General features: G+C 46.4%; 1 protein-coding gene across 2 annotated transcripts; it reads right to left on the reverse strand.

The window, feature by feature from the left end:
• Positions 20075-54732, reverse strand: MTURN (maturin, neural progenitor differentiation regulator homolog). 2 transcript variants are annotated; one of them, XM_021078481.1, is made up of 4 exons: positions 54344-54732; positions 43821-43943; positions 25479-25574; positions 20075-24210 (listed from the first exon to the last, which is right to left on the reverse strand). In XM_021078481.1, the coding sequence occupies exons 1-4, from the start codon at positions 54503-54505 to the stop codon at positions 24184-24186; spliced, it is 408 nt and encodes a 135-aa protein (XP_020934140.1). In that variant the 5' UTR covers positions 54506-54732; the 3' UTR covers positions 20075-24183.

Here is a 72089-nt window from a genome sequence, read left to right on the forward strand (position 1 = left end):
CAGATTGTTTGACTTCTAATGTTTAGAAATGGTTCATAATTGGCTTGTTTTTACACCAAAGGGGTGTAATAAGAATTAAAAATGTGGGTCTTTCTGATGTTTTCAACCCTATGCCTCCTTATGTTTTCATTTAAGTGTTCCCTGACAGTGTTGACCCTTCTCACATAGATTTGGCCATTTTAATCTCATAAAGCTTTGCTGCCCCACATGAGCCACAGATCACAGGGCTATTTAAATGTAAATGTAATAAATTCAAGCCCTGTGGCCAAACATTAAGTTCTTTCAATAGCTTATGTGGCTATGGCTGTCCTGGATTAGGCAGGATGGATGCAGGACTTTTCTATTCTTGCAGCGTATTCTACGGGACTGCAGTGGAAAATGGATTTAGAAACTAGCTGGACAAACTGCATAATCTGGTACTAACTCATCTGAGAACTGCACTTCTCTTAAGCCACTCATGCTAATACTAAAATTAAGACCAAGATCACCAGTGATTACAAATACCATTTGCTGATTACATGTCCTGTGCCAGGCACTGCCTGTGCCCTGAGTGTATACTGCCTTATCAAATCTTTATAAGCCCATGTTATAAAGACGATGTGGAACACACACACATATACACACACACACATATATATACATACATATATATACACACACATACATATATGTATATACACATACAATGGAATATTAACCTTTAAAAAGAATGAAATCTTGCCATTTGCAACAACATGGATGGACTTGGAGGGTATGATGCTAAGTGAAATAAGTCAGAAAGAGAAAGACATAGACTGTATGACATCACTTATATGCTGCATCTAAAAATAGTGCAAATGAACTTATTTATAAAACAGAAAGAGAGTCACAGACACAGAAAACAAACTTCTGGTTACCAAAGGGGAAAGAGGGAGGGATAAATTGGGAATATGGGACTAATAGATGCACACTACCATAGATAAAATAGTAAATAATAAGGATTTACCATACAGCACAGGGAACTGCCAATATCTTTTAATAAACCACAATGAAAAAGAATATATATATATATATATATATATATAATATATATATAACTGAGTCACTTTGCTGTGCACTGGAAACTAACACACCATTGCAAATCAAATACACTTCAAATTATTTCCAGTGAAAAAATTCACTGAAAATAAGAAAGAAAAAACCCATGTTACTATCAAGACTCAATTGGAATCTTGAGGCCCAGGGTCACACAGTAGGAGGCAGACCTGAGATGTGAACCAGGTCTTTCTACCTCCAGAGCCTGAGCTCTTAAACACTCAGTTCTACCCACCTCTCCTCCTCCTTCTCCCACCCACACCCTGATGTGGGCTTGGCCAGTCAACCTAGGGACAGAGCCAACACTGAAAGTTATGCCGGAGGGGTATCCTGCCAAACGCTAGGGCAGGGCTGGGCACGAGGAGGCAGCATGAATTATCCAAGTGGGGGTAATTCAGTCCAGGCTAATTTTGTGCCCGAATGAAAGCGGTCTCCTTCCTAACACAGCTACTGAGGCTTTTCACAAACTGGATGCTTTTCTACTGGAACTACTCCAATCAGAGTAGTCACAGGAGGATCTGTGGGTAAAATTCGATATTAACCAAAAGAGCTGAATATATGAGCGGCAGCTCTTCCTCCCCCTTCCTCCCTTCCTCCTCCTCCCCTTTCTTCTTTTCTCATTTTCTCTTTTTGAAAAAAAACTTATTTCATTCCACAGACGGTCCCAGGCACCAGCAAGCATTACAGTCTTGTGTTTCAAAATGTTGCTCGGGGCCAGCTCTAGGAGAAGACTGGCTGTTGCCACTCATTCAAAGCAAACGGTCCATATGTCTGTCCTGAATGTCGAGTTTTTGCTTTGAACGCAAATAAATCTGTAGATTAGATAGTAGAAAATGATGTCTCTAGGAGCTGCCTAGAGGTTTTCTGCAGCTCATTATGGAACCTCGAGTTTCACATCAGTCGTGGATTTCTTACTAGTCCTTCTTTCCTCGGTTCCCTTCCTTCCTTTTGTTCTTCTTTCTTTCACATGATTTCTTGTAATTTGGCTTTTCACGTATCGAGACTTACTACTTACTACTCTTTTTTATAGGTCATAACACGGCAAGAGTGAGTGAATCCAAACTGGAACAAGACGGAATTTTCCCCCAAATGAGTTTTCACAGAAAGTATGCGAAGCCCAGGATGCAGGGAAAACTTCCTTGGCATCAAACGATGCCATATGATCTTCAGGATCTAATTTGGCCTCCTCAACCCTACTCTAAAAGGACAGGTGCTGGGTGGCAGAATGGAGAACTGCACACACTCCCTGCCAGGACTGTGGTTCTCTTGAACCTGAATGTGGTGTTTCAGATTTCATCATTAGACCATTCATTAAGCATCCATCTGGCATATCAGACACACTGGGTAATTAGCAATAATGAGTATGAACACAAGAGCAGACCAATTAAAAAACCTCCACCTATTAGTCATATTTGCAAGTTACCCATTACCAAACACCAGCCAAATCCTGTCCATAATCAAGAATGATAAAAAAATCTATTGAGAAGACAGACTTTTGAGATCATGATGTCAGAAGGGGGTTGAACTGCATGAGTCAGAATGGAAATTCACTGGGTTAGCACACAGAGTGAAGCGTATAAGATAATAAGACTTGGAAGGCTCAGAACCAATGGGCATGGATATAAATAATCATGGTAGAGCTGAATTTCCAGATTTCAAGACTTCCACAGAATTGTTACTAGGCTTCTGCTGAATGCTCCACAGGCTCTAAGAGTCATGGACCACGTCCAGTTTTCTTTCCCATTGTATCTCCAGCACCAAACAGCACTCAGGATAGAGTAGGCATTCAGTTAAGTATTTTGGAAATTAACAAAGTCATAAATAAGTAAATAAAGAGAAATTCATTTTCTATCCTTTGTCACATGTCTACCTCCCTTGGCCAAACATCTCCAAGGGGCCCTAAGAAGTTGTATAGCTTCCCAGATGCCCCAAAGGGGTAGACCATGATGAGCAATGGTCTGTTCCTTGGGAATTCCTGTTTTGTCTTGTTTTTCTGCTCTCCATCAGACCTTACCTAGGCTGAACTCTTTCCCTCAGAGCCAGTTCATTCCATTAACTTGTCTGTACCACTGGCAGGTGAATGCAGACAAGTGTATGGGAATAAGTAAATTCATCCCTTATAATGCATTTTCATTTTAAAGCCATGGTTAAGAGCAAGGACTTTGGAGTCAGACCCCGATTGGAATCTGCCACTTGTAAGACCCTGAGCAAGTCACTTAGACTCTCCAAGGCTTAGTTTCCTTGTCTGTAAAGAAAAGATATAAATAGCACACCACCTACCTCAAAGCATCCTTGTGAGCACTAAATAAAAACTGTCTTGGTAAAGTGCCGGGCGTGGTGCCTATCACACAGAAAGCACACAGTTAAGTAGCCGTTCTCCACGTGCGTTCCCAGACGCCAGCATCAGCATCACTAGGAATTTGTCACAACGGCACATTCTTGGTCCCTCCCCAGACCTACTGAGTCAGAAACTCTGGGTGTGGGCCCAACAATCTTTGTCTTAATTAGATTTCTAGGTGATTCTGATGCAAGCTAAGGGTGAGAACCGCTGCAGTAAATGCCAGGGGTGATAATAACAATAAAAACATAGCAATATTAACACAATAGCTAGTATGTATATATCATAATGCTCTATTGAGATTATGATTGTTTGGACAGGAACTACGTGATGCTTGAGTTCAGTTGTTTTCCAATCAAATTCTGAGACGCTTTGGGGCTCATGGAGATACGGGGGAGGCCTTTGCAAAAATGTCGAGGGGCAGATCACAGACAAGGAGCAAGGCTGTTCCCGGCTCTGCTCTGACAAGTGACCTCTGTTTTATCCGTTTCACACACTTCAGCTGCATTCCGTGTTAAGTTTGCTGGACATAAGAGCCACACTCCGAGATAAATCTTGAAAATCACTCCCTTGCCCAAAATGCCAGTGGATATTGGATCAGACGACGGGCAAGAAAATGGGGTCGGAAGAGTTTCCTGCGCTGGCCCTGCATTCAGATCCAAACCGCCCAAGCATTTCTTTGGGAACCGTGCTAGGAACCGTTTGTCGGAGTTCAGATCATTAAGTCTTTACAAGGCGTTCTTTCCCCTCCTTTTCGGAGGAGAAAATAAAACTGCAGAGAGGTTAAGGAAACACGTCCAAGGTCACACGGCTCGTGCAGCTGGCACGAGAAGACAGATCACTGGAGCCTGAAATTTGTTCTCGTTTTTCTAAGAACGCCTGCTGTCACGCTTGAGCAGATACATCGCCCGGCAGGAACCCCGCCCATCGGGGGCCCGCGTGAACGCGGCAGGGATGTTCAGATGATGCGCTGGGAGGAACAAGCACAAGGCAGCTGGCCTTGGTGCCACCATTTGCTCAGCAACGAAGGCCCAGGACAACGGATTTGTTTCTTTAAAAATGAGTCATGGTCATGAGGCATTAGAAAGTTCTAACTCAGAGGGGCTTTTCCCAATTTGCTAATTCAGTCAGGCTGGCAAGACCATCTCGGCATACTGGATATGTAGGCGTTGTGAGCTGAGCCTTCAAGACTCTGAATTCCAACGCTCTGACTGTGCCAGTGCAATTGTACGGTCTTAGGCCAGGCAGGTCCACCCCTTTAGACCTTGGTCAAATGCCTAAACAAATGGCAAAATCCTTCACAATGAAAATGTACATTTGAAACTCAATTAGATGATACGGAGAGATCTTTAAGCATCTGGGAAAGACACGCTAGACAGATACTTTGTCATGAAACGCAGTATCACGTATTCATTGATTCAGGCATTCCCCAAAGGTTGTGTCAGCACCCATCATTTGCCAGGCACCAGGAACACAACTGAGAACAAGACAGAGGTAGGCCCAGGCTTCATGAGGCCTACAGTTTGGTGGGGTTGGGGAATCTCGGCTAAAGGTCTAGCCTGTGCTGATCAGATACAAGTATTGTGAAGTATTTGTCACGTGTTGGGCAGAGACTAAATGCTACGCACAATGATTCCACTAAATTTCACCACAGTCCTACAAAGAAGGAATAATGATCTTCAAACTACAGAAGAGGAAACCAGGGTTCAGAAAGTTCGAGTACCTTGCCAATGTAGAGTCTCCCGTTGCTAAATGGCAGGATCTATCTGACTTCCAAGCCGTGCTCTTGGCCTCTATCTCATAGGTATCTGTGTCCATATATATCCACATACACAAGGAGTATCTGTTTTATAGTGCCTGCAGGAATATCTGGCCTAGAGTGAGTTCCTAATAAATAGTTCTTAAGTAAATATGCCCATCGGGGTCACGCTAGAGGCAGAGGTCCCAGCTGATGAGATGAATGAGGGTCACGCACTGAGGGAGTATTCTGAGAAGTCGGGGCGGTGGGGAGAGAGCCCCACCCAGCAACCATGGAAACAGAAACAGGTGGAAGCAGACAGATGCCCAAGACTTCGCTGGACTGCTGATAGACCACAGCACTGGAACGGTCCCTGTTGGAAGTTTTCAGGGAGTGATAGTGGTGGAGGGGGGGGGGGTGAGAAAGAGAGGAGGGACACGAACATCTCTCCCGGCTGCCATCACAGTCAGGCCCTGGGTCACACCCACTGGAGGCCCTGTCCTCCCCAGTGGCAGGGAAGTAGGTGGCTCCCAGAGAAAGCTGCTGCGACAGTGTACTGCCCGCTTTTCTCCTGTTCCTCTGCCCCACCTGTTTCTCCAGAGTGGCCGCCTTCAATAAATGGCCGATTTGCTGGGCACAGAGGTTATTTACCAGCCGTCTCTGAGTGCAGGCCTGGGTTAAAAGGTGATGACAGCTGTTATCCGCTGCCCTTCTAACAGGGCCGAGTTAGCTCCACCTTCATCATCAAAGGGCCTCAGCTTTAACTAACAGTTTCTGAAAAGCATGTTAATTTCAAGTCCCCTTTCTGGCGTGTTAAAATCAGGTTACTCAATATCCCTGGCTAAAAGAGTTTTTAGAGGATGGAGGAAAGTGATAGCATTGCTACCTTTTTGTTCAGCCTGTGTGGGGAACAAGCACGGAGGAGCCAGCCATGCATAGCAAGAAGAACCCAAACACTGGAGGTTGACAGACCCGAGTTAAAACCCCTGGTGGTCCTTCCTGTGGCTCTTCTCCTAGGCTTCACCTCCATGTGCAGTGCCTCCCCTCGAGCGTGGGCTGGTCTTGCAACTTCCTTCCAGCCAACAACATACAGCGAAGGGGATGGGAGGCCACTTCTGAGATGAGGTCCTAAGAGACGGCAAGCTCCATGGTCTTAGCAGACTCTCTGTTGCCTCCTCCGCCCACACACGGTGCAGTAAGCAGCCGCATCGCACAGGCCCCCAAGGCCGAGAACTGACAGTGGCCTCTACCCAACAGCCAGCAAGGAAGGGAGGCCCTCAGGGCAACAGCTCAAAAGGAACTGGATTCTATCAAGAACTGGGTGCCTTGGAAGTAGATTCCTGCCCAACTGAGCTTCAGATGAAATCCTGACTCGGTCTGACTGTCCAATTTCAACCCCCGGGAGACTCAAGCAGAGCACCCAGCCCAGATGTGCTCAGGTTTCTGAAGCACAGAAACGGTGCAATAATAGAATTGTTCTTATTATTATTAAAGTTTAGTTGTTACGATGTTATGCCAATGTCTCCTGGACAACAAAATGACCCGGTCATACAGACGTACACATTTTTTTTTTGTTTTTTTTTTGTCTTTTTTGCCTTTTCTAGGGCCGCACCCATGGCATGTGGAGGTTCCCAGGCTAGGGGTCTAATCCAAGCTATAGCCGCAGGCCTACACCAGGGCCGCAGCAACACGGGATCCAAGCCGCGTCTGCGACCTACACCACAGCTCACGGCAACACTGGATCCTTAATCCACTGAGCAAGGCCAGGGATCGAACCTGCAACCTCATGGTTCCTAGTTGGATTCGTTAACCACTGAGCCACGATGGGAACTCCTACGTTCTTTTTCTTATATTATCTTCCATCACGGTGTCTGTCCCAAGAGATTGGATATAGTTCCCTGCTATACAAGACAACATGACTGGTTTTCACTCTAAATGTAATAGTGAGTTGTCTTAATTGCTGTGTTTGTGGCCATCTGTCACACAGCCATGGAAGACTAAGACACTTCCCATATGGGAGAATTGGGGCAGGTTATTCCAGCTCTTTAAACTTCCATTTTCTCATGTGTCAAAAAGGCAAGGACAATGATAAAAATGATCCTAATAATATATCTGCCTTTGGGAAATTAAATGAGAAACGCTGCCCGAAGTTGTGCAGGTGTTGAAAACTCCTGAGTGAGGCGTTCCTGTCATGGCTCAGCAGAAACAAATCTGACTGGTATCCACGAGGACGTGGGTTCCATCCCTGGTCTTGCTCAGTGAGTTAAGGATCTGGTATTGCCGTGAGCTGTGGTGTAGGTTGCAGACGCGGCTCGGATCCTGCATTGTTGTGCCTGTGGTGTAGCCTGGCAGCTGCAGCTCCAATTTGACCCCTAGCCTGGGAACCTCCATATGCCCTGGGTATGGCCCTAAAAAGACACACACACGCACACACACAAAAGAAAACTGAGTGAGTGGGAGATCCGGGCTTCTTCCAGGCCAGAGTTTGAGGAAAGGGATGAACAGAGTGGTTAGTTACTCAGGAGCAGGCAGGGCTTCCTTGCAGCCAGGAGGCTTGGAGCATAAGGATCTAAAGACAGGATGCCAGGCAAGACAAAGGTGGGGGCGCAGACACTGCCAAAGGAGTACAGTCAGTCAGGGCTGCATATTCAGAGGAAAAGTGGAAAAAGTGCTAAAACGGAGGAAGCCGTTTATACGGTGCCAATGATGCTGATGGGTGGGAAAAATCAATTAGGACACTACGATTGTTTAAATACCACCAAAAATTGATTTGTGTCAAGAGCCCTGGAATTCAGGGCTTGGGTGCCCACTGCACTTGGCTCTGGGCCCCTACCCCATCTTATTAATGGAACTCCTCTCCACCCCGCCCAGGAACCCTGGGAGACTCCTCTTTGTGAGTCCCAAACCCTGCATCAACTGGGTTTCTGGTGTCTCTGCCCAACTGCCTGCTCCACATCTCCACTCTGCATTTAATGGGCATCTGAAACGTAACCTGTCAATGTGAGCGCCTGACTTTGACTCCTCCCTAGACCCTACTCCAGCGGCAGCCTTCCCACGGGTCTCGCTGACGCCTCGCTAGGAAACTGCAATGAGAGAAGATAACCTTCCAATGCAGGTTGGAAAAGATAACAAAAACAGAGATTTAAGTAAAAAGAGTTAAAAGGCATCTTTCTCGCATCCTGCTGTGCTCGCTCCTCTCCCACCGCATAGGTTAGAAGTGTTTCCATTATTAGAACCTATGGAGCTACCTGCCCTCACCTGCCCATGACATTATCTTTCTTCTTTTTTGGCCACGCCCATGGCATATGGACGTTCCTGGGCCAGGGGTCAAACCTGCACCACAGCAGCAACCTGAGCCACTGCAATGACAATGCCAGATCCTTAACCTGCTGCACCACAAGGGAACTCTACCTTTCTGCTATTGATGAACAGATTTTTTCCTCCCCCTCCCCCCCTTTTTTAAAATTACAAGCAACATTAAGAGCTTCCAGGTGCAGTGGGTTAAGAACCTAACTAGTATCTATAAGGATGTGAGTTCAATCCCTGGCCTCCCTCAGTGGGTTAAGGATCCGGCGTTGCTGTGAGCTGCGGCGTAGGTCGCAGATGCAGCTTGGATCTGGTGCTGTTGTGGCTGTGGTGTAGGCAGGCAGCTCCAGCATCAATTTGACCCACAGCCTGGGAACTTCCATATGCCACACGTGTGGCTCTGAAAAGAAAAGAGAAAAAAAAAAATACAAGCAGCACTACAATGGATAGTCATATCCATATGCACAATTATTTCTTCAGGACAGATTCTTAGAAGTAGGATTCTAAAGTCAGAGGGTTTACACAAGAAATGTTAAAATGAGCCAATTTTACACTCTCACAAGCAGTGTGTAAAAGTGCCCCAGCGCGAGTGCTGGACTATTTCGACCTTTTAAAACTTTGCCAAGAACAAGATCTTGTCTCAATTTGCCATTTCCCGGTGACTAGAGAGCTTGCCCACATTTTCACGTATTTATTGGTCATTTGTATTTGTTCTTCAGTGTGTTGCCTCTCCGTAGCTTTGGTTCATTTCTCTGTTGGGTTTTTATCCCAAATTACTAATGGAAAAATCTGAGCCCTGGAGAAATTAATTTCTAACTGGCTCAAACTAGTGAGTGGCTGAGTCGGGACGTGAGCTTGGCCATTTCTCAAAAGTGCTGGTTGGTTATTGGGCTTTCTCACATGTGCTCAGGGTTAACTAACGAATGAAAACCTGAAGGCAGCCTAAGGAGGCCAGTACCATTCTCTTGCAGGAGCCTGGCCCTTCCTGTTTGCACCTGAAACACCCCAGCTATACGCTACAGCTCCTCCAGGGGCTGGGCCTCCCAGAAGTCCCCAGGGAAGGCCATCAGGCTCCCTGACAGACCACCCTGCGCTGGCCCTGGCTGCCCACTCCGCAGCATTTAGCTGTAGGGCAATTACATTGCTCCTCAAGACACAGGCAGCCAGAACCAGATGGCAACCTCTGGGTTACAGCCTTTTCCTTACTCAAGCCAGTTGGAGATAGACCATCTTTGGCTTTTGGTACAATTCATTCTCCAAAATCCAAACCCGACACAGCTCCTGGAGCTGGCAGAGCTCAGCTGCAAACAGCTGCTGCCAACTCATCTGACATCGTGCCAGGGCCACCCTACCATTGTGTGTGGCAGCACCAGGCCTTTCTTTGGCAGAAGCTTGCAGCCCCGCCCTTCAGAGTCTGTCGGGAATCTGGCTACTTCCCAGCAAGCCCGAGAGCGCCTGAGCGCCCCAGGAATGCCTCCTCTATAAATAGAAGTCCTTTGCGGGGTTTCCACCACCTGGCAGCCTGACCAGCATCTGTACCATGTTATACACTCTGCACAGACCCGGCTGAGGGTGTGGCGGGAAAGATAACCTTGGGAGAGGAGCATCAATAGGCAGCTGTTCAAATCCCCTAGTCTGGGGCCGTCACCGAGCAGCACCAGGCGGAGCCTTGCTGCAGGCAGCTGTGCTGAGTTTCAGTGAGTCCAGGCAGCTTAGAGCTTTGATTGGCCTGGCAAGTCATGAGCCTGATTCTTTTATCACTGCAGGCTCACTGATGCTCTGGAACAGTGATACCAGTTGGGTCTTTGTGAATTCGTCCCTATGACGTGGGGGCTCCCTGCCCTCTGTCCTCTTCAGTAGGCCAGCCTGATGGCACATTATGGGTCCTGGGAAGTGTGGTGAATTTCAGGGGTCCTCTGATTCAACCTTAGGCTCCCTGGCCCCTTTGCAATACTGGCATTTCTTTCCTGTTGGGGCTGACAAATGTACTGAGGGTGGCGAAATGTCTTGAGCTGTAACTTGGCCTCTGCCCATTATTGTCCCCAAAATGCCACGGGAGAAATATGACGTCCTGCAACAGAGACCAGGCCTTGCAATTGGGCACAACTGGCTTCTATTCCCAGTTCTGTCCTCATGTGAGCCCAGAGGAGTGAACTTTTCTCCAAGTCATGAGATCTTTTTTTTTTTTTTGCATTTTAGGGCTGAACCCATGACATATGGAAATTCCCAGGCTGGCTTGGGGTCGCATCGGAGCTACAGTTGCCAGCCTACACCACAGCTACAGCAACATGGGATCCAAGCCACCTCTGTGACCCACACCCCAGCTTGTGGCAACGCCAGATCCTTGAACCACTGATCGAGGCCAGGCCTCAAACCTGCATCCTCATGGAGACTAGTCAGATTTGATTCCACTGCACCACAATGGGAACGCCAAGTCATGAGATTTTAATGAAGTTAAAATTCTGGCGTCTGTGCAAGGCTTTCTCCTTGTGGACTGCGATGTACTAGGACCAGGAAGGCCTTCTGCCCAGCGCCTGGCACACAGGAACTGCGTGATGGGTCTTGGCCTCCTCTCGGCCCTGTGAATGATTCCTAGCCTGGGGGCCAGTACAATCCCAGGGTTTCTGAAAGGGTGGTCCTCAGGCCACCTGCAACGAGACCACCTGGAGTGTTTGTAAACACACAGCTGTCTGTGTCCATCTGGCCCTGGGGTGGGGAGTCCGAGAACCTACCTCTTCAGGTCGATTCTTAAGCGCCTGAAGCTTGAGACTTGCTCATCTACAGCCTCCGGTTACTCAGAGAGTCAAGACATCACTTTCTTCTCTTTCTTTTTCTTTTCCTTCCTTCCTTCCTTCGTCTCTCCCCCCTCCCTCTTTCTCGCTCCCCCTCCCTCTCTCTCTTTTCCTTCCTTTTTTTTTTAAATTTATGGCCACACCAGCAGCGTATGGAAGTTCTGGGGCCAGGAATTGAATCCAAGTCGCAGCTGTGGGATCCTTTCACCCACTGCGCTGGGCCAGGGATTGAACCCCGCACCCAAGCCGCTGCAATCAGATTCTTAACCCACTGTGCTGTGGCAGGAACTAGAAATCACTTTCTTTCTGTCTGTCTGTCTGTCTTTCTCTCTTCTTATGGCTGCACTTGCGGCATATGGAAGTTCCTGGACTAGGGGTCAAATCCGAGCTGCAGCTGCCTGCCTACACCACAGCCATGGCAACACCAGATCGGAGCAGTATCTGTGACTTATGCTGCAGCTTGCAGCAACACTGGAGCCTTTACCCACTGAGTGAGGCCAGGGATCGAACCCACATGCTCATGGAGATAACATCAGGACCTTAACCCGCTGAGCCACAATAGGAACTCCCTAGAAATCACTTTCCAATGCTCTAAGCATAGCAGCTTTTATAGGTATGGAGTCACCTGACACACATGTCCTCACTAAAACCCTTCCTGGATGGGAAGGGAGGCTTTAAATCACCGGAAACCTCTAGCCTTCCTCAGCCCTGGCTAAACGCCCCCACTCAGCTCCTCAGAGGTCAGCCGAGGGAGCTTCCTACCCTCTTTTGGGCGGATGGCAAGTCCCAGCTTCTGCCCTTTCTGGACAGATTAGGAGGCCAGCAGGGGGGGCCTACCAGCCTGTTCAGGGAGGGGCTGAGGAGCCTCCTTGGGCAGAACTCACAGGAAACGTATCAGGCTCCCATACTGGGCGCCACGATGACATTGAGAAAGGCTGGCTGCAAAGGGGATTCTGAACCTGTCATTCAGAGCAATGTCTAACTCTTTGGACTCAAGCCCCTCTGATGAGTAGCTGAAAGAAAGGACAAATACAAACTGAAGAGCTGTCACCTGGGCAGCACCCTTCCTGGAGCCAGCACCCTGGACCACCCAGCCAGGGCCTCACTGCCATGCACCGGCAGCCTCAGGGCCAGCGCTGGCAGAGGGCGGCAGCAAAGTGGGCACCTTTGGTGGACAGCCACCAGGCCTGTCCGTGGACACTGGCAACCCAGCTCCCACGTGGGCGTTCTCTGTGTTAGCAGAGATGGCTGAGTTCAACCCAGAAGGAGAACACAAGTGCCACCAAAGATGAGCTTGTAACACACGCACGAGACATCCCAGGGGAGGGGGGATCACCAGAATATTTGGGAGGAATCTGCGGAGAGCTGAGAGTCCCCACAGCCAGTGTCGGAGCCAGAGAAACGGGAAATTGTAGGCGCAGTTCTGAGTCTCCCCTCCCCCCGAGGCTGGGGCGGTTTGGGGAAGGTGGATGAAATCAGCAAATGTCCCAAGGCTGGGACACAGCATTAGTCATTCTGCTCAAGAGGATGAATTCCCTAGTTTCTGCCTCCTTGTGACATCACTGCTCCCAAGCGTGGCACACTGCGCTGCCGGATGAAAAGTCCTATTTCTAGAGGAGTCACAAAAGGGCCATTGTCGTGATGACTAACGAACACTCCAAGGTCATTGTTCTTCCCAGGAGCTGCTGCGCCCAACCCCACCTCTGTGAGCCTCTGCAGCAGCAGCAGCAGCAGGCAGGGCTGTCCCCAGTGAGAGGATCTCGAAGCAGCAAGCATCACACCCCACTCAGGGTTTGTTGTCGCTTATCAACGTTCTGTCCAGAATCGCCAACCAACACGAGCTTCCAAATGGAATCTTCGAGAGCCTGTGGCCAATTCTGCTCATGTCTTTCCAGAGCTGAAGAGTGCAGGGCCAGAGCAAGGTTTGGAGTGCACCGCGGGGAGTCAGCGTTCCTGAATTTAGCACAGGTTTGGCCAGAGTTCTGAAAAGACTGGACCATGTGTTCGGGTTGGATGCGTTCATTGGCATTGAGCTGGAGGACCTTTTTGTGGCTTGCTTCCAGACAGCAGATTGTTTCCAAAAGCTTGCGCGGTATAGGGGGAGATGATGCCTTCTGCCCTCCACAAGAGGGACACTGGATTCTATTTCCTGCACAGGAGCTTTACACCAAATCACTCCTATTAGGTCGCTTAGCCCTTCTTGTAACCAGTTACAGGACTCAGTTGGGAGCTGGCCAGAGTCAGGAATCGTCTTTGAAGGGACTGGATCAAAAGCGATCTGGAGAGGAGTTCCCGTTGCGGCTCAGCGGGTTAAGAACCCAACATAGGGTCTGTGAGGACATGGGTTTGATCCCTGGCCTCACTCAGTGGGTTCAGGATCCAGAGTTGCCACACGCTGCAGTGTAGGCCACAATGTGGCTCAGATCTGGTGTTGCCATGGCTGTTGTGACATCTAGCCTGGGACCCCTTCCATATGCTGCAAGTGTAGCCATAAAAGAAAAAAAAGAAGACATATATATATATATATACAGAGAGAGAGAGAGAGAGAGAGAGAGAGAGAGAGAGAGAGAGAGAGAGAGAGGGATCTGGATAGTTTAGCTTTATCGCCAAGTACTACCCACTCCTCAGCCAAATCACCAGTTTTAACCACACTAGACAAGCCAGGACATGCTTCTGAAGTAGTGGGGCTGTCTGGTAAAGGATTTCATCATTTCATCATGAGTTAAATTTACGTGACCTTTGAATTATAAAAGGGCTCGATGTCAGGTGAGGTGGGAGGTGGGGGTGGTGGGAAAGCCAGATTTGGGGACAGCCTGCAACAGGCGGCACCTGCCCAAGTGTATGTCCAACTTGAAACCCTACCGCAGGGCGACATCAGGGGAAGCCTGTGTGCCTGTGTCCCTTCGGTTATTAGATTTCTATTTCTGGTAACAGGGACTATTGGAGTCAGAACTTATTACATCAGACATTTTCCAGACCCATTTTAAGCTGATTCTCCACAAGAGTTTGTCTCCCCTGCCCCCACCCCCCACCCCCTGCACCTGCGCTACCCATGCATGGGGAAGTTCCCAGGCCAGGGACTGAACCCATGCCACAGCAGCTGAGATGGGAGAGGAGTGGGTAGAGAGAGGGTGGGGGTAGTTGGAGAGCCAGACCCACGCTGGTGCAGTGACAACACTGGATCCTTGACCCACTGCGCCACAAGAAAACTCTGAGTGAGTCTTTTTATAGCCCCGCCCCGCCCCCCACTGCCCAAGGCTCAAAGTGGCCCCTGAACACTTCTAAGTAGAAGAAATTCAAGATTTGAAAGACCAAGGCCATCTGGGAGCAAGACTCACACTCAAAAAACCCACTTGTCTTCATCGCTATGACAGTGTCCCCTTCTCTTTCCGAACCTGTGCAGCTTCGCGCTCCACGGAGAATGTATAGGTGCAAAGGTTTGCTGCTGACTCACCTTTTCTACTCTCCTTCCTCCCATCCGAGCATCCCCTGGAAAACGGAAAAGCACTGCTCCCGAATTTAGCACTCTCTCCCCGAAGCCCAAGCTCGCGTGCAGGACCCGCAGGGTCCCAGCCGTGAGGAATCTATGTGATGACACTTGGGGTCTCAGAAGCAGGGCAAGGAGCTTTGGGGCACCAACGTTTCCTCGGGATGGGACATGGCCGGCTTGTCTCTTCCCACGTGGGTGGAGGAAACAAGGGCAGAGATCAAACAAGCAGATGAGACAAAGTGAATTGAATTTGCCTTTGAAGCGTGTTCTCCAAGTTCATGGACTCCCTCTGCATGACCCTGTATTCTGTATTCAGTTGACACTGAGCCTCACGCGGGGGTGGAGGCAGTGGGGGGATGGGCACAGAGGGCCACGCCGCTGCCTCAGCAGGAAATGGGAAAGGAAAGGGCTGGAAGGCAGGCTGGAAGGGTGTTCGCATGGTCCAGGGAGATACACGAGGCTGAGGTCATCGGGGCGTGCTGGTGGCTCTACTGCTCGGTACCAGGTCTGCGTGGATGACAGCTTCCTCTGGCTCTCAGGCTGGCCTGACTACAGAGAAAATGTTTGCTCTGGTTATTTCAGAGTAAGCTTGGGTAAGAGCCCCTTTCCCAGCAGGGGCCTAATAGCCTCTTCTGTTCTTAGAAGAGTCTGTGATGGCTTTGTAAGGAGCAGTTCCAGAGGCAAGACCCAGGAAGAAGGGTCCAGAAAGGAGGGCACGCTGGTTGCCTCCACAATCTTGTCCAGCTCAGGATCCTCTTATTCTATCCATCACTTGATGATTTCAACAAACTTGTTGTCTCAGTTCTCTGAGTCACTTTAAATCTTTGCAACAACAAGGATACTTGGGGGGTAGAGGGGAAGGTGCAGCAGGGAATTTATCAATTATCATCCGAAACCACTCAGCACAGCCGGCCAGATCACGGGCAAGGCGAAGAGCTGATGAAATGAAATGAGATTTCTTCTTTCCATCCTGTGTATGGGCAACCAGGCAGACTAGCAGCGTTCACGGCAGGACGTTTAAGGGGAGGGCCCCTGTGATATTGAGCAAAAAGGACCAGGGGTCTCACTAAAAGGACGACCAACCCCATGACACTGTTCACAGCAGAGCGGCTAAGGGGCTCTGAAGTCACACTGCCTTGGCTTGAATCCCAGCTCCACATTTACCAGCTGTGAGATCTTAAGAAAGTCACTTAATGTCTCTGGACCTCAGTTTCCTCATCTGTAAAAGGGGGATAAGAGTCATAACACCTACCTTATGTTGGGAGGATTGCAGGAGTCGTAGGGGCTTGGAACAGTGCCTGGTGCTTAGGGCTTTATAAACGTGTGTTAAGACAAACCAGTGCATGGAACAGCACATGCAGCTGGGACACAGTCACTCAGCACTGTGTGCTTCACGGCAAAAGGACTGAAACCTCATCGGGCTGTTTCACTGCGGAGCAGAGTAAACTTGGACCTTGCCCACACTCAACAGAATCAAAAACCGTCATTCTGAAACCTAGTGGTAGTAGTGAGACTGCTGTCAAGCCACTGTTAAAATGTTTATGGGGGAGTCAGGGCTTCTGTTACGCTTGTGACATGCTTGTTGTCCTTTTCACCACATCCTGTCTCCGCTGAGTGGGTTTCAGGCTCAGCCAAATCACCCAGCAGAGGACAAATGTCCATCCCACGACTATGGTGAGGGTTGGGCCTAACTCAGTAGACAGAAGCAATAAAAAACCTGAACAGTAGGGGCAGTGGGGAGAGAGGAGGAGGAAAGACCCTCCTGATCCTTCGTGGGCTAAAAAGGAAACCCTGGTGAAATTCTGGGAGCCAATGGGAACTCCCAAGTCTGCCTCTGGTTTGGGCTCTGGCCTCCAGTGGCCTGGGACGCCAATGGCTATCACTACATGTTCCTACTGCACCTTGTGTCCTGGAGCCCCCAGGAGTGCCTACCAATTTTCAGGGGCTCCCAAATACCTCCCTTCTGGCCAGATGTCCTACAGATGCTCAAACCCCCCCTCCACCCCCAATCTGTGCAGGCCACAGGGAGCCTGATTTGAGTTGTAAGCAGACACCTGTGGTCCCTGCCCTGTCCCCCAGCACCCCCAAGTTGGTTGGAAGTTGCAGGGCTTGTCAAAGGCTGCTGGCCGATAATCAGAAAGGCCCCGGCCACCTCAGAACACAGAGCAGCCTTTCACCTTGCTCAAAGCAAGATGAAATGTGCCATCCATCTCCTCTTTGGCATCCCCCAGCCCTTCCCAGAGTGAGCCAAAGGCCACGCTTCACTGATCGGTCAGTAAGTCGTGTTTATTGAGCTGACACTGTGTACACACGGGGGTGTGGAAGCTGCAGAGAAAGATGGATGCGAAGGAAAGAAAACCCACTGGGGTCTAATGCCAGGGTTTATGCGTAAAGAAAGGACCCTCCCTTTTCCTCTCCTCTGCACAGCCGGGCTGTTCGCTCCTTCCATGCCACTCGGAGGGGTCGGCGAGCCCCCCTCTCCCAAAGGCTCCACCAGGAAGCGGGTGAGAGCCCGCCCAGCACGCGCTCATAGAGCAAACCGGTTCTTTATGCGGTGCTGACCTCTAGAGGCTTCCAATTAAAAAACATCCCTAAGGACAAACTTCGTTTTTACGTCCTGCGTTGTGGCCATGTTTTTCTGGAAACAAGGAGAATGTTGCCTAAGAGGAAAGGCCTACCTTAGTCTCGGGCTGCCTATTTAGGGCTTGCTCTGAGTTTTAGAAATTTCATTGTTTTCTGCTCCAAACGAGGGGGAAAGGGAGGTCAGGGAAGGATTTCAAAGTTCGCATTTGCTCACAGTGGAACTAAGAGGAAAGGCAGAGGGCCAGCTATTTCAGCATGTGTTTCTTGAAGGCCAGGCTGGCAGAGAGGAATGTTTGCTCCTGACCCTGATTCAGCAGGAGGGCACTGGGAACTCCCTGCCTGCCCCTCCCGCACACATACACGCAGCCCTGCTGGCTCCGGCCCTGGTGCAGGGTCCACACACTGGCTAGTGGGTTCTGCTTTGCTGACTTTATTTCCATGCATTCGTGTCCACGATGAAACCGGGACAATGGGGTGTCCCACCTGGCCTTACTTCACTATGGAAATGAGACTCATTTCCACAAGAAATGAAAGTGTTACCTTCCTAAGCAAGCAAAGCATCCCAAATACTCGTTTTGTTGTAGGTTTTTGTGTTTATTATTTATTGTTTGTTTTTAGGGTCGCACCCACAGCATATGGAGGTTCCCAGGCTAGGGGTCAAATCGGAGCAGCAGCTGCCAGCCTACACCACAGCCACAGCAACGCCAGATCCGAGCCACATCTGCAACCTATACCAGAGCTCATGGCAACACTGGATCCTTAACCTACTGAGCAAGACCAGAGACTGAACCCGCAACCTCACAGTTCCTAGTCGGATTCGTTTCCGCTGCGCCATGACGGGAACTCCTGTTTTTGTTTTTGTTTTTTTTTTAATCTTGTATCTTGTATTTTTTATTACAAAAAGAAGGGATGTGTAGGAAGGGAGGAGAAAAGTATCCAGGGATGTTATCATGGGGGCTAATATGCATCCACTGTTTCGACTGGGGTCTTTATTTCAACTTTTGCTTTGCGCGCGCGTGCGCGCGCGTGTGTGTGTGTGTGTGTGTGTGTGTGTGTGTGTGTGTGTGTGTCTTTTTAGGGCTGCATCTGTGGCATATGGAAGTGGACTGCAGCTGCCAGCCTACGCCACAGCCACAGCAATGCCAGATATGAGCTATGTCTGCGACCTACACCACAGCTCACGGCAAACAAACCCAGATCCTTTAAGCCACTGGGTGAGGCCAGGGACCGAACTCGCATCTTCATGGATACTAGTCATGTTAGTTACCATTGAACCACAGCAGGAAATCCCAAGGGGTCTTTATTTCTAAAAGGGAACCTAGGGAAGATGAGCTTGTTTTGCCAATGTTGGTCACCCAGCCCTGGTTTCCTGGGAGAGTATCTTCCCTGTAAACTTTGCTTCCCGTGGGCTCTAATCCCACTAATCCAGACTGGGTACATTCCCACAATGCTAGTGCCTGGAGGGAACATGGAAATGAGTCCACACTCCTATCCGTACAGAGGAGGAAACAAAGACAGGGGGATGGGAAGCGGTGACCAGCCAGTCAGGGAGCAGACTGGCTTAGCAACTTCCCCCCAGGCATCCAACTTGGAAAGACTCACTGCAAAGGAGAATGGGGGTCTTTCTAACGCCAGTCCCTGCACTTAGATGAAGGAGCCAGTCCTCAGTTTAAAAGGTCTATCTGGGAGTTCTCCTGTGGGGCAACAGGTTGAGGATCTGGTGTGGCCACTGCAGCTGCTTGTGCTGCTGCTCTGGGGGTGGGGGTGGGGGGTTCGATCCCTAGCTCAGGAACTTCCACATTCTGTGGGCCAAAAACAAAATAAAATTTTAAAAGTCTTTCTGGGAGTTCCCTGGTGGGCTAGCAGGTTAGGAATCTGGCATTATCACTGCTCTGGCTTGGGTCACTACTGTGGCACAGGTTCAATGCCTGGCCTGGGCACTTCTATATGCTATGGGCACAGCCAAAAAAAATATCTATCTGTGAGAGTGCTCAACAAACAGGAACAAAGAAATTCTCTTGAAAGAAAGGCTTTGTCTGAGGAAGCCCATGTCACCGCCCCTCTGAGGTCAGACTTACACTGAGATCTAGAATGCTTACTCCCCCCCGCCACCACCACTCATATAACCTCTGACAACAGCCAGGGTGGAAACAAAGCAGCATGAATTGTTATCTGAAACACACACACACACACACACCACACACACACACACACACACACACACACGAGCCTCTAGGCCATGCCTATTAAGAAAAAACTCAAATCTAATTTAACAATCTATGGAGACCTATTCATGTGGGGAAAGAAACTTGCTCTTAATCAAATAACAGGACTTAGCACCAACGGCCAGATTTATACTTTAAATGCCATTGTTTCTGAATAACAACTGGGGGGACAGTCATGGGAAATGGTGTCATGTCATCTAGAATGACCACAGCTTTCTAACTGGTGCCATAAAGGATTCCCAATTAGCACCCAAACCATCTAAATTCCAAGAGTGGAAACTTACTAAACACCAGCTACAGCATCCGGAGAGATGTATGTCTCCAAACACATCAGTTATTAACATATGAATCACATCAGTGTTTCTAGGAGTCTCCTCCCTCTCTCCCCGCCCTCCCTCCTGGCCCGATAACAGCAACCCCAAAGCTGGCTGGTGGCTCCTTTTCCCAGCTCCTCCTGTCTGCCAAGTTCAGTGCCCTCTAGGACCAATCTTGCCGGAGAGAGTAAACAAGAGGCACATATCACCAGAGTTCGGAGTTCGGAAGGCTCTTTAATAGCAAGCGAATGGTAATTACATCGTTGGATGAGCTCCTTGCTCTCAGGGGAGAGGGCGAGGAGCAGGTGTGGACAGGGTTCCATTTGGGGTTTACACGGCTTGAAGCATCTAACGAAGGTCAACATTTTTGGCAAACCCATTTCACAGTTTTGTCACTTACAAGAGATTTCTTTGAAAGGAAAAATAAAGGCAAAGAAAGCATACACACCCTGCCTGAAACGTTTCTTGCCTAAAAACCAAAACCCCCAAACTGTTCCTTGCTTTCACTTCTATGTGGACAGGCAAACGCTGCTCTCTTACACAAATTAAGACGGGTACCTAGAGAGCTGCAAGTTTTCCCGAGAACTGACAGTTTACTTTCTCCTCTAAAAAGCTGACATTGGTATAGAGGTCTGCAATGTATCTTATCTGCTTAGCTATCAGAAAGTACTTAGAGTTTAAAAAAAAAAAAAAATCTGAACAAAAACAAAACCAAAGGAAAAAAACAGGCAACGGCAGTTTTACAAAGGACAGACTGTCAGCTTTCTCTGGGGTACTGAATAACTTGAATACACACTTCTCAGCAAATTAAATGTTTATTTTTGTGTGGCCTGGTGCCGGCTTTTAACTACGTATGCCTGTTCAGCCCTACTGTGCTTTAAAGGGACTTTCTAACAACGTGACACGCTCAGAGTTCCTCTGTTTTCGTCATCCAAATCGAAATAAAAATATCAAAGACCACGCATGATTTTCAACAATTTGCTCAACGTGGACATCACGTTGCCACGGATACCAGTGGCTACTGGCATGGTGGCAAGTTTGAGAAACTTTCTGTACAAAATCTAAAAGACTTCAGCCTTTCGGGTCACACCTGCTATCACCAAACCCAGCTAATGGACTATGCCTTTATGGGAGAGGATTCGTTTTGAATTTTTTAGAAAATTGAGGCTTCTCTGGCAAACTGAAGACTAAGCAGTCAGGCAGTGGCATCTCTTTGGAGTTAATATCACTAAAGGGAAGAGGGATCTGGGATCTGCTTGAGTTTTAATTGTGCTCGTGCTACAACCTGGAAGTGCGGTGAAGCAGGTGGGCTCTGCCCTTAGGCCCGCTTTGCTGACACCAAGGTCAAGTTTGAGTCGGTTCTGCCTGCCAGGTGGTTGGAGCCCCAGTCAGATCTGTGGGCACTTCGGAAACACAGACCGCTCTGGTTGGCAGCTGGTTCGGTGAGGACTAGAACTCCCAGATTTGCAGGGCACCTGTTGTCTCCTGGGCTGGGGGGCATTTTTAAAGCCGCAAAGCCACCCCCAACAGGCAGGTAGTCTCTTTGAGGAAAGCTGGCTCCTAGTAAGACAGCCAGGAAACCGGTTCTCTTGTACTGGACAGGATAACTGCCTCTTGGCTTATTGATTGTTAAACAGTCAGACCCTAAACTCTCCCCATTCTATCTGCCTCATCTCCTCCTGCCCCAGGTTAAGTTCTGCCTACTCCCCTATGTCTCTCAAACCCGGAAAATCAGATCTGGTCATCATACCACAGCTTCCCAAAGCGTTTTTATTTTATTTTTATTTTTTGGCTACACCTATTTTTCGGCATATGGAAACTCCCAGGCTGGGGATCAAACCCATGCCGCCTCAGAGACAATGCCAGGTTCTTAACCCACTGCCACAGCGGGAACTCCCCAATTTGATCTTTTAATACGCAAGGCAGATTCCTAACATATAAGGGCCCGTGACGCTCTAGTATCACAGCTCCCCTAGATCCACACGCTTTGTGCTCTCAGGAAACAGAAGCAATGTTTAGAGGTGAACTTGTGCTGGGGAAGGGTCTCTGCTCCTGTGTGGAAACTGACAGTGACCACGACAGGTGAGACACTTAAGAACACTGGAGGCCTCAGTCTGGCATAGGACCCAAGGAGAATCTCTAAACAGGAGACGATTCCTGTGCGAGGCACGGGGAAGAGCACTGGGAGCAGCTGGGAGCCCAGAGGCTTGAGGGGACCCTGCAGTGCCCAGGGCGGTGGCAGGCATGGTGTGGGCATCTCACCTCCCAACAGAATTTGCTCTCTGACTCCCCAGAGTCTGCTCGGTATGATCACCAGGCACCGAAGAGTAACCGAAAGGAGCCGGAAAAAAAAAAAAAAAAAAAAAAAAAGTTGTCTCTGTGATGCACTCAAACCTGGGATCAAGGTTCTGGAATGTTATCATAGGCATGACTTCACAGCTAACCTACCAGGAGCAACAAGCATTCGCTCCCCTATCCACACACACACACACACACACACACACACACACACACACACACACTTTCTCTACTACTCTCTTTGTCTCTGCTGGATGACACGGCCAAAAAGCTCTCCTCTTCCACTCTCTTCCAGCCATTCTTCATGCCCATGTCCTCCTCCCAGTCAAGCTCATTCTACCTCCAAAGCCCCAGACCGTCAGGACACAAAGAGATTCCAGGCCTTCCGAGCGGAGGGTGCGCAACTGGGGCATGCTTGCCTTCCACATCTCTGGGGCCCTCCTTGGCCCCCTCGCCCAAGGAACGAATCTCGCCAGCCCCTCAGCATCACTCCTGGAGGCTTCAGACACTCACAGACCAGCACAAACATGTTCTAAGGTCATCCTGGGCCAGGATCCTAAGGACAGTAAGATTCAACATGTACTTCCTTTGCACTGCCTGAAAAGTGTCCTTGATTGTTGCTTTACACACACGCGCGCACACACACACACACACACACACGGTAAGGCGGTTAAGGAAGGACAGTGGTTAAAGCAGGAAGATCAAACAACCCCACTTCTCGCTAGTGAAGTGACTTCCCCAAGGGCACGCGGGCCCTGGCAGGGTCAGGACTAAACCCAGGTCTCTCTCCCAGGCCTGGGTCTACACTCCCCCCGGGGCCCCACACTGCCTCTCGGTAGGTGTGTTTACGTGTTCGTGAGTCTGGGACCTGTCTAGCCAGGGAACCATTTCGATAACAAGAACCACAGGCTGCCTGCACCCCTGACCGGCCAGGGGAAGCTCTGCTCTGAAGCCACGCGCGACCCCAAGAGAAAATCCGCGCTGCGAGGACCGTTAGCGTGCACGTGTGCGTGTGTGTCAGCAGCCAGCACTGGCGGGGAGGTGCCAGCACTGGCGGGGAGGTGCCAGCACTGGCGGGGAGGTGCACATTGGAAACGAAGCTTCAGAGGAAACAATCCGATTTGCAAGCACCTTTTGGGGCTTCGCCGCAAAAATAAGTAACACACAGCGATGTTCTCCCCTCGCCCTGGGGCAGAACAAAAACCGGATTTCTCCCTGGCTCCCTGAAGGGCTGAGTCCATCTCAGCTCAATTTTTATAAACCGAGCACATTAACATAATACTACAGCAATGCGTTTGATCAAAACTTAAACACCTTTTTGATCAAATAAATTTTATGCTCATGTCCACCCTACTTCCAAACATACGTAAATTCAGATTTTAAGCCTTTGCATACAAAACTCCAGTTTACCTTTGAATGGAGCAAGCTAGTCAAGCTTCTGGAGGTCGGTGGCAGAAGTCATGTTTTGGGCGCGTTTAGAGACCAGGGCCCTGCCTCCTGGAGGTGTAGCTTCCAGTCACCTGTGCTCAGGTACGCAGCCAATAAGAACACCAGCAAGGGACTGGGCAGCACGAGCCGCCTGCCCCACTGGATAAACCCCCAAGGTTTGTTTTGTTAACAGGCTACTCAGAAGGAAATTCATTTCACTTGAAGTTAACCTTTAATAGGTTTTTCCAAGAAGAAAAACAAACGTGGTAACTGAAGCACAGATGGAAACCACTATATTATTTTACCCAATGACTGAACACTGCAGGACCCCGTTTTACCACGAGCAGCTGTGCGCCTCACAGCACCAATCAATTAAACAGAAAATGTTGAGATAATCAGGTTGACATCGACATGCCTGGAAGATATACAAGGCTCCCATCAGCTCCGTGGCCTCTGCTGCTGCTGCTTTTTTTTTTTTTTTTTTTTCCATCCAAAACTTTGACGCCCCCGCAGGCACGTGTATGCATGTTAAAAACAGGTCCATCCCAGATGTTATGTTGAGTCGAGTGTTGTAAAAGAGGCAATCTGCATCCTATGTTATTTGAACCAGAGATGTAGAAGGATCTAAGAAAAATGAATGTTTTAAATAATTCCACGTTAGTGTTACAAAGTATCCCCCCCCCACCCCCGCCACGTCTCTGCTGCTAAATGATGCCAGCAGTGTTTCCAGTTAGTTGTCGGAGGATATTGATCATTAAAACGTCCCCTCTGAACCAAGCTAACCCAGGATTCAAAGACCCCCTACCTTCACACCACTTTAAAACTTCACTGCAATTAGGTTCCTTAAAGCACTTACAATTGTTTAATAAATTACACAGTGGGATCATTTTCTTGACTTTTTTTTTAAGGAATAAAAGATAGATTAAGAAAGTAAAGAAGGATTCCATCATATCTAAAAAACATTTTTTTTAATCCTGGTTTATTTTCCCCTTTAAATTTATCTATGGCTTCAAAGTTTAAGTGGCACTTGGATTTGGGATGTTTTCGTGATTTAACAAGTTGCCATCTTGTTATAAAGAGAGAAGGTCAATGTTTCATTTCATAGGTGGGGTGGCTTAGAAACATTTTAAAGTCAATGATTTACGTCACCCCATTTATATTCTCCACTATTAGCCTTTAAAAGTGGCTTTGGAATCAGCATGTTTTAAAATAATCGAACATGCAAGTCATGTTTATACCTAACCATGAACCAGCTGCTATATATCCAGGTACCTTAGTAATGGCAGAACACTTAAACGAAGGCTCCTTTGCCTCTCTTACCCTCTTAATCCAAAACTAAGTAATTCTTTTTTTCTGCCCTTGTATTTGTACTTGTGCAGTTTAATGACTAGGTATTAAAACTCATGCTTTATAAGCAAACCTTCCACTTACATACACTTAAAAGGTACATAAAAAGTGCAGACTGCATTTCTTCTCTGCCATGCTTTCCCTCGATAATGTCACCTGCGATGACTCAAAACACATCCTTAATACATTCAGAGTTCTCGACAGTCGAGTCAGCAAATGTTAGCTCTCCAACATAAACCCAAGAGAGAACAGTCAGCCACAAGACGGACTCCAAATTCAAAACGGCAAAGGCTAACAAGACAACTCCACAGAGACCCACCGAAATGGGAGTAAAATTCAGGTCACTTCTGAGCAAAGCTCATCCCAGATATTTTGTGGTCATTAAAAAGGTATTTCATTTTTAATTTGGATGCTGGGAGTCAGCCGTCCTGTTTCGAAGTGCTAATGCAAAATGCTAACCCAGGAGCTTGTAAACCCCCCTCGGGTACCACGGGGCTCACGCTCCTTCTCAGGTGGGAGCCCTTGGAAGTCTACTGCTGACTGACCCCCATTTGGGGGTGGTCGGCCTCTGGCTCCTCCTCTTCCACATCTGCACTGTATTCTTCAAACGCGTCGTCATCTGCATCTGGAAGCCCCAGTAACTGCGGGGGAGAGAAGAGAGGCAGGTGTGAGTGCCAAAGGGCCCCGAGGCAGGAGGACCCCCAAAGGCATCTGACCCACATTGGACAGCACTTACGACGAAGGGGGCAAGGACATACAACAGAGAAACGACAGTCATGGCAATAAGCAGTGCTGGGAAAAGTGGACAGCTCCATGTAAGAGAATGAGATGACAACATCCCGCCCACACCATATACAAAAATAAACTCCAATGGATTAAAGACCTAAATGCAAGACCTGAAACCATGGAACTCCTAGGAGAGAACACAGGCAGAACACTCTTTGACATAAATCGTAGCAATATTTTTTTGGATCTGTTTCCTGAGGCAAAAGAAATAAAAGCAAAAATAAACAAATGGGACCTAACGGAACCTGAAAGCTTTTGCACAGCAAAGAAAATCATCAACAAAACAAAAAGACAACCTACTGAACAGGACAAAACACTTGCAAATGATATGACTGATAAGGGGTTAATATCCGGAATACATAAACAGCTCCTACAATTCAATCAAAAAACAGGCAGAAGATCTAAATAGACACCATTCCAAAGAAGAAATACAGATGGCCAACAGACACATGAAAAGATGCTCAGCATGGCTAATTATTAGAGAAATGCAAATCAAACCCACAATGAGCTATCACCTCAAACTTCAGAATGGCTATTAACAGAAAGTCTACAAACAGCAAATGTTGAAGAGGATGTGGAGACAAGGGAACCCTTGTACACTGTTGGTGGGCATGTAAACTGGTGCAGCCACTATGGAAAACAGTATGGATCTTCCTCAGAAAATTAAACATGGAACTATCACATGACCCAGCAATGCTACTCCTGGGTACACATGTAAAAAAATGAAAACACTAATTCAAAAAGACAGATGTCGAGTTCCATCGTGGTTCAGCAGGTTAAGAACCCAACCAGCATCCATGAGGACACAGTTCAATCCCTGGCCTCATTCAGTGGGTTAAGGATCTGGCATTGCCGTGAGCCGTGGTGTAGGTTGCAGATGTGGCTTGGATCTGCTGTGGCTGTGGCTGTGGTGTAGGGTGGCAGCTGTAGCTCCAATTAGACCCCTAGCCTGGGAAACTCCATATGCTGCAGGTGAGGCCCTGAAAAGACAAAAAAAAAAAAAAAGATACATGTACCCCAACGTTCACAGCAGCATTATTTACAACAGTCAAGATATGGAAGTAAACAAAAACCAAGCAGGAGGCATAACTCTCCCAAACTTCAAGAAATACTACAAAGCCAAAGTCATCAAAACAGTGTGGTAATGGTATCAAAACAGACAGACAGACCAATGGAACAGAATAGAGAGCCCAGAAATAAACCCTGACACCTATGGTCAATTAATCTTTGACAAGGGAGGCAAGAACATAAAATGGGAAAAAGAAAGTCTATTCAGCAAGCATTGCTGGGAAACCTGGACAGCTGCATGCAAAGCAATGAAACTAGAACACACCCTCACACCATGCACAAAAATAAACTCAAAATGGCTGAAAGACTTCAATATACGACAGGACACCATCAAACTCCTAGAAGAAAACACAGGCAAAACACTCTCTGACATCAACATCATGAATATTTTCTCAGGTCAGTCTCCCAAAGCAATAGAAATTAGAGCAAAAATAAACCCATAGGACCTCATCAAACTGAAAAGCTTTCGCACAGCAAAGGAAACCAAAAAGAAAACAAAAAGACAACTTACAGAATGGGAGAAAATAGTTTCAAATGATGCAACCGACAAGGCTTAATCTCTAGAATATATAAACAACTTATACAACCCAAAAGCAAAAAAGCCAATCAATCAATGGAAAAATGGGCAAAAGACCTGAACAGACATTTCTCCAAAGAAGATATACAGATGGCCAACAAACACATGAAAAAATGCTCAACATCGCTGGTTATAAGAGAAATGCAAATCAAAACTACCATGAGATATCACCTCACACCAGTCAGAATGGCCATCATTAATAAATGCACAAATAACAAGTGCTGGAGGGGCTGTGGAGAAAAGGGAACCCTCTTGCACTGTTGGTGGGAATGTAAACTGGTACAGCCACTATGGAGGACAGTTTGGAGATACCTTAGAAATCTACACATAGAACTTCCATAGGACCCTGCAATCCCACTCTTGGGCATCTATCCGGACACAGCTCTACTTAAAAGAGGCACATGCACCCGCATGTTCATTGCAGCACTATTCACAATAGCCAGGACATGGAAACAACCCAAATGTCCATCGACAGATGATTGGATTCGGAAGATGTGGTATATATACACAATGGAATACTACTCAGCCATAAAAAAGAATGACATAATGCCATTTGCAGCCACATGGATGGAGCTAGAGAATCTCATACTGAGTGAAATGAGCCAGAAAGACAAAGACAAATACCATATGATATCACTTATAACCGGAATCAAATATCCAGCACAAATGAACATCTCCTCAGAAAAGAAAATCATGGACTTGGAGAAAAGACTCGTGGCTGCCTGATGGGAGGGGGAGGGAGTGGGAGGGATCGGGAGCTTGGGCTTATCAGACACAACTTAGAATAGATTTACAAGGAGATCCTGCTGAATAGCATTGAGAACTTTGTCTAGATACTCATGTTGCAACAGAAGAAAGGGTGGGGAAAAAAATGTAATTGTAATGTATACATGTAAGGATAACCTGACCCCCTTGCTGTACAGTGGGAAAATAAAAAAATGAAAAAAAAAAAGATATGGAAGTAACCTAACTGTCCGTCAACAGAGGAATGGATAAAGAAGATGTGAGACATGCACGTGCACACACACGCACACACACACACACACACACACACACAGGAATATTACTCATTGATAAAAAAAAGAATGAAATTCTGCTATTTGCAACAACATGGATACACCTAGAGAGTATTATGCTTAGTGAAATAATTCAGACAAATACTCTTTTGTCATGCATGTGTGGACTCTAAAAAATACAACAAATGAATGTGTGTAACAAAGCAGAAAAAGAGTCACAGACTAGGGATGACCCGTGAAGAGAGGGAAGAAGAGGGGACGAAACAGGGGTATGGGATTAAGAGATACAAATTACTATGTATAAAATAAATAAGCAACAAGAATATATTGTACAGCACAAGGAAAATGTAGCCATTGTTTTGCAATAGCTTTAAGTGGAATATAATCTATAAACATACTGAATCACTATGTTGTACACTTGAAACTAATATAATATTGTAAATCAATAATACTTCAATTAAAAAAAAATCAGCACCGCTTAACAGGACTTAACACAGCAGCTACGGATTGCTCATGGGAGTCAACTACCTCTACAGTTATTTTCATAAATTTATTGGATGGAAATGTCAATCCTTCAATGGACTGGTACCCAAAAGGCTAGGTTATACTGGAGAGCCTAGAGATCCTGTAAGTATTAAACCTGGCACCACATCCATGTATGAATGAAGATATAATATCTATGTCCACATATATATCTGAGCTGTTAGCACTGGTACAATGAACAGTGCTGACTATCCCATCAAGCTGTTAAAAACTGGAGTTCCCGTCGTGGCTCAGAGGTAGTGAACCTGACTAGTATCCATGAGGACGTGGGTTCAATCCCTGGGTCTCGCTCAGTGGGTTGAGGATCTGACATTGCCATGAGCCGAAGTGTAGGTGGCAGACAGGGCTTGGATTTGGCGTTGCTATGGCTGTGGTGTAGGCCAGCAGCTACAGCTCTGATTTGACCCCTACCCTGGGAACCTCCATATGCCATGGGTGCAGCCCTAAAAAGACAAAAAAAAAAAGAAAGAAGATGTTAAAAATCTATTCCCTGCTATATTTTCTCCCCTAAAAACGTATGCTGCTATTATTCATCACACACATATAAAAATATAAAAACTACTAAAATGTTCTACAAAAATGGTTAAATAAATTATTTAACACCATTTATTCAGAAAGTGGAAGCTTACGTATCATACACTTAAATATTTTTGAATAACTTAATGATATAAAAGTATGCTCATGTATGTAAAAAGAACATGAAAATCGCATCTTCATTATGATACAAATTTTCTTAAAAAGTATGCACAGATGCATGGAAAAAAGACTTCAATGAAATATATTCAAATTTTAAGAGTATTTTTTTTGGACTTTGTATTTTGTGATTACAGGTAAATTTTTTTCCTTTTCATCTTTTTGTAATTTTCAAATGCCCCATAATTACCATCAGGGAAATTCACAATAAAATATACAGCAAACATTTTCTTAAAGCACTGGCCGTCCTGGGTTAGAAACTGTGAGTGCCCTTTGCTGATGGATGAAAGCTCTGGTGCTGGCAGGAAGCCATGGCCACAGGCATCTTGGCCTCACCTGCCATCACGGGGCTGCCATCCCACAGCTCCTTGGTGAACCTTTCTCTCTTGGTGGCTCCTTGGTTGATCATTTTCAGGCGACCTCACTGAATAGCCCTATGATCCAAACCCTAGCGATGTTAAGGACAAATAAGACAGACCGTTCCATTTATGCTGCACTGCCTCCCAGCACCCTGCCACCCGCCCCCTTCCCAGTCCCTCCCAAAAGCTTACATGAGGAAAGGGTAAGCAGAGGTCTGATCAAACTAACACCTTGACTCTGAAGTTCTTGGACCACCCCTCCAGACCTCACAGCGCCTTATGAATAGTCAGGACAAAATCATCAGCCAGGCATTATGCATCATGTGATGCACGTGGCCTGCCGAGGCAGACCCGCGCCTTCTGCTTTGAGCTCCGAGCGCTGCGGCTGTCTCAGGGATACTGCTGACCCGGGTGGGGGGCAGGAGGGGTGCATCTCAGCCTGTCGGAAGAGTTTGCAGCAACCTGCTGTGTGCTTGAGAGAAGGCGGAAGCCCCCTTCTCCTACTACTGTCTCCCTTCCGTATCTTAGTGGGGGGAATAAAAGGTCAAGTTTGCCTCTAAAGAAGGCAAAAAGATGGCTGTTTACCATGAATGCAGATGACTACTATTTTGGTGTTCAATTAGATTTCAAGAGCTGCTCCAGGACACAGCAAGATGAAAGCATCAAATGAGTGGTAACATTTTTTTTTTTTTTTTTTTTTTGTCCTTTAGGGCTGTATTGCTGCATGTGAAAGTTCCCGGGCTAGGGCTTGAATGGGTGCTATAGCTCCTAGCCTACACCACAGCCACAGCAATGCAGGATCCAAGCCGAAGCTGCAACCTACACTACAGCTCAGGGCAACACCGGATTCTTAACCCACTGAGCAGGGCCAAGGATGGAACCCGAGTTCTCATGGATCCCAGCTGGGTTTGTTACCATTGAGCCTCGACAGGAACTCCTGGTAACATTTAAATAGCTGATAAAATATATTGTTGCCACTACCAAGAACTCCAGAATCACCTAAATGCTAAAAGACGGTGCACTGACTTAATAAGACACGTGGAGTTCTCGCTGTGGCACAACGGGATCAGCAGCATCTCTGGAGCGCTGGGACACACGTTCAATCCCCGGCCTGATACAGTGGGTTAAGAATCTGGCACTGCTGCACGTGCAGTGTAGGTTGCAACTGCAGCTTGGATCTGATCTGGGAGCTCCATATGCTGCAGGGAAGCCAAAGAACAGGAAAAAAAAATGTAACTCCTCATCACACTGAAAGGATACCCCTGCAAAAAGGAATGGTCAGTGGGTTCCTTCTCAGTTAACAAACCTGACTGGCTGCTGGGAGCCCTGGGTTCAGAAGGATTCTGAGGCTCAGTGGGATCAATCAGGGTCAGGTCAGTTAGCAAGGCACTTTATGGCCATCTTGTCCTAAAGTGACATGCCGTTGATTATTCTTTTTCATAATGTATTTAGATAATTCACACGGAGCCAAACTGCAGGTACCTTTCAACATCCGCCCCCTCCTCAGCTTAGGGTGGCTTGTAGAAGAGGTTCCAGCAAGCCAAGCATCATTCCCACCTCCCTCCCCTCTCCCCTCTTCCTTGCTCCCTACCTTCCCTTCCAAGTGAACCTAAAGCACATAGTTCTAGGGCTAGAGCATCGGCCTCCCGGGAGCCCCCCCCCCCCCGCCTCCCCCAGCTTTGGCAGGAATCATCCAGAGGCTAATCTGAGAGCTGCTCACGGCCTTCCTAACAGGAGGGAGAGAGGAGAGAAGCAGCTCTCAGGATGTTTTAGGCACCTTGGTAAAGGGTCTGCAGATTCACAGAGTGTGGAAAAGGCACTGAATCTGGGGTCCAGAAGCCAGAGCTCTAGTTGCGGACCTCAACTGAGCCACTGCCTCCGCGTCTTTCTGCTCTACTTCAGAAAAACTATGGAGATTAAATGAGAAAGTGAACATGGCCATGGCCTGCTATCCACAAAGCCTGGTGGGACTTATCTAATTGCATTATATCATTTTGCTTCCCATTTTAGAGCACAGCCAGTTCAATTCATGAAGAGGGGAGTTACTGCTGCACCAGTAGACTGTCTCCAGCCCCTGCTTCTCCCTCTCTCCTCTGCTGGGCTTGCTTCTGGACCATCTCATTGCTAATGACTACTGCGGGAAGTAGGAAGAGAAGAAACTCAAGTCCACCAGCCTCTAAGTTTGATTCTCAGGCTTATCCGCCACTGAACCCAAACAATTTTGTCATACCACAGTCAAAAATAATAGGTAGTATTGGTTAAGCTACTATCTGCGAGGCACTGTCTGAGCAGCTTTTCTGTATATTAATTCCTTTGGTCCTCATAATAACCCTTAGATGTAGTACCTACAGGTGTTGAGTGAATTTGCCCAGAGGTGCCCAGTAAGCATCGGAGCAGGATTCAAACCTAGGCCTGCAGACTGCTGACTTTGCACACCTAACCACCAGGCGACCTGGGAAATTCGCTTCCAGGAGTCCATGCTGTTCCTGTAGCTGCAGGCTTTAGTGTTTTCTACTGGGTAATAATACCCTTTTTGAAAAAATTCAAAAGGCGATGTTAATGTCCTCATTTATGGGTCTACAATTTGGAAGCATGCAAAGGAGAACAGAAAAAGCCCTAGAGCTAGAATTTGCCTGGGATTCCAAAGGCCATGATACAGACATGTAATAATTCAGCATTTCTGCCTGTCTTCACTCTCATCTACGGTATAGGTCAGCCTTAATTTAACTTCTGAGGTACCAGAGGCAGGGGTTGGGAAGAGAATTCAGTGAAGGCCGTCAAAAAGGAAACTTTCAGTTGTAAATGAAATAAGTACTCTGGACGTCAGGTACCTCGTGATAAATATCATTCACATAGCTGTATGCTATACGCTTCAAGTCGTTAAGAGAGAAAATCCTTAGCGTTCTCATCACAAGAAAAAAAAAGGTTTTTTTCTTATTTCTTTAATTTTGTATTTACATGAGATGATGGATGTTCACTAAACTTCTTGGGGTATTCATTTCATGATGTGTGGAAGTCGAATCATTATGCTATGCATCTTCAACTTATACAGGGCTGTACATCAATTATATTTCAATAAAACTGGAAGAGGGGAAAAAAAGAATAGATCGAATAGCCAGATTGGGAAAAGAATATAAATTTCTGGATCCAAGTTTTTAACAGTCAAGAAGACACATCGGAAACAGGAGTATGAACAGCCTGGGAAGAATCCTGGAGTCCCTGCTTTTATTACACCCACACATTCTTATAAGAAAAAGCAGACAGGCCAAGAAATCCTGTCAAGAATATTTAAATTACTCCTGATAGTGAGAATCATTCATTCGCTCTCTCTCTCTCTTTCTTTTTTTGTCTTTTTAGGGCCATACCTGTGGCATATGGAGGTTCCCAGGCTAGGGGTCAAATCGGAGTTGCAGCTGCCAGCCTACACCACAGCCACAGCAAGGCAAGATCCGAGTCACGTCTGTGACCTGCACCGCAGCTCACAGCAACACCAGATCCATAACCCACTGAGCGAGGCCAGGGATTGAACCTGTATCCTCATGGATACTAGTCGGGTTCATTACTGCTGAGCCACAAAGGGAACTCCTAAAATCATTCATTCTTATTTAGGTAAAATTTTTTTCAGTTGACTAGAAAGAACTCTTTAAGATCGCTCTGGACAACAGTGGTAGATTCCCAGGGTCTTGCTGTCCACCAACCTTCCTCGGAATAACCTCTGATCACGTAAGAACTACTGGGGCCCACCCGTCCTAACAGGGGTGTACTTGAGGGGTGGAGACGCCAAACAAAGCTCTCCAGACTCAAGAGGGTATCGGTTATCTGTAGGACTAACTCCAGGTCTTTTGGAAAGTGGTATAAACTAGCTGGGGCTCTATACAGCTGGCATTTAGCATCTGCTATCTCTGAAGGGGGCACTCACTCAAACACCTGGGCTAGCATGCCTTTATGAAAGAAGGGGAGGTGGTATCTGAGCCTTGGACAGCACAGGCAACCAGCCTGGCCTTTGGCACTTCCAGGAAGTGCCCTGTGGCTTCAGAGGATTCTGGATTCTTCTTTTTAGGGCCACACCTGTAGCATATGGAAGTTCCCAGGCTAGGGGTTGAATCAGAGCTTCAGCTGCCGGCCTACACCACAGCCACAGCAACGAGGGATCTGAGCCACGTCTGCAACCTACACTGCAGCTCACGGCAACGCTGGATCCCTAACCCACTGAGCAAGGCCAGGGATCGAACCCAAATCCTCATGGATGCTACTGATTGGTTTCCTCTGTGCCACAACAGGAACTCCCCCCAGAGGATTCTTTGAAGCAGCATCTCTCACACTTTGCTGTGTATATGACTGTATATGTATCTGACTCCTCCAGGGGTCTACCTAATATGTAGATTCTGATTCCGTGGGGCTGGGTGGGACCTCAGATTCTGCATTCCTAACAAGCTTCCAGGTGATGGGGATACTGCTGGTCCAGGAACCACACTCTGAGTACTGAGACTCTAAAGCATTTGTGGAATTTGTCACCATTTATCTTAATGATCCATCATGCTGGTGGTACCAAGAAAGCTCCAATGGGATTCTGGTCGGTCTGTTTTCCTGATACTAGGAAAAAATAAAAGACGTAGGTGGCAAGATGGGCATAAGACCGAATGGGCCAGAGCAGCAGCTCCTCACTTCCTCCGGCAGCTGTCACACTTTCTACCAAAGACAAGGTTTGAATGCTCATAACAGGAGCAAAAACCAAAAGCCACAATAAACTTAAACTGTCAGCATCTAAAGGTTTTCAATATAAATCATCTAATGTTTTTGAATATAAACCCCAGGCTGTGTATAATCTCTATCAGACTCTCTGTCCTACCAGGGCAACTTCCCACAGGTGGAGTCTTCCTCCTCTTGCAGACACTTGACCAGACTAGAAGAGCAGAAGCAAGAACTGGACTTTTTCTGGCTCACAGAGGTTTTCCTATGGGGTTGAATCCCTGGCTCTTCAGCCATGAGTGGCCAAAAAAAGACAACAACAACAACAACGAAAACCCCACAAAACCAACCTGTTTATCCAGTAAGACAGAATTAAAAGAACTTTTCTGGTGGCAGTGTCTCTGCTCACATAGCAGCCCCAGGGAGCAGACCAGGATCAATCCGAGCAAGAAAACACAGGGAGGTCTGGGTTCTCCCTCCAGGTAGGGCTATCACAGCAGCATCAACCAAAAGAGCACACAAATCGTCATAGCAACAGGTGCCTCATGACCCTAAAGTCCACAGTGCTACACTCCAAGAGGAGGAGTGATGCTGCAGAAGGACCGAGAAAAAGCTATGAGGGAACCAAAAGGGCAAAGACAAGGCTTGGCTCGGCAGCTGAACTGGAAGAGGCAAGCCCTCTCTTCTCTCGGGAACTGTCTTTAACCAGGGGGAAGACCGTCAGTCATCACTAATCAGAGACACACAAACATGGAGGGACAATGTAAATGGCATGGTCACCAGTATTTACACCCAGAGCCACTCTTTTACTATCTGGCTCAATCACATCATGACCAGCAACTGTCAATCCAGGGCCATTTAAGCAAGAAAAACATAGGACCCCAACAATTCTCCAAATTGCATTTATCAAGGTGAGTGACAGGTGTCTGCAAAGCCATTAGTGGTCCCAAGACAGAGATGCACCTGCCCTCTGCTCACGGACAGCAGTGACCAGTCTGCTGGGTGTTGTTATTTGCATATATGTACCACTTGGATATGACATTCCAGTAGGAAGAAAAAAACCTAGGTCAGAGCTACGAGGCCCCTGGAGTGGAGCAGAAGGTGGTTTAGTCTGGAGGGAGGGCCCCTGCTGCAGACACAGTCACATATCCACCCAATGAGCATTTCCCACCAGCAGTTACGAGCCGGAAATGGAGACAAACCTCGGTGGGGGCGCTGGGCTCTGCCAGCCCTTTGTGTTCTGTCTGAAGCTCCTCAATGTCAACGCACAGAGAAACATGTATGACCCTCATTTTATTTTATTTTATCTTATTTCATTTTTTTCTTTTTAGGGCTAGGAGTCAAATGGGAGCCATGGCTAGGGGTCAAATGGGAGCCGTGGCCACGGGCCTCCACCACAGCCACAGCAACGTGGGGTCCGAGCCATGTCTGCAACCTATACCTCAGCTCATGGCAACAGTGGAACCTTAACCCACCGAGCAAAGGCCAGGGATTGAACCCACATACACTAGTTGGGTTCATTATTGCTGAGCCATGAAGGGAACTCCTGACCCTCATTTTAAAGATGGGGCCACCAGGCCAGGGCTGGCGGAGCCACCGTGCCCCACCCGGACGTCGCTAAGGTCTCTGAGCTAAGCACGCGCCTCCAGCCCGAGAGTTCTACAGATTAGGTACCGAATGGATGATTATTATTTTGCCAAAACCAGTGGCAATAAACTTTTGGCTGTAATACCCTAACCCTACCTCTTTAAATTCCTCACCTTAGACAAATCCCTTAAGCGTGTGTTGAAATCATTTAGCAAAGTGGTTTTTCTCTCCACCAAAAATAGCTCAAGCGTCCTACAAAAGCTTTCGCTATGGAGCTCCCTTCTCAACAGAAGTTTGCTGAGTGTCCACGTCAACGCCAGCATTTAATCAGTGTTTATCATGTGTGATATGCCTCACCAAGTCCCCCCCAAAAGAAACATGTCATTTAAAAAGAAAAGAAAAGAAAAAAGCAACATGTCATTTAATCTGCACAGCAACCCTAAGGGAATTACCGTCATTTGTTTCCTCGTTCTACAAATGAGGAAACCGAGAAACAGCAAAGTCAAGTAACTTGGCTGAGGTCACACAGCCAGTAAGTGGCAGCACTGGGATTTGAAACCAGGCAGCTTCCCTCCAGACCTCGGATTCCTCACCACTGTAGTGACCTGATTCCGCATAACTAGGTAAAGGGACCACAGACAGCGCCCTGCGGCTGGCGTACACTCACTGGCACCATCTCAGAAAACAGCTCCCCTAAGAACCAGCAGAGCGGAGTAACCGGAGCAGGGAAAGGAACTCCTTGGCTTAATCTGTACAGGATCTAGCAGAATGTCTGGACCAAAATATGTGTTCTTTTTGTCTTTTTGTCTTTTTAGGGCCACACCCATGGCATATGGAGGGTCCCAGGCTAGGGGTCTAAATGGAGCTACAGCTGCCAGCCACAGCCACAGCCACAGCTATGCCAGATCCTTAAGCCACTGAGCAAGACCAGGGATCGAATGTGTATCTTCATGGACACTAGTCAGATTCGTTTCTGCTGAGCCACAACGGGAGCTCCTAAATGTTCTGTCTTGTGACCTGGAGCTTATCTATACCTTTTTGTGGCTGCCTCGCCTACCAGAAAGTTACCTTGTTGAGGGCATGGACCAGGCACTGTGCCCTGCCTCTTACTCCCCGACGAGGAGCTTCAGCAAACAGCAGGTGATCGTACATTTTGTTGAACATGTGATGAGGAGGCAGAGGGAAAAGAGGAGTGAGATGGACAATAAGGAAAAAATAATCATTTTTTCCTTGTCAAATTCAATGACACATTTCTTTCGTAGGGGGTGGACATATTGATATGGATTATTTCAAAGCAACGAGGGGAAGGCAAATAAGAGAAAGGGGACAAAAGCACACAGTCTACAAAGGTGGAGCGTGTCAGAGCAGCTCCCTGAGCCCTGCGGGCAAGATGCCTGAAGAGGGCCAGGAGAGGGCTCCAGTCTTTCGGCCCCTGCGGGCAGGTGTGCACAGGCTTCAGCAAAGTTAATTGACTCTGCTTGACGGATGTCCCCAAAGGCCGCAGAAAGGTCCTTATCTTTCTGGACAGACAGAACAGGTCAGGGGCTGCTGACAGGCTGGCCAAGGAAAAACACGGATTCAAAGCCACCAATGAGGCTAGTCTAAGATAAAGGTGAAAATATACTTTCTGTGGTTTCCCCAACTCTAAACAAAAAGCAGCTGCATGAATTGATTAGGGTACCAACAATTTTCAGAGAAACGATATACTGAAGTTTACCTGCTTGATAACCTCACAGCATTTGGGGGGGTGTGACCTCAACAAATACGTGCAGCTTCAGTAGCAATGAGACCCCTTCCTGCGTCTTATTTCTGAACCCAAGGCTCGTTTATATAAAACAGATGACCAGCAGCAGAGGGAAGAAAGGCACTTTTCAGTGGCAAGGGAGGGTAAACCCCCCCCCCCCCCCGATCTCTAGCAGGCCTTCACCTGGGTCTGTAACGCTCCCTCTCATCCGATCTGGGGCCCATCGGACTGGCAGAAACCCAAAGCCTGTGTGCACACCACCCTCCCTCGCCCGGAGAAGGGCCTCCTGCCAGCCTCTCTTGAAGGTGGGAAGACCTGGCCAGAGCCCCCAGCTCGCTAAAGTTTCCCTACAAAACAAAACAAAAAGAGCTTCCCTACAAGAGAGGGCGCTGTCCCGGGAGAGAACCCCCGCTTGGGAGCACCATCCCTGCCCATCACGTGTAAGGCTCTGCTTTAGAAATGAAGCCTGCAGGTCCAACAGCATTCAATGACATCTGTGCTCAACCAAGTCCATGTGCCTCTCAGTTTTTTGGACTGCATTTTTTCCCCCATTTACAGGTGGCTGCCCAGTTGCTGAAATACGGCCATAGACTTGGTAAAGCAAGATGGCAAAAGGAGTTCTGGTGGGATCTCACCTTCTCCAGTTAAGCCCCTGCTGCAGGTAGCCTGTTGTTTGCCACTATAATGACAGCCACATAAAGCGAAGCAGGCAGCAGGCTAATGAGTGGAACCCCTGCAAGAAAACCTGCTGCAAAGTGAATACTATTTGCTAATACCTTTTTTTTGAGGGGAGACTGAAATTTGAGGGAATACTTTATTTATTTATTTATCTTTCTTGGCCTCCCCTCAGCATACGGAGTTCCTGGGCCAGGGATCAGCTCCTAGCCGCAGGTATGACCTACACTGGAACTGTGGCAATGTCAGATCCTTTCACCCAGTGTGCTGGGCTGGGGATTGAACCTGCGTCCTGACGCTGCAGAGATGCTGCCAATCCCGTTACACTACAGTAGGAACTCTGCGAATCCTTTTTTTTTTTTTTTTTTGTATTTTTGTCTTTTTAGGGCCATACCCGTGGCATACAGAGGATCCCAGGCTAGGGGTCTAATTGCGGAGCTACAGCTGCTGGCTTACACCACAGCCACAGCAATGCCAGATCCGAGCTGCATCTGAACCTACACCACAGCCCATGGCAACGCCAGATCCTGAACCTTTTGAGCGAGGCCAGGGATTGAACCTGCGTCCTCATGAATGCTAAGTCAGATTCGTTTTCACAGATCCACATGGGAACGCTCAGGAATCTGTTTTTTAAAAATGTTGTCTGTCTTGCTATCTCCAGCTGGATGTCTGACAGGCACCTCAAACATGGGCAGGTGCATAACTGAACTTCTGATGGTCTCACCCCAGACTTTTCTCTGGCCACCTTCCCCATGGCAGTAAACAAACACCACTCCCCTCACTGAGCAGATGAGACTTCCTTGTTGAGCAGGCATCGTTGTCTTCTTTTCCCACACCACGCTTCTGAGCCACCAGCAGGTTCAGTTGGGTCTCCCGCCAAGGCATCTCGAATGTGACCCCTGTGCCGCCCTCACTGCCACCATCCTGGTCCAGGCCCGATGGTCTCTGGCCTGGATGACAACAACGGCTCCTCGCCGGGCTCCTGGGTCCCACTCTCCCCTTACGGCCTGTTCGCTACTTGGCAGGTCCCTCTTGTTCTCAAGCCCCGCCAGCGGCTCCCCGGCAAACAGATAAAAGCCCGGGTCCTGCTGTGCCCTGCAAGCCGCAGAAACTCCATCAACTCATCGTGCTCCTCCTCCACGTGGGCCACGCCGGCCCCCCTTGTTCCCTCCACACGGATTTCCTCCACCCTGCGGTCCAATGTGCGGTGCTCTTTACCTGGCAGGCTCTCCCCTGGACCTGCTCATGGCTCACGCCCCGCCTCGGCTTAATCACATCCTCCTCACTGAAGCCTGATCCCCTGATCAAAATCGCCAGCGCCTCGGACCCGTCTCACCCCCCTTCTCTGATTCATGTGTTTTGCTCCTTGGCACTTGTCCCTAACACCGTATATGTCATACTCATTTGTCTTGTCTCTTTGTCACTAGAATAAAGGCTCCGTGTGGCCAAAGATTTTCATCAGCTTCAAGGGCTGGGAACAGAGCAGTCAAGAGGGCCAGGCGCCTCCTCCCGACGCAGCGCGTCCACAATGAACACGTCAAAGCGGGATAGACCAGTGCCTTTAAGTCACAAAGCTATTTTGTGAGTTCTCGTTGTGGCACAGTGGTTAACGAATCCAACTAGGAACCATGATGTTGCGGGTTCGATCCCTGGCCTCGCTCAGTGGGTTAAGGGTCCGGCGTTGCCGTGAGCTGTGATCCCACGTTGCTGTGGCTCTGGCGTAGGCCGGTAGCTACAGCTCCAATTCAACCCCTAGCCTGGAACCTCCATATGCCGTGGGAGCGGCCCTAGAAAAGGCAAAAAAAAAAAAAAAGAAAGAAAAAAAAATCTATTTTGAATGAACCAAACGGGCTTAGAAAATTAGCAAACAACAAACAAAAAATGAACTGGTTGGACAAATGATACAAATCAGACAAAATGGCAAAAGCCACCGGAAACCCCACTGCTTATAGCGGTGGATTAAGTGACAGTGAGCGGGGCCACCTCTTCCAACAAGAACAAAAAGCTGGACTTGGAGTTCCCTTAGTGGCCTAGTGGTTAAAGTGTTGGCATTGTCACTGTTGTGGTGTGGGTTTGATCCCCGGCCAGGGAAGTTCTGTGTGCCATGGGTGTGGCCAATAAGTAAATAAATAAACTTTAAAAAGCTGGATTCCATATGAAAAATTCTGTCTGCCTGCCTGCCTGCCTCCCTCCTTCCTTTCTTTCTTTTCTTTTCAGGGCCGGATTCAATACGAAAATCCATCCTTCCTTCTTTCCTTCCTCCTTCCCTCTCTTCCTTTCTTTCTTTTTTAGGGCCATACCTGTAGCATATGGAGGTTCCCAGGCTAGGAGCTGAAAAGGAACTGTAGCTGCCGGACTACACCACAGCCACAGCAATGTCAGATCTGAGCTGTGTTGGCAACCTACACCACAGCTCATAGCAACGCCGGATCCTTAACCCACTGAGCAGGACCAGAGATCAAACCGGCATCCTCATGGATACTAGTCAGGTTCATTTCCACTGAGCCACAGTGGGAACTGCCTGAAAAAATGCTTTTTAAATATACTGAGAATTAGAACCCACAGAGGTAAACCTATCATGAAAAGCTAAGGACATTTGCTGACTTGAAACAAACTGCATGCTTGGCCTACTTGAAAAGCTGGGGAGACCAAAGTCAAACCCAGGTAGTACACTGTAATACACCAGCCCCATATTAGCCTGGAACCCCAAAAGCCTATGCCATGGTCTGAATATCTTTGTTTCCCCAAATGCATATGTTGAAATCCTAACATATGAGAGGTGATTAGGATGTGGGCCCTTTGGAGGTGATGAGGTCAGAAGGTGGAACCCTCCTAAATGGCCTAGTGCCCTTATAAAAAAGGCCCCATGGGTCTCCTTCTCTTTCTACCATGTGAAGTTCACATGAAATGATGGCCATCTGTCTAGGGAGTGGGCCCTCACCAGATATCAAATCTGCCTGCACCCTCATCTTGGACTTGTAGCCTCTAGAATGATGAGAAAGGAACTTCTGCTGTTTATAAGCCACCCAAACTTTGGTATTTTGTTACAGCTGTCTGAACAGACTGAGACAGCAATCAGACAAGGATGAATTAGATGAAATCAGGCCTGTGATCCATCACCTGGAGAGTTCAAAGAACCACAAGTCTCAAATTGTTTGAAGGTGGTCTTGATTGACAGGGCCCTCCAGCCCCCGCAGAGCAAATAAAAATCCTCCCTGGAGGAAAGTACCATCATCTTAGGCCTCCATTCATCCCTCTCTACAAATTTTCAAGTGCAAATATACAAATTTCCAAGGAGACACAGATAATTCAACACATGAAAAAATAAAATACCAGGAGTGAGAACGAGTGGAAATAAAAGATGACAAAACACTCTCAAACCTTGAAATACTGGAATATCTGACAGTCTCTCACGTCACCAAGTCTACCATGTTCAGAGAAATAACAGACAACCTTGAAAATTCCAGGAAAGAAGTGAATATGCTTTTAAAAGATTTGAAAAGAAAGAAAGAAAGAAAGAAAGAAAGAAAGAAAGAAAGAAAGAAAGAAATTCTTGAACAAATAACATTAAACATGTAGAGTATTTATGGTAGGCAGGGAATTGCACTTGGGGGAAGGGACACGTGATCTGACTGACTCTTCCAATAAATATAAAGAGAGGATGACCAATGAGCACATGAAAAAATGCTCAACATCACTGACTATTAGAGAAATGCAAATCAAAACTACTATAAGGTATCACCTCATACTGTCCAAATGGCCATCATTAACAAGTCAACAAATAACCAATGCTGGAGAGAGTGTGGAGAAAAGGGTACCCTCCTATACTGTTGGTGGGAATGCACATTGGTACAACCACTATGGAAAACAGTATGGAGGTACCTGAGAAAACTAAATCTAGAACTACCATATGAGCCATCAATCCCACTCTTGGGCATATATTCAGACAAAACTTTCCTTGAAAGAGATACATGTACCCATATGTTCATTGCAGTATTACTCACAATAGCCAAGACATGGAAACAAACTAAATGTCCATGACAGATGAATGGATTAAGATGCAGTATATATACATGATGGAATACTACTCAGCCATCAAAAAGAACAAAATAATGCCATTCGTAGCAACATGGATGGAACTAGAGACTGTCATACTAAGTGAAGTAAGTCAGAAAGAGAAAGACAAATACCACATGATATCACATATCTGGAATCTAATATATGACACAAATGGACCTTTTCACAGAAAAGAAACTCATGGACTTGGAGAACAGACTTGTGGTTGCCAATGGGGAGGGGAAGGAATGGGATGGACTGGGAGTCTGGGGTTAACAGATGCAAACTATTGCATTTGAAGTGGATAAACAATGAGCTCCTGCTGTGTAGCACAGGGAACTACATCTAGTCACTTGTGATGGAACATGATGGAGGGCAATGTGAGAAAAAGAATCCATATATATGTGTGACTGGGTCACTTTGCTGTATAGCAGAAATTGAAAGAATACTGTAAATCGACTATAATAGAAAAAATAAAAATCATAAAAGAAAAAGAAAAAAAATAAAGAGAGAATGGGAGTCTTCAAAACAGAGGGGAGCAATCATTCTACATGTTTTTCAGCTACAAGGAAACAAACTGTCCACTACCCTAAATCCTAAAGGGGCTGGAGGCCGGGAGAAGCAAGCTCTCTAGGAGACTACAAAAAAGAGAAAAGAACAGAACTAGTATCCAATTTCAGCCTTCTCCACGGCCCGACATGGAGGCACATCCTTTACAGAGGCTTCTGGCCGTTTGCTATCACAAGCGAACCTGCGCAGCACTTCCAAGCCTTTTGGTTTCACGTCTACTGGATGAGAGCCGGAATACTCCGTTGTCTCACAAAGGCTCTGTTTGCTTGCCACCCAATCAGAGATTCTTAACTCAAGTGATGCCAGAAATAACCATCATCCCTGCGACAAACAGCTGTGTCACATCCCGTTTCCCCCCTCCCTCTCCGCCCTCAGCCTCCCTCCACGAGCTGCTATCTTTAAGCCACAGGGCAGACAAGCAATTCGTCATCCCAGGTTTTGCCCCCTTTCCTCACAACCCGTGTTATTCAAAGCACCATCACCGGAGACAACGAGAGAGCTTTAGAAGCCAAGCAGGCACCTACAGGTCTGAAAGACTTGAAGACTTTTTCCAAGACTTCATGGAGCGTCTTCTTGCCGCAGGAGGAGATGTAATCCTGTGCTAGCTGCAAAAAAGGCAGGCAGTCCTCGCTCTCACTCCACACGTGCTACGCGCCCACCGGCAAGGGAAAGGAGAAAACAAAGACAGAGTCATTACACTCAGTTTGAAACACGCAAAGCCACGAAGATTTGTGCCGTTGTTGTTGTTAATTACGCGACTCTGAAGGAGACCTCCATGCCACAGTAATATCCACAGTCCTTCTTGATGTGTCTGCACTGAAGGAACGCAGAGGACTCAGACCCTGCAGAAAACCCCCAGGCCTCGGGCCCATAATCTCACCTGCTCCGTCTTCCATCAGCTCTGCTCACGCGCAGGAAGGAAGGCAGTGGGATGGATATCCCCCCCACCCACGATTTCCAATGTCCCCCTCCAGCCCACCCTGCTTCTGGTGCAGGCTAAGGGTGGTTGGCAAACAGGAGGGAGGAGAAACCAAGAGCCTGGGGAAATCACATCTTTGCCTTCAGCAGTGGCGGAAGGATTCATTAGGCGTCGTTTGTAAGTGCTGACTTGGAGACATTCTTCACCCAGATTAGCCTGAGGGTGGAGGGGTTCATCATTACTTCAAGATGAAATGAATTTAGGAGAACACACTGAAAAGCCATCACTAAGTCACTGGGAAACCAAGGCTTCCTTAAAATGCTTTAAGAGGGTACCATCCCCAAGCACCACCTTGCAATGTTCACACACACCAACAGGAGACTGTTTTCGGCTTTATTTTTTTCTTAGGGCTAGACGAGCTTTTTTTCCCACATGAGGATATCCATTTTAGCACCTCTTTAAGACTAGGCTAGTCGCTCCTATAAATGCTCAAGGATATGGAAGAAACCCAAGAAAGAGGCTTAAGAGATCGAGATGCAGAAGGCCCCCCCCCCCCGCTCTGCATATCTGAGCAACAGAGGGGGCACTGAGCTACCAGGATAACATCAGGGCATCTGTCAAGTACCAAGAATCGCTGTTCAGAAGGGCCCAATCAATGACAGCTCATCGCTGGTGAGAAAAGTGTAGGGAGAAGGAAGATATCTAGCAGATGGGAGTGAGGAGAGGGGACAAGGCAGCAAGAGACATGATCAATTTGGAAAAATGGTCCATGTCAAGCACACTTGTCCCTTTCTATTAATACAAACGATGAGAGCATCAACCCAGAAAGTAACATGCCCAGCACTCAAGAAACACCTCACTCCTTTCTAATCATGGCAGGATCTCCAAGAACTAGAAAGAACTTAAAACACCACAGAGGACGTTCCCGTTGTGGCTCAGTGGAAACGAATCCGACAGCATCCATGAGGACGCAGGTTCGATCCCTGGCCTCGCTCAGTAGGTTAAGGATCCACTGTTACTGTGAGCTGTGGTGTAGGTCACAGACGTGGTTTGGATCTGATGTTGCTGGATGCTGTGGCTGTGGTGCAGGCTGCCGGCTACAGTTCCAATTTGACCTCTAGCCTGGGAAAATCCATATGCCTTGGGTGCAGCCCTAAAAAAATAAAAATAAATAAATTTTTAAAAAAACACTGCGCAGATTTGAGAGAGAATAACTAGGTGCTAATATGCCGTCTTATTATAATGGCATATTATAATTAATACTCCAATTACCCGTGTTTCACAGATGTGAAGGTCCGCTTCCGACACATGCCTCTCTGATTCCAGCAGACTTCTAGAGAGGCATCTGCCCTGACCTAATAAAGATAACTTCGAGATTCTCCAGCTTAGAGAATAGCTCAAACACGATTCCCTGTTAATTAGAGACCCTTAAAATTGCTGAGCCACTGAAGCCCCATTTGTGTAATAGTCTCTTACCTTGTACAAAAGCATAATAGTTACAAAGTGCTTTCATATCCATTATAGCACTTGATTCTTGATCAGTGGGGATTCAGCGAGAACAATGAAGTCCCACTTTAATATAAGTTGGGCTAAGCATCCATTTTCAGACTCAAAGTTTAAAAAATTCTAGCAAATTTCAAATTCTTATCCAAGTTGGAGATGGGATTAACATCTAGCATCACACAATGGAAAATTTTCAGCCTGCCTTCCCTAGACTTGTTGTGAAGATTAGAGAAAAAGAAAACAAGTTCCTTAAGTGCTTGGCACAGCGCCTACGTGGCAAATAGTAGATATTCAGTAAATGGTGGACATAAAGTCCCCTATTTCCCCTTTTGCATCTGTAGGAATATGGGCGGGGGGGGGGTGTGATTTCCACCTGCCATAACGCTAAATCAGACACCCTAGGTGACTTCTCTGATAACACTATCCAAGGCAACTTGGCTTGTGGTTAATTCAGAAGCAGGTGTATCTATGAAAAGCTTGTAAGCTTATTTTTTAAGCTACCTTTTTTTTTTTTTTTGATCCATCTATTTTATTGAGGGGCTTTGGGGGAGGATTGAAGGGCTGGGAGAACAATGAGATCTGCCCTCCTCCCTCTGATATCTCCCAGCTCCACGGTCGCTGAAGAAAAGCTAAGTTACATTTTTTTTTTTTAAAGTACTTCAAATTACCAAGCAAACCTGGGAGAGAACATTCCTCAAACAATAACAGAACCACAGTGTACACAGCTCTGCTGGGGAATCAGATTCTTTAGTTTTAGTGTTTCTAGGGCACCTATAACCTCATAAAGAGATTGTTCATGCCACAATTTTCATTACTTCACTTTTGGAGTTGTGGCTTTATGAATATACTGGAGAAGAAAGACCTAACACCTGCTAAAGGGCCTTCTGTCCAGTCTGCCTAAATTTCCTTCATGTGGCTAACGCATCCTGAACTCTCAGTAGCTTTGTGGTTTTAAAAAACAATTTTAACAGAATCCCTGCCCCTATGATAACATGAGGGAGCAGGGGGGTTGGAATCAGACAGGCCTAGTGTATACAGATGCTTAAAATACATCACTGACTAAAGGCTCATATTTCATATCCATTGGATCTCAGAACAAAAGGTATTCGGTTTTCTTTATGGAAACTGCCCCCTTCTAAAATTAATCAAAGCAGTCAGCAAAGATCCATAGAATACAAGATAAGACGAACTAAAAAACAAGTCTGCAGTTGGGAAAATAAGGACAAAGGGGAAACAACAGAAGGAGAGTAATACAAAACCAAGTGAGATTAGGACACACAAGGCCAGGTGAACATGCCTGGCACCTGCCACAGATGGGGCAAACATTTGCATCCACCGCCTTCCAGAGGCCTGTGCAAAGACAGACATGCAACCAGTGCCCCGAGGCAGTGCCTGCGTAGAAGACAGACCTTCAGAACTATCAGGTGAGGGACTTGGGACAGGGGGGTTATCTCAGGAAAACTAGAGAGAGGCCCATACCCACACTGGGGAGGGCAGAGTCAGCACATGATGGCTGGGGTGAAACTCCTGAAAATAGGATCTGGGGTCTAGTCTTTTTTTTTTTTTTTTTTTGTCTTTTTAGGGCCACACCCACAGCATATGGAGGTTCCCAGGCTAGGGGTCGAATCAGAGCTACAGCTGCCGGCCTACACCACAGCCATAGCAACGTGAGATCCGAGCCGCATCTGTGACCTACACCACAGCCCACAGCAACGCCAGCTCCTTAACCCACTGAGCGAGGCCAGGGATCGAACCCGCAACTTCATGGTTCCTAGTCGGATTCGGTTCCACTGCACCACCACGGGAACTCCATGGGGTCTAGTCTTTTACAAAAACAAATGGGCACTTGAAGACCCAGAGTCCTGCACCACAGGGCGTGGCCATCAGGCCTTCAACTTGGAAAATATTTTAAGCATGTGTAACCAAACACCCACTTCGGAGGTTTCAAGAAAAAAGCAAAAACTATAGTAGGGGTCAGAGAACCCGAGGCTTTGAACAATGTAACTCCCTGGCAACCAGAGGCCTGATGCCAGAATGTATCGAATTTCCAATAGGGTGGTTAGAGCCAAGCCAGATCACAGGCCTGGCCTGTGATCACAGCAGAACTGCCAAGGCAAGGCTTCACGAGGGAGAGGAAAGCGGTGGTTCTGGAGCTTTAGCAGCATCACAGTCACCTGCAGGCTTATTAAAACAATCGCTGGGCCCCAGCCCTGGAGTTTCTCATGGGGGTAGGGCTGAGAAGGTGCGTGTCAAAAGAGTTCCCAAGTGATGCTTATGCTGCTGGTTCTGGGACCCACAATTTGAAAACTAGAACCTGGGTGCAACTCGGATGACCCACATATTTGAGGATGGGCATTACATTACAAAATCTTAATGTTGTTACTAAAACTAACTCCAATTTTCAGGATGGCATGGGTTGCAGTGAAGCGGCCCACTCCGTACCTACCCTGAGCAGCCTACTCTTTGCTATAGATGCCTGCCTCTTTGAGTTGAAAATCCCCAGGGAGAACTCTGATTTCAGATCCCGCCATCTGCGGCCCTGCTTGCTGTTACTAAGTTGGAGCAGAGTTTCTTATCAAAGCTTGCTAAGCACACAATATAACAGTGTCATCTGCAAAGAGGAAAGGGAGCATCTTTCTGTTTTCTGTGGTGAAGACGAGAATATCCAGTTTATCCCCAAATGGTATTCGGTCATTAAGGTAATTCAACCGCACAAATATCGTTTTGAGCACAATCTGTGCACCTACTGTTCTTAGACCTGCGGGGATGCTGCTTGACTGCCTGGTGCTCGGGTGGGGGTGAGTGGCAGGGGAGCTGAGAGCACACACATTGTTCTCCCAGGACGCAGTTATCTGTGTCAAAAGGCCATTGCCAAGGGCCTCACTCTCACTGCGTGGCCTTCCTGCCGTCACACTATTGGGGATGAGCCCGTTTGAAGTTGGTGCGGCTTAATCCCAGGCTGACTGCACAGACGTTGGATGGCGCTAAGAGCTACAAGCCATCTCATGCCACCCAACGTATTTCTACGCAGGATGGGAAGAGCTCGGCTGACCATACCGACAACCTGCTTTTGGTTTCAAACAGCCGTCCATTTACTAAAGAGGAAACTGAGGCTCAGAGGGGTTAAGCAACTGGTTTGTGGTCACACAGGAAGCAAGGGCCAAAGCCAGGATGTCAAGACAGGTGTCATGTCTTCACCCTGAGCCTCAGCTCCTTCCTCTGTAAGTCCCAGAAAATAATAATATCCACAGGGTGAATCTAAAGATCCCAGGAGACAACCTGCAGGCTGCCTCTCCTTTGGCAGAGGCCCAGCTTCCTCCCTTCTATCTGAACTCATAGCAGCAAAATTGCACTCTCGTTGGGATTACCACTCCATGAATATACAGAGGACATAAATTTTTCCCCAAGATAATCTCTCTAAATGAAGAACACACAGCCCCCGTGGAAAGCTTCGCAGTCTCCGTTCCTCCTCATTTAATCCTCACAGTAATATTGGGATATAGGTATGATTATCCCCATTTGACAGAAGAGGAAACTGAGGGTTTAAATTGGACAAGAAAGTGCCTTCTTTCCCCTTTTACCATGTAAACATGATGCAATCTCATTCAAACGAGTTATGTTTTCTTTCCCCAAAATAACGAGGTTGTTAGTCACATAGTTAAGAATAGAGACATGCTTAGAACAAAAGGGAAAAAATATATATATAGAGAGAGAGACACACAAGCATAGGCACACGTAGTCCTTCTATAAATAAAACATTTTTCTTTAATACTACGACAACTGCTATCTTTGTTTTGGCATTGAGGAGGGATTAAACTATACAAAATTGTAAGGCAAACATGGTGCTGACGGTGGGCAGGGCACTAAGGGGGGGAGTGGGAAGTGCGCTTTGTTTCTAGAGGGCCTAGGCAAGGAGGAGAAGCAGCTGGTGCTGCCATGCCCAGGAGCACGTGCCCCTCGGTCCGTCTGGCATGTCAGTGGCTGCCAACACCCCACTCCTCAAGCCTGACTGAGCCCTTGGTACCTTCGGAGCTGGCAGATGTCTGTGAGCTCTCAGCCCCCTCCCCGTCACACCTGTAAAGCCAAGCAGGGGAGCCCCATCCACTGGCAGCATTTTATCCCAGGTCCTGACCTCACGGGCTGTCCATGGAGAGAGGCCCGAATTAGGGCAGTTTAGAAAGAGGGGGGGCAGACAAAAAGAAGTCCTTGTTCCTAAGCCTCTGGCGCTCCTGGCCTAAGCCTGCCTGGAAGACACTCTGCATGGGGGAAGGGCCAGCCCTCTGGGCTTGGGCTCTGGTCCTGGCTCTGTCATTTCTCAGTGGCCTACTTCTGGGTAAGTCCCTTAAAACTCATTCGCCTCGGTTTCCTCACCTATAAGTGGGGATAAGAATACCCACCTTCCAGAATGTTTGTGAGGCTCAATAAGAAGTAGCCTGATTTGGGTCCACAGTCTGATTTGGGTCCCCTGCTGTCACTCCTGGGATTCTGGATATTCCGTCCAGGCTACAGTTCAAGTTCCCCTATCATTAATTAGCTGTGGGAAAGTCAGTTAACCTTGCTGGGCTCCAGTTTTCTCTTCTGTAAAGTGGGGGTCATGACAGAGAGGAGCCTGGGAGACTGATTACCAAGATGCAATGAGATCATACATGCAGAGTCTGATACATGGTAAATTGCACTTAAGTGGTAGCGTCTTCGAAGCTGTCACACTTGACATGTAACATCTGCCTTCTACACTAGACTGTCATTCCTTCAGTCTTACGAACATGGATGGAGCACCTATTACATGACTGACACTGTTCCAAGTGCTGCGACACGGTGACAAATAAGACAAACTCTCCTGAAAATTACAGGCTAAGGGGGGAGGCTGAAAATAAACAATGGACTATCACGTATTCATGAAGGCTCTGGTAAGAATGAAAGAGGAGGAGGTTTCTTCCAGGCCTCACGGCATAGAGGAGCTAGCCATGTACAGATGTGAGGGAAGAGAGTCTTAGGCAGAGGGAACAGCCAACGTAGAGGCCCTAAGGCAGGAATGAGCACGGCTTGTGTGAAGATCAGAAAGGCCAGCGGGGCAGGAACATAGGAAGCAAAGGGGAAGAATGATGCAGGAGGAGGTCAGAGAGGCGGCAGGAGATAGATCAGGTGGGCGCTTGCAGCCAGGAGAGCTTAGGTTATGTTGCAAAAGGGATGAGAAGTCAGTTTAGGAGGGGGGGGGGCGCTGGTGAGAACATGGCCTGGATTATATTTTAAATAGATCCAGAGGGACTGCTATGGGGAGACTTCTGGCAGAGTCACTAATGTCATCGCCCCCACTTTAGACACTGTTCTCAAACAAGTCTGCTGGGGAGGGGGTGCTAATATCATGCCTGTTTTACAGATGTGGAAATCAGGACACAGAAGGGTTAAATAACCCCCCACAAGGCACCAAGTAAGATTTGGGGACTCGGAGGGCAAACTCAAGTAGCCGGACCCCAGAGCCTGTGCCCCTCACCATCATACCACACTGCCTCTTAGATGAACAGAATGGCCCCATTCTCGGTAGCCCTGGCTTGGTGCAGAGTGAGCCCCCAGTAAATGTTTGTTGAATAATGAATGACATAAAAAATTTCTGCAAATTGAGAAGTGCTACGTAAATATTCTTATGGTTAACAAATTCTTCAGATTACAGGAATTCCGTTCATTTCAAACTTCCTCTAATGCTTAACAGATTTTCCTGGGAAAAGGAAAAGAACAGAGGTAGGACATTGACTTCACGGCTGAGTTCCTTTACCGAGAGGCAAACAGCAGTTTGACAAATCCGGCCTGAGACACACTGGAGGGGCGGTTTCCGTCTAAGACAACTCCGGTGGTTGGCCTCCAGAAGATGAAAAATTCCCGTCTACACAGTTAATCACCACCACCATCCACTTTCTTTCTTCCTATTTCACTTGTCGGTGAATGAATACTTTCAAAAGAAATACTTCCAAGCATTTTATTCATACAGGTGGGAAAACTTTTATTATTATTTTTTTTCTTTTTAGGACCACACCCACGGCATATGGAGGTTCCCAGGCTAGGGGTCGAATCGGAGCTACAGCTGCCAGCCTACACCACAGCCACAACAACGCCAGATCCAAGCCGCATCTGCGATCTACACCACAGCTCACGGCAACGCCAGATCCTTAACCCACTGAGCGAGGCCAGGGATCGAACCCACAACCTCATGGTTCCTAGTCGGACTCGTTTCTACTGTACCATGATAGGAACTCCCAGGTGGGAAAACTTTTAAAATATAATATAGGCAGCCTTGAAAAGGGCCTGACAGACTTCATATTCCTGAATGATGAGTTGATAAACCTGTTCAAGGCAAAAGAATAGTCTTGCTTTTCTGTCCCCACTTATTCCCTTCGGATATGTTGCCTAAAGTGCCAGCAGGAAAGGCTGTGTGGAACTCTTCCCTATAAAATCCAGAACTGTGAGTGATTCTTGCCCCATCTCGCACAATAAGGAGGCAGAAAGGCCACTGGGACCACGGGAGCCCAGGGCCAGGACGGACTCCTAATCAAGCCCTAACACGGCAATTCCTTGGACCCTGGTGCCCTTCCCACTATACCCCTGGCGCTTACTCACACTTTCACAGTGGAGTAAATCCCTTTTTAATGATCTCCCAGCCCTCCCAATGACCAACAACTCTTTTTGCGGCAAATGGAAGTTCCCAGGCTAGGGTTCTAATCGGAGCTGTAACTGCTGGCCTACACCACAGCCACAGTGACCCAAGATCCAAGCCGCGTCTGCGACCTACACCACAGCTCACGGCAATGCCGGATCCTTAACCCACTGAGCCAGGACGGAAACCGCATCCTCATGGATTACTAGTCGGATTCCTTTCTGCTGCACCACAGCGGGAACTCCCGACAAAACAACCCTTATTTACTATCTTAACTATAGTTAACAGTGTTCTTACATATATTTATAGCTTACTTGGTCTTCACAAGTACCTGTGATGGAAATATTCTGATTAACCTCATTTTATAGGTGAGAAATGGAGGCTCTTAAGAAAAAAACAAGTTCTAAACTCTGGGGAACCCCAGACCTCTGACCCAAATTTGTAGGGCCCTTGTTGTGTGTTAAGGACTGTTAGGTGTTTTACCTATTTGATCACCTGGGAGTTGATATTATACCCATTTGGGGGATGTGTATATGTGGCCTTTGAAGACATGAAAAAGGCATAATTTGTCAGCCAGAACTCAAGGCCATCTCTCTTGGAGAGTGACACAGGGCTGGGGGTGGGGGGATTCTTTACCTTTGCTGGGTACTGGAGGTGATGGGAGGGGCATGCTTTACAATAAGCCTTCATCTCTCTGGGGCTAAGACAATCTTGCTAACTCCTTTGCGAACTTCCATGGGTGACAGGGTGCACGACAGCCTGGACCTCGGCCCAGATTTGTCTCACCCCACCTGAGGAGCCAGCGCCAGGCGGCGCCTAGAGCTGTCCCACCTCCGGCCTCAGGGGCGGCCTCCGTGCCAGCTCCAGGCTCAGGCTGGCGACTCAGGCCAGTAACCTGAGCCCATAGCCGCCCGCCTCCATCTTACATTATTTTTCCCCTGTGCTCACAAGCACTTCATGCAGCACCATCCTGGCCCAGTCTCCGCACCTCCCAGCCCAACTCCCCGGCCTCTACATCCTCTTCCTAAACGGCCAGGGCCAAGATCCCAAGTGGGCACAGGATGCAAAGTTGAAGATGTGGACACCTCACTTCCAGGTCCGGGGCCCCGCGAGCCCCGGGCGGGCGGGCGGGGCGGGGGGGCACTGAGGAGGGGAGGGGGAATTCTCCCTCATCAGGAAAAACCAAAGGGTTTTGGCAGAGCCTCGGCCGCCGCCTCGGCCGGACAGAACCGCTGGGGCCCACACACCTCGTATGATGCTCACAGAGGAGCAATGGAAGCACAGAAGGAATGGGGGATAGGCGTGCCTGTGTGTGTGTGTGTGCGCGCGCGCGCGCGCGCGCACGCGCGCGTGCGTTTTTAAGATCCGGGTGTAATTCCGCAAAGAAGGTCCAGGAGATGGGGCATCGCTAGTGTGGACAGAGGCTTTGTGTCCAAACAGCGCAGGAAATAAAATGCAGGGCGGGGGGCAGGGACGGCGACGGGGATTCTCTCGGGCGGGGACAACTCAAGGAGTTGTGCCTGCTCCTTGGAAGGGTAACAGGATTCCTCACCCAAACGGGACGCCCGGGTGGAGGAAGCTCCAGATCCCAGATCCTGCGAGAGGGGAGGGCCCGTGCGCCCGGGCCCGGACTGGTGCGAGGCCGAGACCCCTCCGGAGATGCTCCAAAGCGAGGACCGCGATCGAGCCCCGAGGTCGCGTCCCCGAAACAGCCCGTCCTAGCTCAGCTCTCCCGACCCTAAGGACGCCCCTGCTGGCCGCCTACCGGCCCCACCCGGAACGCTGACCCCAAAGCGCAGAGCCCAGGGACTCCCCGGGAGGAGCGCGGAGCTGCGGTGTGAGCGGCGGCCAGCTGGTTACGCCCCCCCCCGCCCCCTCGCGCCCCACCACCTCCCCCGCCAGCCCGAGCTCGGGTGCAGGGAAGCGGCCGCGCGTCCACACTCCCGCGCGCTGCGGCGGTCCCTCCCCCAGGCACTCACAAAATTGTCCCCGCAGCCGTTATCCGGACACAGCACGTAGAAGGAGACGCCGGGGTCTGCGTAGAAATCCATCCTGCGCTCGGTCTCTTCGGTGGCGATGAGCTCGAAGGGCGTGTTGGAGCACCATTTCTCCGCAACGTCAGCCAGCTGCTGGAAATCCATCCTGGCCCGCCGCGCCCGCCGCTCCCTCAGCCTCCTCGCGCGCCACCCGCCTCCCGCTCCCTCCGCCGCCCGCCCTCCTCTTCTCGGGCGCCCTCCTCCCGGGCGGGCAGCGCGCGGCTCCTCGGGCTGTGGGGCAGGCGGCGGGGCCGGGCGGCGCGGGTTCCCTCCGCTCCCGGGGCTCCTCCCGGCGGGGACTGTTTACATGCTGTGTGTAACTGGGTGGGCGGCGACCAGGGACGGCTCGGCGCCGCGCCCGACGACTCCTCGCTCCACCTCCCCGCCCGCCCCCTTTTAGGGCCGCCCCCGAGGCTGGCGCGGCCAGGCCCGGAAAGGTGGACTGCGGGCACGGCGGGGCGGGACGGGGCGGGGCGGGACCCGGCGCGGCGGGAGGGGCCCCGCGCTCCGCGGGCTCCCCCGGTCCCAACCCTCCTTTTTAAAAGGGAACCCGGAGCATCCCCAGGCCCTCGCGAACCCGGGGCCGCCCCGGCCCGTGACGTCATGGGCCCCAGCCAATCACCGGAGCCTGAGACCCGCGCCGCGGCCTGCGAGCCCGGTGACGTCACAGCGCGGCCCCGAAATCCCCAGCTCCCAGGTAACAGTGAAGCAGAGTTATCTGGATCGTGTTTCTCTGGACATACAAGGCCGGGAAAGGTTTTCCCTGATGCGACTTAAATGCAGGGGAAGCTCAAAAAACTGCAGACAACTTATACCCTCAGACTAGCAATGAAGGAACTGAGAAAACCTAAGGAAAATGGAGCTTCTCTTTTTCAGAAATCACAGCTCTGTCCTCTGATTGATGTAAATAAATGTTTCCCATAAATATGTTTACTAGACACCGAAATGAATGTCCATTTGGAAAGGAAGATGAAAGTTTTTGGATTGGGGATGGGGGGGTGTTAACATAAAGCTGAATATTTCTTAGAAATAAGCTTTCTAAGACTAGCTTGAATATTAGTCACCTTCAATTCATCCTGTATAACCTAAAATCATCAACTGCTAGTTTGGGAAGGAAAAAAGTACATTTCACAAAAGTACAGAAGTATATGGCCCAAGGATTGCACCTGTTGAACGCTCATTGGCTGCCAGGAACCACCAGACAGGCACTGCTGGATTGCAGAAAATGCACTGGACAGAGTCCTGGCCCACAGGAATTGCATGACTACTAGCAGAGACAGGCTAAATAGTATTCATTCTATAAACATTCAATCAGACTTCATCTTTAAAGTGTGTCTTCTGAACCAGGCGCCATGCTAGCCCTAAGATATAAATATGACTAATATGTAGTTCCACCCTCCAAGAGCTGGCAGGCTTGCTAAGGGAAGCTCATGACACCCATCCTTAGAACAGATGTGATTCTGGAAGCTTGTTTCTCTTGCAAATAACTGGGATAGGAGTTCTTTTTTCCTTGAATTCTCTTCATAAAATCAAAGCTGCATTCCCATAGTGAAAGTAGAAAATCCACTTAATCTTTTGGTAGAGGAAGAGGTCAGGACAGTGATTAGCCCGAAGGCATCCTAAGCATTGTGTTTTATCTGATCTTTTTCCTGATGGAAATGTCCTTACCTGGAAGTTAATGCTCTTGTGTAACAATTTCGTGACTTCGTAATCTCCCAATTCCTCTAAAACAATTTAATTCAGTGAAATTTCATAGCATAGCCATTGAGTATCAGACAGAGATACACAAGGCCCAGTTTTTTCTATCAAGGAATTTACAGACTGTGAACTAGGGACTATTCTAAGATGACCTTCAAGGAGTTGTCTTGTGGCACAGCGGGTTAAGGATCTGGCATTGTCACTGCAGAGGCCTGCGTCACAGCGGTGGCACAGGTTTGCTCCCTGGCCCAGGAACTTTCACACGTCGCAGGCACGGCCGGGGTGGGAGGTGGGGGGGAGAGATAACCTTCAAGATTCCTGCCAACTTGATGTACACAGACCTTACCCCAATTATTCAAACAAACACGGATCTAGACTGCTAGAGGTATCTGCCAACGTAATTAAGGTCTCCATTGACCTCAAGATAGGGAGATTGTCCTTTGTGGGCATGACTTAATCAGGCGAGCCCTTAAAAGGGACTGACTGGGCTTTTCTTGGAGATTCAAAGCATGAAGTAGATTCCTCATCAGTGAGATTCTTCACTAATGGCTTTGATGATGGAGGGGGCTCCTCTCCTAGAGAGAAGTCTGGGAGCACAGAGTAGCCCCCGAAGACCAGCCAGCAAGGAGGAAATGAGACTCTATTCTTACAGCTACAACAACAGTAATGAGCTTGTAAGTGGATTTTCTGCAGAGTTTCCAGAAGAGAACTCAGCCTGACCGATGCCTTGGTCTCAGCCTTGGGAGACCCTGAGCAGAGAACTCAGTTATCTGTGGCTGTCTAGAACTTGTGACTTACAGACGCTAACTAATGAGTGTAGTCTTAAGTTGCTATGTTTGTCTTAATTTTTTATGCAGCAGTAGAAAACTAATACACAGGACAATGGAGGAGACAAACGTGAATAAAAAAATTCGATATTCTGTTGTAAATGTCACAAAAGGTTGCTTTCTTTCTTTTTTTTTTTTTTCTTTGAAACATGGGCACCTCAAGATAGAGCAATAGTCCCTGCAGTTTTACCTGGCTCTGCCACTTAAAGTATGATGTGCATTAGTCTGGAAGTTTCAAAAATGAAGAGTTTTTTTTTTTTAATTTGAGATGAAAGTATATAAAAGACATAGCTTTTCTTCTTTTTAGAAAGGAGAGAGTTTTCATTTGGTTTTTCTTTTCTTTGTTCTTTTTTTTGGCTGCACCCAAGCCACAGCAGCTACCAGAACAATAGCAGTGACAATGCCAGATCCTTAACCCGCCGATCCATCAGGGAACTCCAAGGAGCGGGTTTTTTAATACATGTGTTTTTACTATGTTTTTTTTTTTTTTGTCTTTTTAGGGCCACACCTGTGGCACATGGAGGTCCCTAGGTTAGGGGTCAAATCAGAGCTGTAGCCACCGGCCTACGCCAGAGGCACAGCAACAGGGGATCCGAGCTACGTCTGCAACCTACACCACAGGTCACGGCAACGCCGGATCCTTAACCCACTGAGTGAGGCCAGGGATCGAACTCTCGTCCTCATGGATGCTAATCGGGTTCGTTAACCTCTGAGCCGCAATGAGAACTCTAATACATGTGTTTTTAAATCCAGCGATCAAGTTTACTCCAAGTGATGGATGACCATAATTACAAAGTTTTATTTAACACATGCTTTTTGTTAGAAGAAGAAAAATTCTCATAATGAGTATAAAGCAATTGTTTAATAAACTGAATAGACACCAATGGTTTCCTTCGAAAGGCACTGAGTTAAAGAGCAGAAGCTTGAGTTCTGAGTTGATTCCCACCTCAGCGAGTTTCACATCCATCTGCAACTTACTTTCCCTGAGCCTCCTGTTATCGCTGCTGAAAATGGTAACAATAAGTAAGATAAACATGTAAAGTCCTTTTCCCAGAATCTGGCACACAGTAAGAACCCAGTAAATGCCATGATTACTCTTAGTCTGACTTCTTGGGAATGATTTCTAGGAAGATCAGCTGATGAATTTTAAAAGTAAAATTCTGAGTGCCATGAGAGTGACAGCATGCTGAGTACTGGTCATAGATGAAGTGAAATCTCATTTTTTTCCAAGCATTTAGAGCAGGGTTTCTCAATAGCAGCACTACTGATACTTGGAGCTGGAGAATTTTCTCTTGTGGGGAGTTGTCTTTTGCATCTGTAGGATGTTTGATAGCATCCCTAGCCTGTACCCCAGATGCCAGTTGTATTTCCCCCCACCCTCTCTGCCATTGTGACAATCAAAAATGTCGCCAGACATTATTCAATGTTCCCTGGAGGGTAAAATCGCCTTCACTTGAGAACACAGATTTAGAGAGAAAAGTCTGGCACCAGTTCTGCTTCAGTCATTTTATTAACTAACGAAAAGGGTGCTTTCATGAAACAGTGGATATTAGTCCTGAAAAGTGCATCTACAGGAGTTGCTTGAACCTTGGTTTTCTTAATGCAACTGGAAAAGTCAGTTGCTTAGACAAGAAGACAATAAACCATGTTGCTTCCACTTGGATGGAGTCCTGAGAAAGATCCCATGTAGAGATGTATACATGTTCCAGGTACCAGGCAGTGGTCATTCCAGAACTTAGCCAGGTTTTTTATGTAGCCCAAGGATGAAGGGACTCCTGAGCCCCCTTCCCTGTTTTGCCTTTGGCCACTGTTCAGAAGTAGGAGGAAAATTAAAACATATCCCCGTGGGTGGGCAGAGGGTTGTGCCGTCTTCATCGCATTTAGAGAAATGTTTTTCTCCCTCTAGATGAATCTAGACTTTGGTCTCCTTGTACCACTATCTTTGGGAAATGTGTGTTGGTCAGAAGAGAAGGCATCTTCACATCCCACGTGGGCTGGGAGGTCTCAGGAGCCCCATTTAGAACTGCAAAGCCCACCCCAGATTCTTCTGCTCAAGCTGACTCTTCCACCTACCCTTGTTACCAAGTGCTTTGTAACTATTATTCTAGTATAAGTAAAGCTGACTTGAATATATAATTTTACCTTTTATTAACTCTCACATTGTAAGTCCATTTAATTAGCCCTACCCTCTGGTAAATCTGCTTCATCCACACAGCCTTGTGGTCCTGTGGTACAAGGAACTAGGTAGAAGGGGAAATGAAGCTGGTTCCACATTGACCCTCTGAGCCCCAGGTGGTTGCACTGGGTCATAGGGACTTTGAAGGCCAAGTTTTGGGAGGTGATGGTCAGTAGAGTGGGGTGTGATTTGTCACAGCAGTGATGGAAGAGGTGAAAGGACCTGAGGTTCGGAGAAAAACACCCAAGAAGTCAGCATCAGAGGGATGAAAGCCATCATCCCCGTCCCAAGACATTCGGGAGAGGTGACACCTGGGCGGTGGGGTGGGGGGATAAGCAGAGGGTAGTCGTGTGAGTTAAGCCTATGCCGGAGTTTATGTTTTGGGGCAACTGGAGTTTGAAAAAAAATTCAGTTGGAAGATCAGCAAAAATTAAAAATCTACGTAAATGGGTCATTGCGACGCAAATGCTCCATAAACCGCGGGAGAAGGATTTACTTTGGCCTGAAAAGTTCATTCGGAATTTTGTTTCTGAATCTATCAATCTTAGTTTTTACAAAATCGTTTCTTTTTCTTTTTCTTTTTTTTTTTTTTTTTTTTTTTGTTATCTCTCTAAGAGCTTTGCATCTAGAATTTGAGGAGGCTCCAGATTACATAATTTGGAGGTATTTGCCTTCAAAGCATGTCCAGCTGATTAAAATCACCTGGTAAACATTTTCCTTTATTTTTATTTTATTTTATTGTCTCTCTCTCTCTCTTTTTTTTTTTTTTTTCTTTTGGTCTTTTTAGGGCCGCACTAGCAGCATATGGAGATTCCCAGGCTAGGGGTCTAATCAGCGCTACAGCCACCGGTCTGCACCAGAGCCACAGCAACACCAGATCCGAGCTGTGTCTGCGACCTACACCACAGCTCATGGCAACAGTGGAACCTTAACCCACTGAGCAAGGCCAGGGATCAAAGCCAAAACCTCATGGTTCCTCGTTGGATTTGTTAGCCACTGAGCCACGACGGGAACTCCAACATTTTCCTTTTATATATGTGAAAGAATCAGAGAGTATTTTAATTTTATTTCTTTTTTTATTCATTTAAACACTTCAGTATTCTGTTTGATCAATGCCTTCCTTGCCCTCACTTGCAACTAAAATAGTTTCTATTTCCAAACATTTTCATTGCCTTCCTTTCGTCCAACTCACAAAACTTCCTTTTCAGCGATGTCTCTTTGGTGGTGCTGAAAGAGAAACACAGACTTTATGGTCACAGAATGGTTGTTTTAACATTTGTCTTTACCTTTTCTGATCATGATTATGGTTCTGCCTCTATTTTATTTGTCTGCTGAGGCTTACTGGGACCCAGTTTGTTGGCTCATTCTTGAGCGAGGCGTTCCAAGCGCCTGACTCCAGAACTCCTTCGAGGAAGGCAATTTCCCCTCGGGAAAAAGGGGGGTATCCAGGTAATTTGCAGACTGACCTCTTATGATACATCCACTTCCTAAGATACCATGATCTGGATGACAGCGCCGTTTGCTCTACTCCAGCCTTGCCCCAGACAGAGCGTGTGCTTGTCTCCTGCTACAGTGCCAAGGAAGGAGCTGGTAGAAAGAGTGCCAAGGTTTTGACACCATGGAAAAGTTTGGGTGTGAAAAAGTCTTCAGGTCCTGGCTTTGCCACTTAATTGTGTGTGTGACTTTGGATAGGTTACCCAACACCTGTGACCTCCAATTTTCTCATCTGTAAAAACAGAATAAGGGTGTATACCTGGCGAACTTGTAAGAATGTGAGAAAATATCATGCAGGTGTGTGTATCACAAGGGAAGATGGTACAAAAATCAATATGGAGTTTTGTTTAAAAAGTGAGACATTCGTTCTGATGGTAGCAGTCCTTGGTCTGTAATGTGTGTTGAGGTACTGCTTAAGTTTAGATTCTGTTTAAGTATACCCTTTAAAAATGTAAAGTGTATCAGTTAGAAATTGCATTCAGCTAAGAGTGAAACTCTTAACTACAGTGACTAGAGCAAGATCGGAGTTGGTCTTTGTTTCACATGAATGAAATCTGGAGGGGGGCAGTTCTGTGGCCAAGGAATTTGGCCACTCCTTGGTCATTAGGGCTCAGGCTCTTCTTTCTGTCCTACTAGCCTCAGGGCGGGGCTTCCATCCTCAAAGTTACCTCAGGGTGCACGATGGTTTCTGGAGTTCCAGCCATCACACTCACACTCTAAGCAGGACAAAGGAGGGAAGAACAAAGGAACATGGGCCAACTCTTATTACCCTTTTGATCAGCTTTCCCAGACGTTTCAACCAACTTCTCACATAGCGTTTCACTTCTATCTGTGAGGGAAACTCGAAACGGTAGTTTTTCAGCAAAAGGTATATCTCCCAGGGTTACTGCCAAGGAAAAAAGGGAGAATGGCTATTTGCAGAGATGTCTAGCAGGTTCTGCCATAAGGGTAGCCACTAAATAACATAAAAAGAAACTTCCAGACAAATAGAAAGGAAAATGGAGACGAAAGAAAAGTCCATCAATCTAGTAGATATCAGGGATAGAATAAACCAAAGTCAAGAAAAATCATTATAAAGAATCATTTATGCAAAATAAGATAGAGGAGATAATTCCAGCCTAAGTGTAATCATCATCAATGTGAATGGATTTAACTCACAGATGAGAACATAGATTGTCCGACAGTCTAAATCAACAAAACTCATCTCTGTGCTGTTTATAGGAGACACACTTTAGTCATAACAGAGGAAGTATGAAAGCATAGGAGAGGGAAAATATATAACAGGCAAATACCCTAAGAGTAATTTGTTAGAAAGATAATATTGCGATGCTTACATAAATAGAAAAGAGAACATCGAAGATTTTATTAACTCTCTAATTAATAAGGGAACCAGTAAGATGCCATAAAAGAGAACTCAAAGGATTACACTTTTATAGTTGAATCAGGAACAAACGCACAAATAGAGGCAAAATTGGTTAATATCCACAGGGTGATGATCAGTAATGTTTCACTGAACACGATTCTTTGTATCTACGGAGAAGAATCATTTGCCCTGCTACCAGTTTTCTATACAACAGCTCAACGACAAGGAAAGGCACAAACTACAGAATCAGAAAACTCAGCAGGGCTACTCTCAAACAATGCTTAATTTCCCATTGAAGACATCAAGTAAACTTTCGGTCTGTGTTCAAATCTTTCACAATTTTCCCCAGTGTACCCTCTCCTTCTATGACCATGATGACCTCAAAGAAAAATTATTCTTTTTTTTAATTTATTTTTATTTTTATTTTTTTGTCTTTTTGCTATTTCTTTGGGCCACTCCCACGGCATATAGAGGTTCCCAGGCTAGGGGTCGAATCGGAGCTGTAGCCACCAGCCTACATCAGAGCCACAGCAACGCGGGATCCGAGCCGAATCTGCAACCTACACCACAGATCATGGCAACGCCGGATCCTTAACCCACTGAGCAAGGGCAGGGACCGAACCCGCAACCTCATGGTTCCTAGTCGGATTCGCTAACCACTGCGCCACTACGGGAACTCCTGAAAGATTATTCTTAAGGTTGATCGGCAAGATCCAAGTCCATAGTAATTTGACCAACTACAAAATTAATTTCTGTTTAGATGTTTTCATAAGGAATCCCAGAATGATTTCTTCAAAGATTCGCTCTCCTGTGGCTAGGAAATTCTTACCATCAAATTTCACCTGCAATCTCTATACATTTGGGTGAACTTCTTTCTTCTCAAAATCCTCCAAATTTCTTAGGGTTCCAGGTCTGGCAGGAAGTAATCTTCCTCACCTCCTGTAAGGCTGGGATGCTATAAGCCAGATACGAACCAGTTTTCCTAGAAGGGCTTTGTAAGCAACGGCTTCATAAGCAAAGTCAACTTTAGCTCCCTAAAAGTGGCTGGTCACATCTGATGAAATAAGCATCATTCTCAAATATGGCCCTCCAGGTAAGGCCCTCACTGAACAATCAATTCATCCAATTGTATCCTGCTAAGGAGAACAGATTCTTGTCAAACCTTTGTGAATAATTATATTACCATGAAAAGTGGGGAGACTCAGGAAGAGCTTCTGAATTTTGTGGGATCAATGGGGATCAAATGTGTATATGTTCCATTTCAGTTTGCAAAAGCACAATCTACTAAATCTTATAGGTTACAAACAGCTTAGGAAGAAAGAAAGGGGTTTATTCATATAACCAGAATATAGAACATTAAAATAAAATCAACATTCTGAAAAAATAACCACGGTGAAATTTCCCTCATCAGTTCACTCAGTCTTATGTAATTAGTTCTTGTTTCCTGGTCCTTGGATTAGCAGTCCTCGACCAAAAGCAGTCCTGGAGAGCCTAATTTCCTTTGCCAGTATGGTAGGAAAATGATCTAAGATGCCAGCTCAGAAGCCTGTACCCTAGAGGTTAAGTTTTAAAGCAATGATAATTTAAAGTACCTGGTACAGTCCTTTTCTGGGCTGAGAAAAGGCTCCAAGGCCATCCTTCTTAGAAGTCACATCGACCTTTAGCTTATAACAGAGCTTTCAGGCAAGCATCGGAGTAAAACAAAAACTATCTGTAGATGACAGAGACTTAAAATAGCTATGTTTAAGAATTCCCATTGTGGCTCAGTGAGACGAATCTGACTAGCATCCCAGAGGACGCAGGTTTGATCCCTGGCCTCGCTCAGTGGGTTAAGGATCCAGCATTGCTGCGAGCTGTGGTGTAGGTGGCAAGACTGTGTGTGGAAGAAAGACCTACAATAATTATAAGATAAAATGCCTTTATAGAGGTTCCTCGAATTTGGAGGTGGGAAAAATTTCTGGCTGAGCCCAATAAAGTAAAACTGACCCAGAAGTTAAGATGGTATGGCATTCTGTCGTGGCTCAGCAGTTGACAACCCCAGCTGGTATCTAAGAAGACAAAGGTTCAGTCCCTGCCCTCGATCAGTGGGTAAAGGATCTGGCATTGCCATGAGCTGTGGTGTAGGTCACAGTCTCGGCTTGGATCCAGCGTTGCTGTGGTACAGGCTGGCAGCTGTAGCTCTGATTCGATCCCTGATCCAATCCCTAGACTGAGAACTTCCATATGCCCTGGGTGTGGCCCTAAAAAGACCAAAAAAAAAAAAAAAAAAAAAAAAAAAAAAAAAAAAGGCTGCATTTAATTTATAACTAGTAACCTTCAAATGCGAATGGTCCAATGAGGGGTCCCTCATAAAAATGCAACCAGCAAGGAAATTTGGTTGTTTCTATAGCATGCCAAAGAAAAGTAGTAAAGCCACCCCATACCCCCTGCAAAACAAAACAAAACAAAACAAAAACCTGTCCCTAAGGATAACGATTAAGCTTATAGCCAAAGAAATCTGACTCATTAAAGTGGCAACACATAATTTCATAGAGGGGAAATCTTGATATATAACATAATGATCATAAAACATAATATAGCAAGACTCCTAAGAATAGCAAGACAAGAGATTCAGGAGTAGGGCCCAGACATCTGTATTTTTATAAAACTCCGAAGGAAAGTTTGATGTGCATCCTATTTGATGACCACTGGCCTAGTAGACACTAGATGCAAATTAAAGAAATAAGATTAGCGGGAGGGAGTTCCCACCATAGCTCAGTGGGTTCTGAACCTGACTAGTATCCAGGAGGTTTTGGGTCCCATCCCCGGCCTCGATCAGTGGGTTAAGGATCCAACTTTGCCATGAGCTACGGTGTAGGTCACAGATGCAGCTTGGATCCTTTGTTGCTGTGGCTGTGGCATAGGGTGGCAGCTGCGGCTCCAATTTGACCCCTAGCCTGGGAACTTCCATATGCCGCAAGTGTGGCCCTAAAGGCAAAAAATAATTTTTTTAAATTAAAAATAAAATTTAAAAATACAGAAAGAAGATCACATCCAGGCCAAGGCAAAATGTTAAATAAACTGAACTTATGTTTGGGAATACTCACTATACTGTTGGTGTCTAATGTCATCAGGCAAAGTGTTGCCAGGATTCTGATAAATATAGGAAAACACGACACAATTATTTTATGAGGTTTGTTTTATTTTGTTTTTGTTTTTGTTTTGTTTTTTAGGGCAGCACCCGCGGCTTATGGAGGTTCCCAGGCTAGGAGCTGAATTAGAGCTACAGCTGCTGGCCTACGCCTCAGCCACGGCAACGCAGGATCCGAGCTGTATCTGCGACCTACAGGCCAGGGATGGAACCTGCAACTTCATGGTTCCTAGTTGGATTTGTTGCCGCTGAGCCACGACAGGAGCTCCTCATGAGAGTTTTGATCAGTATTTTCCTTGAGGGTACAAATAGATTGTGGACAGAGAGGGCATTGACAAAACTCCAGGGATTTTCTAGAAAGCATACCATTTTTGAAATACTTAAATTAACAACAGTTTATTTATACAAATTTAACCTAGGGAAAGCTGAGCTTCTCTTCTGATTTGACAGCTCCTCTCATGTAACTTCTGAAGTGGGAATTCTACATTTAACAATGTATTCCTACTAGCACCTCGCTAGGGCCCCTCTTTTTATAAGGTGAAAGAACAGGGTTTTGCCCTTTCCAGGGGCCCTCTAGGGAATCTCAAGATTGTTTTAGATGTAAAAGATATCTTGATTTTCTGTACACTTAGGAATGGCTAAATGGTAAATTTTCTGTTACATATATTTTACAATAATAACAAGATTTCAAAAATTTCAAATTACGATTCAAGAACGTCCCCTCAAACAACTTGATTTTATTTTACTTTTTCTAAAAATCTAATTTTGGGGATGATAAAAATAAAAAATTTATCAGAAAATATTTTGATACTTAATTAAAATCAGATTATAGATGGCTTGGAAACAATAATTGATTACCTACTTAATTAGACTCATAATAAAGCATTTAAAAATAAACGTAGATAAAGATAGGATTTAAAAAAAGCTTTGTGGTCCTGTTGTGGCACAGTGGAAATGAATCTGACTTGTATCCACGAGGATGTGGGTTTGATCCCTCACTTCACTCAGTGGTTCGGAGATCTGGTGTTGCTGTGAGCTGTGGTGTAGCTCCAATTTGACCCCTAGCCTGCAAACTTTGGTATACTGCAGGTGCGGCCCTAAAAAGAAAATAATAATAATAAATAAATAATTTTGCTCTTTCACAAGCGAAAAACCTTGGTTTCTCTTCCTTCCTTAAATAATTAAGGATATTGTAAAATCAACATAATTCATGTGAAATTATTCTGGTAAAACTCAGAAGCTTTGCTATCCACACAGCAGGTAGTGATAACCTTTTACATTGTAGGCAAAGGCATTACTCAGTAAACTAAGGCAACACGTCTACCAAAATTCAGCAAAGTTTGCCGAGATTTTAATGCATTACAGAGCTACTTTTCAGGCTCAAGTTATTGAAGGCAAATAAAATTCACTTTCCAAGTTTAGTCATTCATTATCCTTTTTCCTATTCTAAAACAAACTGACATTTTACTTTAGAACAGGTCTTAGGGGTTTGCAAATCAAAACCAGTTTCATAATAACACTAAGATGTTGTCTATCTTAACATGCAATGTATTAATCATCGCTATTGGCAAATGAATCAATATGTATTTTTTTAAGGTTCTCAGTTCCCACTTGTAATCTAGTAAATGTTGATAGTTATAACCCACATAAACAAAAGTTCTGTGGAGCCCTCAATAAACCATGAGGGTAAAGAGGTTCCAAAAATTAACAAACAAATCCAAGAAAGAACTGCTGCCTTAGGATAAATTTACTCATTTTCCTTGGAAAATAAAAGCACATATACACTTGTACATCCATTCATGATAAAAATGCTCCAGGGTTAGTTCCCATTGTGGTGTAGCAGAAACGAACTGGACTAGCATCCATGAGGATGTGGGTTTGATCCCTGACCTCACTCATTGGGTCGGAGATCTGGTGTTGCTGGGAGCTATGGTGTAGGTCACAGATGAGACTCCGATCCCAAGTGGCTGATGCTGTGCCTGTGGCCAGCAGCTGTAGCTCTGATTTGACCCCTAGCCTGGGAAGTTCCCTATGCTGTGGGTGTGGCCCTAAAAAGGAAAAAAAAAAAAAAAAAAAAAAAAACTACAGAAAGTGGGTTTAGAAGGAACATACATTAATACAAGAAAGATCATATACAATACAGATCTAACATCATACTCAATAGTGAAAATTGAAAGCAAAGGACAAGATCAGGAACAAGATATGGATGCCCACTCCTGCCACTTTTATTCAACATAGTATTAGTAGTCTTAACTACAGCACTCAGATAAAAAAGAAATAAAAGGAAGCTAAATTGGAAAGGAAGAAATAAAACTGTCACTGTTTGCAGATGACGTGATACATAGTGAATCCTAAAGATACCACCAAAAGAACTACTAGAGCTCATCAATGAATTCAGTAAAGTTGCAGGATACAAAATTAATATACACAAATCTGTTGCATTTTTATACACTAACAAAAACTATCAGAAAGAGAAATTAAGGAAACAATCCCATTTATCATCACAGCAAAAAGAAATAAAAAGAATGAAATACCTAGGAATAAACCCAGCTAAGGGGTGAAAGACCTGTACTTGGAAAACTACAAGATACTAGTGAAAGAAATTGAAAAAGACACAAACAGATGGAAAGATATACCATGTTCATGGATTGGAAGACTTAATATTGTTAAAATGACAGTACTACCAAAGCAATCTATCGCGTCAGTGCAGTCTTTATTAAAAATACCAAGGGCATTTTTCAAAGAACTAGGATAAACAAATTTAAAATTTGTATGGGAACACAAAAGACCCTAAATAGACCCCAAAAATCCAATGAAAAAATGAAAAAACAACCTACTGAATTGGGGAAAATATTTGCAAATGACATGGCCAATAAAGGGTTAATCTCCAAAATATATAAACAGCCCATAGAACTCAACATGTTTTAAAAAAGAAAAAAATAGGCAGAAAGCCTGAGTAGACATTTTCAAAGAAAGATATACAGATGGCCAAGAGGCACATGAAACATTGCTCAACATCAGTAATCATCAGAGAAATGCAAATCAAAACCATAGTGAGATATCACTTCACACCTGTCAGAATGGCTATCATCAAAAAGTCTAAAAATAACAAATGTTAGGATGTGGGAAAAAACCAGAACCCTTATACACTGTTGATTGAAATGTAAATTGGTGCAGTCATTATGAAAAATAGTATGGAATTTCCACAAAAAACTAAAAACAGGAGTTCCCATAGTGGCTCAGTGGTTAACAACCCCAACTAGTATCCATGAGGATGTGGGTTCGATCCCTGACCTTGCTAGTGGGTTAAGGGTCTGGCATTGCCAAGATCTGTGGTGTAGGTTGTAGACATGGCTTGGATCCCACGTTGCTGTGGCTATGGCAAAGGCCAGCAGCTACAGTTTCAACTTGACCTCTAGTCTGGGAACCTCCATATGCCATGGGTGCAGCCCTAAAAAAGATTTTAAAAAAAACCCCTAAAAACAGAATTACCATATGATCTAGCAATTCCATTCCTGGTACATTTCTTAAGAAAACAAAAACACTAATTCAAAAAGATACACGCTTCCCAGTGGTCACAGCAGCATTGTTTACAATTGCCAAGTTATAGAAGTAACCTTCCCTTAAAAAGCTAATTATAGAACTACCAGGAGTTCCCATCCTGGCTTAGTGGTAATGAATGTGACTATTATCCATGAGGATGTGGGTTCAATCCCTGGCTTTGCTCAGTGGGTTAAGGTTCTGGCATTGTTGTGAGCTGCAGTGCAGGTTACAGACTCGGCTTAGATCCTGCATTGCTGTGGCTGTGGCATAGGCTAGTAGCTACAGCTCTGATTAGACCCCTAGCCTGGGAACTTCCAGAACTAATATATGATCCAGAAATTCCATTTCTCGGTATTTATCTGAAGGAAATGAAAACATTAACTTGAAAAAAATGTATGAACCTGAATGTTCATTGCATCAGTATTTATAATAGCTAACACATGGAAGCAGTCTAAGTTTCCACTGATGAATAAATGGATAAAGAAAATGTTACCCCCCGCCACAGAGAGAGAGAGAAATATTATTCAGCCATGAAAAAGGAAATAGTGCCATTTGTGACAAGATGGGTGGACCTTAACGGAATTATGTTAAGTGAAATAAGTCATACAAAAAAAGATAAATGCCATATGATCTCACACATATGCAAAATAACCCTCCCGAGTGAACTCAAAATACTGAGAACAGATTGGTGATTGCTAGAGCTGGGGGGGGGGGACAGGGAGTGGGTGGAATGGTAAAAGTGTGTGTGAAAGCACAAACTTCCAGTTATAAAATAAATAAGTCCTGGAGATGTACAGCCTGGTGGCTACATAATACTGTATTGTATATTGGAACGTTGCTAAGAGAGTAGATCCTAAAAATTCTTATTACATACACACACACACAAAACTCACATAGTTGTAACTCACAGAGTTACAATTTTTTGTAATTGTAATTATGTGAGTTCCCACTGTGGCACAGTGGGTTAAGGATCCAGGATAGTCTCTGAGGTGGCATGGATTCAATCCCCAGCCTGGCTTGGTGGGTTAAGAGTCCAGCATTGCTACTGTGGATTAAGGGTCCAGGGTTGCTGCAGCTGTGGCCTAGGTCAAAGCAGCAGCTTGAATTGAATCCCTGGCCCAGGAATTCTCGTATACCGTGGGTGTGGCCAAAAAAAGAAAAAAATTGAAACTATGTTTGGTTTTATTCATTGTGGTGATATTTCATAATATTTGTATATAAAAAAATCAAATAATTATGTTGTACACCAAAAACTAATATAATGCTATATGCCAATTATATCTCAAAAAATTTTTTTTGCTCTTTTTAGGGCCACACCCACAGCATATGGAAGTCCCCAGGCTAGGGATTGAATTGGAGCTGTAGCTGCCGGCCTGCACCACAGCCACAGTAACGCAGGATCCCAGCTGCAACTGCGACCTACCGCACAGCTCACAGCACTGCTGGATCCTTAACCCAATGAGTGGGGCCAGGGATCAAACCCACATCCTCATAGATACTAGTCGGGTTTGTTACCGCAGAGCCAGGACAAGAACTCCCTTATATCTCAATTTTTTTTCAAGGAGGAAAAAGAACTTTACAACTATAGAGCTTTTAAACAGATGAATATGATTTTTAAAAAATTCTTGGTAGGAGTTCCCATTGTGGCTCAGTGGTCAACGAACATGACTAGTAACCATGAGGTTGTGGGTTCAATCCCTGGCCTCCTCAGTGGGTTAAAGATCTGGCGTTGCCGTGAGCTGTGGTGTAGGTCACAGACTCGGCTTGGATCCTGCATGGCTGTGGCAGTGCTGTAGGCCAGTGGCTACAGCTCCAATTGGACCCCTAGCCTGGGAACCTCCATATGCTGCGGGTGTGACCCTAAAAAGACAAAAGACCAAAAAAAATTTTTTGGAAGAGGATGGATTCATAGGGTATAAGAAACAGAACATGATCATAACAATCAGATTGTTATGATCATTATACAACTGCAGATGTGATAAATGCATTTGAGTAATAAAAAAAATGTTAAAAAAAAAGAAATAGAACATGAGTCATAATAATACTATTTAAAAAACATAGTAGAAGAAAAAATAACACAGTAGGAAGGGTAACCAAAAGTATAACACAAAAATAATTTTAGGGTCTTGTATGATTTTTATATATTCAGCAATGAGAATACTGATATATAATATGTGGATCTAATGGTTTTTCTTTTCTGAACGCAATTAGAAAACCAAATGGACCAATTTCCAACAGCAGTTCCCAGGTTAATAGGTTCTGATTCCACCTCTTAGAAAGGCCATCTGTTGGAATACCCAGATAGAATCACGAGGCATGTCATACTGATATCCTCATCTCTGGTCACAGTTCTTATACTTATTTACATATAAATATATATATTACATATAGAGAGAAATAAATCTGATATTTCACAGAAATGGAATCATAACAACATGTAGTCTTGTATGTCTGACTTCTTTGACTGAGTACAATGTTTTATCAAGACTTCATTACTTTTTATGACGGAATAATATTCCATTTTACAGAAACACCACGTTTTATTTATCCATTTGTCAGTTGACGGACATTTCAGTTGCTTCCACCTTTCAGCTATTGTGAATAGTGCTGCTGTGCATATTTGTGTAGGAGCTCTTGTTTGAACACCTGTTTTCTTTCTTTCTTTCTTTCACTTTTTTTTTTTGGCTGTGCTTGCAGCAGGCAGAAGTACCCAGGCCAGGGATTGAATCTGTGCCATAGCAGTGATCAGAGCCACAGCCTGACAATGCCAGACCCTCAGCCCACTGGGCTACCAGGGAACTTCCTGAACGCCTATGTCAGTTCTTTTGGATATACACCCAGGAATGGAATTGCTGAGTCATATGATAATTCCATGTTTAACTTATTAAGAAACTGCCAAACTGTTTTTCTACAGCGGCCGTACCATTTGGCATTCTCCCCAGCAATGTGAAAGGTTAGAGTTTCTCCACATCCTGACCAACATTTCTTTTCCTTTTTTTGACTAGAGCTAACCTAGTGAGTATGGAGAGGGATCTCAAGATGATTTTGAGTTGCATTTCCCTAATTATCAAGGTCTTAGGGTTTTGACTGCATAGAAAAGATCGTTTACTCTCAGAGGCATGGATTGTATCTTAGATGTTTAACCTTCTCAGGACTGAGGATACAGGTGGTGATTAATCATTACCTGTTGACAAACCTTTCATTCGGCAAATCTCTAGAGTCTGAGCTCTGTGTGAGCTCAGCACCAATCAAAAGGAGCTATGTTTAGCTTCAGGAGGTCAGAAGATCAGAGCACATGGATACATTCTAAAGAAGACTCCATGACAACAGACCCCAAAGCTGGCAACTTCACACCTCAAACCTGAAGCAGCAATGGAAGCTTTAGAAGATCTCTGACCCACTGCACCAAATGGTGGCCGAAGGTCCATTGCTGTTAAAATCGGCATCAGCTGCTGTTT

The sequence above is a fragment of the Sus scrofa genome, chromosome 18 (genome assembly GCF_000003025.6).
Source record: "Sus scrofa isolate TJ Tabasco breed Duroc chromosome 18, Sscrofa11.1, whole genome shotgun sequence".
NCBI lineage: Eukaryota > Metazoa > Chordata > Mammalia > Artiodactyla > Suidae > Sus > Sus scrofa.

Bases quoted from the DNA above. Each gene is read 5' to 3' on its own strand.
- MTURN (XM_021078481.1), bottom strand. From the start codon at position 54,505: ATGGATTTCCAGCAGCTGGCTGACGTTGCGGAGAAATGGTGCTCCAAC. The intron at 43,944-54,343 runs GTGAGTGCCTGG...GTGGGCGCGTAG, and splicing joins ACGGCTGCGGGGACAATTTT to CACGTGTGGAGTGAGAGCGA. The intron at 25,575-43,820 runs GTAGGTGCCTGC...TCTCCCCCGCAG, and splicing joins TCTTCAAGTCTTTCAGACCT to TTACTGGGGCTTCCAGATGC.